The sequence below is a fragment of the Nicotiana attenuata genome, unplaced genomic scaffold (genome assembly GCF_001879085.1).
Source record: "Nicotiana attenuata strain UT unplaced genomic scaffold, NIATTr2, whole genome shotgun sequence".
Lineage (NCBI taxonomy): Eukaryota > Viridiplantae > Streptophyta > Magnoliopsida > Solanales > Solanaceae > Nicotiana > Nicotiana attenuata.
The window spans coordinates 144,952-216,469 of record NW_017671818.1 but is presented as its reverse complement, the minus strand read 5'-3'; the positions used below and the strand labels follow the sequence as shown (position 1 = coordinate 216,469).

The following is a 71,518-nucleotide window of genomic DNA, read 5'->3' as shown; positions in this document are numbered from 1 at the left end:
TATAACTGAACCTGCTACAGGCCTCTGATCTTGCATTTGCGAGATCAAGGATCGCAACTGCGAACCCTGCAGGTTCCGCATATGCGAGGCTCTCATCGCAAATGCGAAGGGCAGCTGGGCCAAACAATCTTCGCAATGGCGAAGAACTCTTCGCATTTGCGAAGTAAAGCTGGGAGGGGCATTTATCGCAAATGCGATCATTTAGTCGCATTTGCGGAGGTACCAGTTCGCAACTGCAAAGGCAGCAGAAATGGGAAGGACCTCACATTTGCGATGGTCCCTTCACATTTGCGAGGTCGCAAATGCGATATCTGTAGCTGTGTAAAAGGGACTTAGATGGGATTTTCTCCCATTCTTTCAAATTTCAAACCCAAGAACCCTAGAGGCGATTTCTTCAAGGTCATTTCTTCCCCAAATTATTGGTAAGTAATTCTTAACTCATTTCTTTCAATCTTTCACTTTATTTTACAAGATTTCAACCTAGAATCTAAGATTTTCATGGTGGAATTGGGGATTTTTGGGTAGAAGCTAGGAATTTCGAAATTTGGGGATTTAGATCTCAAATTGAGACTAGATTCCAAAACCAATTGTATATGCGGGCTCGGGGGTGAATGGATAATTGAGTTTTGGTCCGAATTACGGGTTTGGACTTGTAAAACAAGAATAAATATAACAGTAGCCTCAAAAAAGGCTATTTGAGAAAATTAGACTTAGGTGTTGAGTTGATGAACTAACCCAACTCCGGGTGTTGACTTTTGTTGACTTTTTCCAAAAGGCCTAAATTGATTCCTTGCTATCGTGGGTAGTTCTCAAGGCTTAAATTGAATTGTTTGATTGGTAAATTGCTAGATTCTATTGGTCCGGAGGCTTGTGTGAAGGGAAAAGTTGTGATTGGGCTTTGAGTTTGTCCGTTGGATTAAGGTAAGTGTTGTGTCTAACTTTGACTTGAGGGATTAGGGATCCCCGACTTAATTTCTATGTGAGAATCCATGTGTGTGCGTATAGGTGAGGTGACGAGTACCTATGCGCCGCCAAATTATCTGTTTTGCCTGTTTTCTTTCCCTGTTCTTGATATATTGTCTTCCTGTCTTAACTGCTACATGCTTATTGGTGTTTCTATGTTTATTGCTACTTGTTAGATGTTATTTTCTTTATTATAGGTATTAGCTATCCGGTAGTTTTATTGTACCACATTATTAGTTTAAGTTGGTTTATCAGTGCTTTATGGTACATTTTGGGTTGGTATCGCTGTGTAGTATTAATTGAGTGAAGTTTCATAATTGTGTGGCTTTCTGTTTGTTTTGGTTTGAGGCTTAAATATTTTGGAGAGTTTTGAGCTAAATTGTGAAATTTCTGATCTTATTGTGTGATTGGTACTGATATGGTGGGATCGGGTTGCGTGCCGCAACATGAGAAATATGTGTGATATATATTGAGGAGGAATAAGGGTGAAATGCTATTGTCTGGTGGGATCGGGTTGCACGCCACAACATGAGTAATAAGGGTGGTATGTTGAGGAGAAATAAGGGTGAATTACTATGTACGGTGGGATCGGGTTGCACGCTACAACAGGAGAAATAAGGGTGGATTGATATGGAGTAATAAGGGTGAATATTCATATTGATATTGACTATATGGTGGGATCGGGATGCGCGCCGCATAAGTTTGTGTCTTTATGTATCTTTCTTCTGCTGTGCAAATTATTCTGTGATTTGGCTTTAAACTTAGGGATTGGTTATAGCTGGTACTGATAGGATATTTGAGTTCCGTATTCACTTCTTATAAGTTACTGTTTCATTTCGTTCCGTACTTTTTTCTGCTTTATTACATACTGTATACAGGTTATATTGTGATTGTCCCGCCGTAGTCTCGTTACTGCCTCGTTGAGGTTAGGCTCGACACTTACCAGTACATGGGGTCGGTTGTACTGATACTGCATTCTGCACTTTCTGTGCAGATTTTGGAGCAGGCAGTGGCTGATTGAGAGATTGGCTAGAGGTTCACAGTTTGGAGACCCAAAGTAGTCCGCAGACCCTGGCGCCCCCTTCTATACCTTTACATTTCTGTTTTACTTCCTTACGAAACAGTTGTAATATCCTTCAGACCAATATTTGTAGAAAATTCTAGAACGTTCGTGAGTTGTGACACCGGATTCTAGGTAATGTTAGCGATAATATTGGTAATAGTTTATATACAATGAGGCTCTTAACTTACTTCTGTATTTACTTCTACTTGATTTAGTTGTTGATATTAATCTATGAAATGTAAAGGAAAAAGGTTAATAAAACTCTAAAGTTGGCTTGCCTAGCAAGTGTGATGTTAGGCGCCATCACGATCCTGGGGGTGGAATTCCAGGTCGTGACACAAGTACACAATTATACACGTATAACACTTATTATGTTTAGAAAAACCATTCAAATTTGTGAAGTCCTACAAAGTAAAAAGGCAGAATACATATAGAGCTACCTAAAGTTGGCACATACTTTCACTTAGCTACCTTAATTAAACAGTGTGCCGATTAGCTACTCAACCTGTACTCAATGTGTGTCTATTAAACACAAAAAGTTGACATGGCAGAAAAGTGTGTTCCACTGCAACTTAGGCGCATGAGAAGTTCAAAAATTCATTTTCTCTTTTCTTTTTTAATTTAAAAATCATTTTGTTCAGTAACCACCATAAAAACCACCCTACCACCGCTTCCCTACCACTATTCCGCCACTTCTCCGCCATTGTGGCCATCACAAGAGTCTGGCCCCACCAAATTACGATCAATTTCACAGAATTGCCACCACAAATCTTCCTCTCTCCACTTTCATCCAATTTTCTTTTAATTTACTTCTTCCATTATAGTAAATTCTCAAAAAACAAAACTCTGTCTTTCTCTGATCTTCTCCACCGTCCACCTCCATTAATGGCTACTCTCTTCCTTCTCATCCACTGATTCCACCACAAATTCACTACGCAATAACAAGTTGTTGTTAAATCATAATTCCAACATAAACAAAAATTAGGCACAATTCACACTATCCCACGCAGAAAATTTCCCTTCTTCATCACAATCACGAGGTCTTTACAAAAAATTGCATTCTCAACATAGTACACACTTTAGTTTCACCCACACACTATAAATACACTCACAAGAACATCCATTGATTTTTGGAAGAGACCCCGTACATAATTTTGGGCTCTTTTTGTCCTCACTATCGCCTTTATTACACCGTCAAAATCCATTTTGACAACAACACTTTGTCATACTATTTTATTTAGCCAAAGAACAGATCAAGTAAATTTTGGAAGACAAATTGAGAAGAATGAAAGAATAAAGAAGATGAAAAATAAAAAGGAGAAAAGGCAAAATTAGAAAGAAGAGATTTCGATGGATCGGGGAGGGGGCTGGGGAGATCCCTTTTTTAAAATAGATTTTCTTTATCATTAGAATATTCTTTTTATTCATTAAAGTCAATAGCCACATGGCTTTTTATGATTTGTTAATTCTGCCACATATCGCGTGTGAGATTCACGCATGATGTTTTTTGTACTGATTTGTTATAAGGGGTTAAATAGACACACATTGAGTACAAGTTGAGTAGCTAATCGGTACACCGCTTAGTTAAGGTAGCTAAGTGAAAGTGTATATCAACTTTAGGTAGACTGTAGAAGGAAATGTGAGGAAGTAAGTCGGTGCCTTGAGGAAATGTTCAAGCCACTGTTCTATTGAACTCTCTGTATCGTTATATACAAGGAGCTAAGAAAGGAGAAGACTAGTAAAATTGTAAAAGACTAATCTACCCTTTAACTTATATTAACAACTATAACTACCATTAGCTATCTAACTAATCAGCTTAACAGCTCAACTAACAAACTAACAAGTCACGTGTAAATCATGTGACATTACAATATGCCCCCTCAAGCTGGAGGGTGCAAAATGTTGAACACTCCCAGCTTGCCAAGTAGATGAACATGTTGAGTTGTTCCCAAAGCTTTAGTAAGTAAGTCTGCATGTTGCTCCTTGGTGTTACATGTACTGCCTTAACTGTTCCTTCCTTGATCTTGTGTCGAATAAAATGGCAATCAATCTCTATGTGTTTGGTTCTTTCATGAAGCATAGGGTTTGCTGCAAGTTGGATTGATGACTTACTATCACTGAGAATTGTGACCGGTTGAGTTATGTTTACACCCAACTCCTTGAATAGACCAAGTAACCATGTTACTTCAGCAATGCTGGCTGCCATACTCCTGTATTCTGCCTCAGCTGAACTCCTTGAGACAGTCTGTTGTTTTTTTGACTTCCAAGAGATCATTGAATCTCCAAATTTGATGACATATCCAGTAACTGACCTTCTAGTATTCAGACATGCAGCCCAGTCAGAGTCACACCAATAGGTAAGAGTCTCTGCATCGTCAGACTTTATCAGAATACCTTGTCCAGGAGCCATTTTCAAGTATCTTACAACTCTTAAAACAGCATCCCAGTGAGACCTTTTTGGTGCTTGCATAAACTGACTCAATGCCTGCACTGCATAACTGATGTCTGGCCTGGTAATGGTAAAATATAAAAGCCTTCCTACTAACCTCTAATAAGAACCAGCATTCTGCAAAGGTGGATCCCTTGTGATTCCATTTGCTTGATCATATTCTATTATTGTCAACTTGGAATTCACTTCCAATGGTGCGCTAGCAGGTTTGGCACCACTCAGCCCTATTTCTGAGATTAACTCCAATATGTATTTCCTTTGATTCAGCAACACTCCACCTTTAGATCTTAGAACCTCAATACCTAGAAAGTATTTGAGTTCTCCTAGATCCTTTACCTTAAAATTCTGATGCAGTATATCCTTGGCTTTCTTCACTAGTGTTGAGCTACTTCCTTTATGAGGAGATCATCCATATACACTAAAATGATCTCTATTCCTTCTTGACTTCTCAATGTAAAGAGTGAGTAGTCATGATTACTTTGTGTGAACTCTGCTCTAAGTAATGCTTCAGTCAGCTTGATATTCCACTGTCGAGAAGCTTGCTTAAGTCCATACAAGGATTTGAGCAATTTGCACACCTTCTACCCCCTATGTCTTCTAAACCCCTCAGGCAGTTCCATGTACACTTCTTCATTTAGATCTCCCTGTAAGAATGCATTATAGACATCCATTTGAAACAGGTTCCAACCTCTTGATGCAGCTAGTGAAATGATAGATCTCACTGTGACCATCTTTGCCACTGGTGAGAATGTGTCATGATAATCCAAACCTTCCCTTTGGTTGTATCCTTTTGCTACTAATCTTGCCTTAAATCTTTCAACTTCTCTATTTGCCTTGAACTTGATCTTGTACACCCATTTGGATCCAACAGTGTTCTTACCTTCTAGTAAGTTCACTATTTCCCATGTTTTGTTGTCCTCTAATGCCTTTACTTCTTGCTTCATAGCTTCTATCCACCTGCCGTCTTTCACTGCTTCCTTAAATGTCTGTGGTTCTGTTAGTTGAGAGAACCTAGCCAAGTAACATTTGTAGCTTGTACTAGTATGATCATAAGTCAGGTAGTTGGAAATAGGATAATTGCAGCTGGTTGTTTTCTTTGTTGTGACATAGTCTTTCATCCATATTGGCTCCTTAACTTGCCTTGTAGACCTTCTGTCTGGTCTGGAAATCCCCTCATCAGCATCTTCCTGCCTGTTGGCTGAAGTCTCTGCACCTCCTTGATGTTCATCACTTTGTGTACCTGTATGAAAAACATCCATATTGTGCATATTTTGAGAAGCTTCCTGCATATCATCACTGTTTGTCTCCTGCAATGTTTGTAGATTCCCTTACAGACCACTTTCCCCATTGTCTTGTAGACTCATGTCTCCTGTTGTTGGGATTGATGCACTTCTATCAAATGTGTTATCACATGGCTGTGTGTAAAGGTGAGAATTGCAGTATTCCTTGCTCCATGTGCTCCTGTGAATCATGTGATCTGCTTTCATCATTCTTAGAAAAAGGAAACTCTGATTCCTTGAATATGACATCCCTACTTGTAAAGAACTGCTTTGTGGCCAAGTTAAGCAGAATGTAACCTTTCTGTGTCTTAGAGTACCCCATGAGAATGGCTGTCTTGGCTCTCTCTGCAAATTTATCTGTTTTGACTAGATTTGTTGCATAACACAAGCAACCTATAGTTCTTAAATGTGCAATAGTAGCATTCTTGTGGTACAACAACTCATAAGGAGTTTTTTCCCCAGAACACTTGATGGCAACCTGTTAATCAAGTATACTGTTGTCTTAACACACATCCCCCAGTATCTGTTTGGAATTGAACCCTGAAACTTCAAAGCCCTTGCAGTGTCATGTATATACCTGTGCCTTCTCTCCACTATGCCATTCTGCTGTGGAGTGTAAGGACAGTAGCTTTGATGAATTATACCAAGGCATGTTAACAGCTCAGAAAATTATGCATTAAGGAATTCAAATCCATTATCTGATCTTATCACCTTAATCACAATACCAAACTGATTTTGAACCATGGCAATGAATTGCTTTATTGCTGCTTTTGCTTCAGATTTTAGCTGCAAAAAGAACACCCATGTATATCTAGAGTAATCATCCACAATTGTTAGGAAATACTGTTTCTTATCAAATGTAGCAATCTTATAGGGTCCCCATAGGTCCATGTGTACAAGATGAAATGCTACTTCTGTTCTAGACTTGCTTAATGGAAACTTCAATCTAGTCTGCTTTGCTAGTGGATATATCAAACAATTTTCATGTGACATTTCACTGTTCTTATTGTTTAAGCCTGCTACATGTCTCATTACTGATGTAGATGGGTGACCTAGCCTGTTATGCCAAACTTTACTTGAATCTCTGCTTGTCCTGCTTACAGCATTGAGTGCATTTATTCTGTTAGCTAATCCTTTGAGCACATACAAGCCTCCTCTTTCTTTACCAATCCCCTTCACCTTTCCATTCCAAAGATCCTGGAATACACAGAAATCAGGAAAGAAATTGGCGTTACATTTCAGTTCCTTTGTTAACTTTGCTACTGAGAGCAAGTTAAACTTGAAATTAGGAACATAAAGCACATCTTTGATCTCTCTCTTGTCTAATAGAATTGCACTACCAATGTGAGTAATATCAGTTTGCTCTCCAGTTGGAAGATGTACTCTATCCTTATCAATTTTCTTTGTGCATTTAACATCTGATAATAACTCTAATCAGAGGTGATGTGATGAGTAGCACCTGAATCTACAACCCGTTCCTTCTCTTGTGATTTTTGTGTTAAATTGCTCATCCGACATTTAACCTCACTTGTTCCTGCACTTGTTCCTGGACCTGCCATGTTTGCCATGCTTGACTCAGGATGTGACTCCTTGTTCAACAGATTTAGAATCTGATTATATTAGTCATTTGTGAAGTACTGATATCCCTTGTGCTCAGCAGCTCCAGAGAGGTCATCACCCATATCCTGCATAAAAGATGTACTCACATCTGCATTGTTTCAAAGCCATAGGTTCTCTTCTCCAGCCACCTGGTTTACGAGCATTACCACCATTGCCACCTTGGTTACCAACATTAGGATTGTTCCATCCAGATTTACCATTATTTGTCCCATTCCAAACATTTTGATTTCCAGTGCCTGAGTTCTGTTGCCATTTACCTTGAGTCCTTGTTCCTTCACCATATCTCCTTCTAGGAGCATAATCAGCAGGATAACCAACAATTTTATAATAATTTTCCTTAGTATGTCGCTTAAGATGACAAAAATCATATTGTAGGTATTGTCTCCTACCTCTTCCTCGTCCTGCTTGCATAGCTAAAGGCTCTATCTTATCAGAAGTTATAGCATTCACTCTTATTTTCTGTTGACTCTCATATTGAATAATCATAGCATAGGTTTAATTTAGACTAGGTGCATTTGTTTTCATAAGAATTTGTCTCCTAGCTTGGTCATATGACTCATTCAAACCAGATAGAAACTGCATAACTCTTTATTGATGTAAATTTTCTGCATGTTCTTTCGATTTTTCACAACATTTAGGAAATGGAACCAAAACATCATGTTCATGCCACAATTCCTTTAATTTTGAAAAATATACTGAAACAGAATTTGCTCCTTAAGATAATGTAGCAATTTCACGGTGCACTTGAAAAATCCTAACACGATTTACCTTGTTGAACCTTTCTCGCATATCTTCCCATACTAGATATGCATCAGACGCATATACAACTCCACCTAGAAGCTCCGGTGCCACATTGTTCATAATCCATGAGAGAACAATGGCGTTGCATGTCTCCCACTGTTCAAGCAATTCTCCTTCATACGCACTTCTGCTGCATCTACCAGTGATGAAACCTAATTTCTTCTTCCCTAAAAGTGTTATTCTCATAGATCTGCTCCAAAGCCCATAATTCTCGGAGCCTGTAAGCTTCACAGGTATCACGAGTGAGCTAGGATTATCATAAGGTCCAATATACAGTGGATGATTGTGATCAACCGTTACAATCTCCAACACAGACGAATCAGACTCCGGCATGACTGAAAATTGACGAGCTTCTACAAATCTCGATCAAACGATGATGAAAGCAAAAGAAGAATTCAGAGATCTAGCGTGACTTAATCCAGATACGCTACTCGATACCATGCTCAAATACAGTGATCATCAAGGGCTCTAATATATATATATATATATATATATATATATATATATATATATATATATATATATATATATTAACACTAACCTGATCAGTAATATAATTTTTTTTTATATTGCGAATATATATAACTTAAACTCGAAAGATAAACATGTCAACAGAGTCAATTAGTACAAGGGTAAAGGATACACCCAGTCTTTTTACGGAATTTTTTTTTTTGTGTCTCATACAACTGACACTAGTTGTATGAGGCATCTTTTTGGTCTCACAGTTTTGTGGACCAAAATTTTTGTGGACCCAAAAATATAAGATTGGAATCCACAAATTTGTGACACAACCAGGTGTGTCACACATTTGTGACACAAAAAGGGGTAAGACTTCTCGTCTTTTTACGACGTACCGACCAATGACCATAGCGTAGTCGCTGTTTTCTATTTTCTGTCGACCGTCCAAAGAAAAAACACTTATTATGTTTTGAATTACACCAGTAGACTCGAAAGTGCATTTATGTCTTAATTTGCTTGTGCTTTCCATTTATCTCTTGTTTTTCTTCCCAGTTTACAACTTTACGAATTTCAGCGGTTTTTGGTTTCTTCTGATTTCTTTTTCTTATGCTTTTTGATGACAGTACACCACTTGACCAAAAAAAACACACACACACACACATGTTTGAAGCAAGGACGTCGTGTCCAAAATGAATATTAGGGAATCGGATATATTTCGTCTGTTTACCTTTATTTTGTTTTTTGCTTTTTTGGGGGCCAATTAATGCTGGGATGACCCCGTCTACACTTATTTGACAGGAGTATTTCTTTTTGCTTCTGCTTCTCTTACTTCGTTTTTGGTGGGAGATCAGGGAGAAACCTGTTTTAAACTGAGATGAATAATATAAAAATGATCTTTTCACCTTTTGTTGCATTAACTCAGACAAGCGTATTATTTATTTCATGTCAATTTGTTGAGACTGTGGGATAAAGTTAGGCAAGACAATAAAGGAAAAAGTCAAAAAACCTAATTTCTAGTTCAATATCAAGTGTAATTATAAAGACTAGCTTTATTACATCTCACAATTCCCTTTTTTGTTGATTCATCCTGATACTGAAAAAATATATATCGGGAAAGACAAAGAGGGCCTCCTTCCTAAAACACTAAGTACTTAACACCAAACACAATCATAACCAAAAGACAACACATAACTTACTTTTCTTTCTTTGCTTCAAAAGATACTTCTACTAGCATAGTAATTGATTACAATAATTACCAAAAAAAAAATGGTTACAACATATTTACATAGGGATATTTGTAGTGAGCTTTGTTCCCTTTTAAGTCTAGTAAAAAAATATTAATTTAAGTACAAAAACAAGCTTCTCTTTGCCATACGATCGAGTATCTTGATTTCCCTCACTCTAACATGATGACTTAATAACTCCTCTAGTAGATATACCTGCATATATCGTAATAAGATATGAATATCTATCATTACCATCGATAAGCAGTGTTATTAATTAATTCAATTGAGGTCAGTGTTTATTTAAAGTGGATATAGTTTTTTTTTTTTTTTATCCTGCGCTATTTCCAGTCCTTTGTAGTTTGTACAACACTCACATGTATGAAACACAATACTTCCATGGTTAAGTAACAAAGTCAAATAAAAAATGACCAAGTATTATAATATTTAAATAATTTTCTCTTTCTATTGTTCGGTACCATTTTAGAAGAAGATCCGGCTATAACCGTGTTCAAGTCAAAATAGATCTACTTTTTTCGAATAAAGGAAGTATATTTTCGAAAAATATTGTATTTGGCTCTGAATTTTACATACACATGTACTGTAGTGCTTGACAATTTAGCACTTGTGCGAAAGGAGATAATTCTTTTCATTCATTGACAAAACTTTAAAAACTAGACTGGCTCAGAAGTCTTTCGTGTTCAGATTTCTTTCATACAACAATCATGTAAAATTGACTATAAATTGTGGTCCAAGGCAAATTCCCTGTTTATTGCCGGATAATACTGTTATAAAATGGCATATTGCTCATTTAAGCGATTGAGTATCAATTTCATGCTTTTACAGTGTTGACAAAACACAAATGGATGCAAATTAACATAATACGCACTAGCAAGGGAAACAATAATCAAACACAAACACATACACACACACACACCATATTTTGATCCTTAATCTATTGCTCACAAAAAAAATCATTAGCAAGTTCAAAGGCATTAATCATCGATCGCCTCATTGACAAAACCGAAAATTCACTTTTTGAAAATCATTAATCAATGAGATGGTACTCAAAGCAAACATTTCTTTTATGACAAACTAAAAACATGTAGGACAAATATGTATGTGCCGTGCATTATTTTACCAGATGGGCAGGCCTATAGGTTTCAAATTTGTTATTGTCCCCCCACGTCTCTTCAGAAAACATTTTGGCCACTCATGTGTGAATCCAACAACATGTGAAAACCTTAATTTGGAATGGATATTTCCCCAGATGTTTTATATAATCATTCATATACACATATTTGTGCTTAACACATGTTCTAGGATTCTAGAGAAAAGCGTTTTCTTGGTTGTTTGTGAGCACAAGCCAAGAGATCTTCTTTCCCGCAAATTTTCTTGATTTGAACATTTTTTTTCCTCAAGTGATATAAGCCCACCAACTTTTCCATGTAAGCCCTCCGTCAACCATACGTATGCATGTCACACCCCTTTTTCTACCCCGAAAAGAATATAGATATATGTAATGGTGGATTTGTGGGTTTAAAGAGTTTCTTCAATTAAAGTGACAAATTTGAGTAGGGATTAATTTATTTATAGAGTCGCCACTTGGAATTGATTTTTCGGTGTTCCAAGTCACCTTTTATTTGAATCCCTAGTCAAAGGAAGGTTTGACTCTATTTTTATCGGTCCGCGAAAATAAAGTTCGGGTAAGGAATTCTGTTGACCGGGGAGAAGGTGCAATGCATTCCCCGAGTCCCGTGGTTCTAGCACGGTCGCTTTATTGACTTAAAACTTGGCTTGAATTAATTTGGACAAAACTGTAATTTTATTTGGTTTTCATGTTTTACCTATATCCGCTTTTATTATTATAATTATTATAGAAAGATTTGAATAAAATTGTCCTAACCGCACCACGCAAGCGAATGTGCGACCGAGATGAATTTTATTTGAGTTTTGTCATAACCGCGCTACGCACGCGAATCCGCAGTCATGACGAGGATTATTAGTACATCACTACTTTTGGGGAAAATTACTACATTCAAAGAAATTAGTTTTAAAAATTATTAAAAAGTCAACTATCGCGCTACGCGAGCTAATCCGCGATTTTAACAAAAGATTAACTAGTTTAAGAATTAACTAAAACTAATGGGCATGGTATGAGATTATTGAATTAATTTATTGAATGTTGAACATCACGCTACGCGAGCGATTCCGTGAATAACAAAGATTAAAGCGTGCCTACTAATTGCCTAGCGTCTTATATTATTAAGAAAAAGAATTATGAGTGATTAACTTAATCTTAAAACAAATGACATTGTATTTTAACAACTCCCAAAATCGATGAGCTTGATTATATATGCCATTGTACAACTTTGAATTGGGTTAATCAACTAAGAAACGTGAATTCCTTGAACAACGCAATAAGAAATGATGTAAGTACACCTATGGAATGAATGTTCGTGGCCTTGATAGCATAACATGATAAATTTTCCCACAAATAAATTAAGTTGCCAACTATATAGGGAACCAATATAAGCACATTTAACTGGAAAATTAAACACGTATTACCAAGATTGTTGTCACGACCCAAACCCCGCACTGGTCGTGATGGCGCCTCTCGTGAAGACGAGTCCGGCCAACTAACCCAACTCGTCTTTTCATAAATAGTTAAACATTAATAAGCAATTTAAATGCGATTCAATGATATAACTAACGGAAGCACAAGCCCGACACAGCCTTAATCGGGGTGTCACAAGTCACGAGCATCTATCAGAATGTAAATCCACTACAGGGTCTAAAATGTACAAAACCGGAATAATGAACAAAAGAGAGAGACATGGTGCTGCTAACGGTGACAGTCACCTCCTTAACTCATATAACTCTGCCTCTGATCGGCCCAAAACCCGCTACCGGATGAATAGATACCTGCATCTGCACACGAGGTGCAGGGAGTAAAGTGAGTACTCCAACTCAGTGAGTAATAAAGGTAAATAACAACTAAGCAGTAAGGAATCACGTAAAGCAACCAACATGCTGTATAGATGAGCACATAAAAGTTCGCCCCCGGGCAATATCTCAAAACAGTGCCAGCCCCTCGGGCTCACTCTCAGAAACACTCTCAGCCCCTCGGGCTCTCTCTCTCAGATCACTCTCAGAACAGTATCATATAGTAACCGCTGCGGCGTGCAGCCCGATCCATATATCGTCGACGGCGCTCACTGGGGGTGTGCAGACTCCGGGAGGGGCCCCTTACGGCCCAAGCGCAATATCAAGCCACCTCGTGGCACATAACATAAGGCCTGAAAGCCTTCTCACATCACTCACAAGGCCTGAAAGCCTCCTCACATCACATTCGAGGCCTGAAAGCCTCCTCACATCACACCCAAGTCCTGCAAGCCTTCTCACCTCAAACATAAGGCCTGAAAGCCTCCTCACATCACACTCGAGGCCTGAAAGCCTCCTCACATCACACTCGAGGCCTGAAAGCCTCCTCACATCACACTCGAGGCCTGAAAGCCTCCTCGCATCACACTCAAGGCCTGAAAGCCTCCTCACATATGGCCCTCGGCCTCACTCAGTCCAGAAAATATCATAAGCCCCCCAGGCATCAATAAAATAGTAGTGCTCAGCCCAAACAACAGTGGAAATATCATTTAAGTCTCGAAGTTCAACTAAAGCGGCTGAGTTTGTAAAACAGTATAATCAACAGGACTGAGTTCAAGTAGTATATCAAAATAGTGAGGAAACAGTGATAAAAATCCCCGAAGGGTTCAGATAATTGGCACGAAGCCCAAATATGGCAATAAGCCCAAATCATGATAATAACAAATAAGTTTCAGTCAAATACGCGGTAAAATCATCAATCAGGACGGACCAAGTCACAATCCCCAACGGTGCTCTACCTCACGCTCGCTATCCGACGTGCAAGTCACCTCAATATAGCACTACGGTGTGCAAATCCGGGGTTTCAAACCCTCAGGATATCATTTACAATCATTACTCACCTCGAACCGGCGAAATCTCTAGCTCGCGACGCCTTTGCCTCTCAAATCGGCCTCCACGCGCGTCGAATCTATCCAAAATCAGAGCGAATACATCACAATAGGCTAAGGGAACAATACCCAATCGAAAACAATCGAAAAATATCAAAAATGTCGAAATTAGCAAAACCCGAGCCCCGGGCCCACTTCTCGAAACTCGGAAATTTTCACATTATTAAATTTCTTATCTTCCCACGAGTTCATACATACCAAAATTTCTCAAATCCAACCTCAAATGGTCCTTCATGTCCCCAAATCAAATTTCAAAAATCTCAAGCCCTAGTTCTTCAATTTTTAGGCTTAGCTTCCATGAATTTCTAGGTGGATTTCACAACACAAACGAGTTTTAAGACCAAAATTCTTACCTCAAGTCGTTTCCCCTCGAATCCCTCTTTAATCTCCACCAAGAAGCTCTCAAAATGATCAACCATGGAGGAAAAATGACCCAAAATCGCGGATGAAATGAAATTATAACATTCTGCCCAGCAATGTTCCTCCTTCATCGCGATCGCGACCCAAGTCTCGCGATTGCGAAGCACAAATCATCAAGCCTTCCAAATTACTCAACGCGAATGCGGTGAAGCCCACGCGAACGCGATGCTCAGACCTGCAAAACTATGCGAACGCGGATAAATCCACGCGAATGCGATGAACAAAGATCCTCAGACCCCAAATTCCTCTACGCGATCGCGATTGCACTCACGCGAACGCGATACATTGCATCCCAGCCGTTACAATTAGCTATAAAAAGTAAACAATAAATCTGGCCAGATATTTAAATATTCCATATGATTTCGGTTTCTTGATTTTATCCATGATATGACTTCTATTATAATAATTTAAAAACTCTACTAAAATTCAAAAATATCTTATCCTTTTATTTTTAAAACTACATTAGATTTTAAAAAATAATCCCATTTTGAAATGATTTGTTTATATTTTAAATAAAATATTTCATGTCATACCAGTTTTTTTTTTTAAATATATTTTTGTTACACTTGAAAATTGCTGTAGAAACTATCAATTAGAAACCAATGTCCCTCTTGTTGAATTCGAGAAAAATAACTTTTCACATAATCTAGTGATTCAAAACTNAATGGAATGACTCAAACTAGGAAGTGTGTGTCTCCTACGAGTGAGGTTTAAGGGCTTCGACTAGGAAACGCGTCTCTTAGGATTGGTGGTTCAGATTAGAAAGTGCGTCTCCTTTGCAAGACTTGTACTAGGAAGTGTGTCTCCTAAGATTTGGTGGTTTAGAATAGGAAGTGCATCTCCTAATGGAATGACTCAAACTAGGAAGTGTGTCTCCTACGAGTGAGGTTTAAGGGCTTCGACTAGGTAATACGTCTCCTAGGATTGGTGGTTCAAATTAGGAAGTGTGTCTCCTATGAATGAGGCAATGACTCAAACTAGGAAGTGCGTCTCCTAGGATTGGTTGAAAGGTTTGGACTAGGAAGTGCGTCTCCTAGGATTAATGATTCATATTAGGAAGTGCGTCTCCTATTGGAATTGCTCAAACTAGGAAGTGCATCTCCTATTGAAAGGTTTGGACTAGGAAGTGCGTCTCCTAGGATTGATGGTTCAGATTAGGAAGTGCGTCTCCTATTAGAATGACTCAAACTAGGAAGTGCGTCTCCTAGGATTGGTAGTTCAGATTAGGAAGTGCGTCTCCTATTGGAATAACTCAAACTAGGAAGTGCATCTCCTAGGATTGGTTGAAAGGTTTGGACTAGGAAGTGCGTCTCCTAGGATTAATGATTCATATTAGGAAGTGCGTCTCCTATTGGAATTGCTCAAACTGGGAAGTGCTTCTCCTATTGAAAGGTTTGGACTAGGAAGTGCGTCTCCTAGGATTGATGGTTCAGATTAAGAAGTGCGTCTCCTATTAGAATTACTCAAATTAGGAAGTGCGTCTCCTAGGATTGGTAGTTCAGATTAGAAAGTGCGTCTCCTATTGGAATAACTCAAACTAGGAAGTGCATCTCCTAGGATTGGTTGAAAGGTTTGGACTAGGAAGTGCGTCTCCTAGGATTAATGATTCATATTAGGAAGTGCGTCTCCTATTGGAATTGCCTAAACTAGAAGGGCATCTCCTGTTGAAACGTTTGGACTAGGAAGTGCGTCTCCTAGGATTGATGGTTCAGATTAGGAAGTGCATCTCCTATTAGAATGACTCAAACTAGGAAGTGCGTCTCCTACGAGTGAGGTTGAAAGACTTAGACTAGGAAGTGTGTCTCCTATTGGGATGACTCAAACTAGGAAGTGAATCTCCTACGAATGAGGTTAAAGGACTTGGAGGGAATCTAACCAGGGGTTGGCGCCCTGTATCAATGAGAAAGAATGTAACCAGGGGTTTGCACCCTGTGTCACTAAGAGGGAATATAATCAAGGGTTGGTGCCCAGTATCAGTGAGAAGGAATATAACCAGGGGTTGGAACCCTATATTACTAAGAGAGAATATGGCCAGGGATTGGCACCCTGTATCGCTGAGAGAATGTGACCAAGGGATGGCGCCTTGTATGAAAATGGAACCTCACTAAAGATTGTTGTACCTTATGGTTTCAGGTATGGATTGGTGTACCCTATACTAAACATGCGACTAGGGAGTGGTGTGCTCTATGTCAAAATGGAACCTCAACTAAGGACCGATGTACCTTATGCTGGAAAATGCAGTGGTTGATTATGTGATTATAGGCATATCTAGAAAGAAAAAGTAGAGAGTTTGAAGAACTTACCTTTGGTGACAATTCGTCCTTTGAGAACTTCAATTCTACACTGCTTTGTTTCCTGCGTCAAACAAAGAAAGATTTGTGAGTTTAACAATGGTGGTCGGTTTGTGGCCTTGAATGCCCTGAGCAGTTTTAATCTGGGCCACCTCGTTGTTAGAGAACTGATTTGCAAGTAATGGTACCAAACGGCTAGAAGGCTCTGTACCGTGTTCTAGAAACTTTGGCTTTCTATTGTCGCCTCCGGCTGTTTCATAACCGGATGTCTAAGGTGTTGCTGAACCTCTTCTATAAAGCAAGTCTTCACTTTGGCAGTTTTTTCCTTTAAAAATCAAACTTGATTATTTTGCACCCGATATTAGTTTGTGTCTGGCGTGCTATCAACTTTACCCATGAATCAAGTCTTGCTTAGCGACCTTTTCGATGTCTTCAAAACACTTTGTTCGGCTTATCAGAGGAAATCATAGTTGGATTCGTGCCTTTGTCAGTGCCGCGTATGCCCCACATCCTTTATTTTGCACTTCTAGGAAACAGTGACCAATTTTGTGGCCCTTTCTTTATTGGCTTCTAAACAAATAGACCGGCAAACTTTTGGAATTTCCGTTGGCATGAACCCTCAGATCTCGTTTAGCTTCAACAATCTTATTGTACATGTTGCTTCCTGGTATGTCCTCTTCGATGTGCCAGGATAGAACTCGCTTTGTACAATTGGAAAGCTGGTAACAGATGTTGAAATCATTTCTCGGTTGTTTTAACAAAGACTGACTCAAAATAAAAATGCAAATGGACAAAATGACGCGATGTAAAAGTGAGAAGGAATAGTATTTAACTGAAAATGCCACTTTACGGGGAGAGAAAGAAAAAAGGGGCTCCTTTGAATATGGTAGCCAACTTTAATGATCATGACATGCATTTTGGACTGAGCGGCCGAAAGTATCCAACCAATCTACCCTTTCTTCTTGTTGTTCCTTTTCGTCTTTGAAGTTGGCCTCTTTGTGCCAATCATTTGCATCAAATCACAGCTCACCTTCGACCAGTGGTGCCCTCAAAGATTTTCACCAACCTGCCTCTCTCATTTATTTATCTCTACTTACCATCGCCTTATAGTGGCCTTGAGGGTTTTCACCGATAAGACTCTCTCATTTCCATTCATTATCTCTTCTTTGTTTTCGCCTTTTTGTGCGAGCAACTTGACATTGTTCTACGTTGTGTGACAACTGTTGCTTACTGCGTGTTTTCCTTGGCATTCTTAAGACTATTTGGAAGGTCTTTATTTGGAAGGCTTTTGAAGAGAGTTAGAAAGAAAGGGTCACATTAAGGCTCAAAATAGACTCAAGATGATAGGGTTGTATATTTACAACTCTTGGAATCGACTCTCCACAAAAACATAAAAAAAAAAAAAATTCTGCCCCAGTTTCAGATACTGGGGAATTTTTATTTTTGATTTGGTTAGACTGAACCCTAGTGTAGAGCTGCCTACGTATCCTTTAAAGGAATCAAGTCAAATGTAGTTCAAACTAACATGAAAGATTCCTTTGTTTTTCTTTTCATTTTTCCTTCTTTCTTTTCTCTTTTCTTTTTCTTCTCTTTTTTTTTTAAAAAAATTGCCCCAACTCCTATTTTCTAATGGCATGGATCTTCGATTTTTTTTTACTCTATACTTGATTCCAAAAGAGGGGGGTCAAAAAAAAATAAAACAGGCTCAAAAGGGGTTACGAAGGGTATAAAGTATTTGGGTAGCAGAAAAGGAGGCCTCCCAGCCTCAAGAATGCCAAACATTCTATCTCTTCTCAGGTTCGGCATTGATGGACATGACTCTCTTCTTGGCTTTGTCAGTTGTATAGTTTCATAGTCAATATCTTGTTCGCAACAAATGACTTTTGACGGAGTCACCTTTTCTTGGTCCTTATCCTGATGTAGAAGGGTGCACTTCAGTACCAGCTAATCATTTTAAATTCCCAGGAATGCACCTTCTTTGGGGATTTGGGTCATCTTCCCTGATATGATCAGATTATGCATGCCATGGCAAAAACCTTTTCGCTGATTAGTCCAACCAAACTTCAAGACTTTCAATTATCCTTAAACCAGTATTCATGACTGTTTTGGTTCCATGTGATCTTGACACATGCTTATCATCAAAGTTTTTCAACCTCTTATTTGTCCTCCACGTGTTTTTTCCTCGATTCAATTCAAGATTGGACAAGCTTTCTAAAATCTAGCCGAAAACTCCGCATGCATGTCATGTCACTAAATTGGCATGAAAAGAATTATATATGCAAGAAGAACTAAACACAATGGATTAAAATGACACAAAGAAAAAGTTGTATTTCATTGATTAAAGAATAGAGAGGCTTGATGACAGGACAAACAAACAACATCTGGATCACAACCTCGAAATAATCCAGATGATAGAAATTATGACAAAATAAGTTACCAAGACTCCTTCCCGGCAAGGAAGGGAGTGACTTTCCAATTATCAAGCTCAACATCTTAGCTACGAATTTGCACATCAGCATCAAACAAGATCGTCAACAAGTTTGATTGCCTTGCATTCAGTGGACAGGTTCTTGACATTTTCCACCAAACCGCCCCCATATTCTTTATCATTGTAAATCATCCGAACAATGCGTGTTTGGTCATGACGTTTAGGGTGCCATTATCTTGGACCACGATCATTCCTTCTTGAATTATCTTTTCTACTTCCTTTTTCAAATCCCGACAACCCTCAATGCTATGTCCCTGGACATTAGAATGGTACATGCACCGTACAGCAGGGTCAAAACCTTTTGCATATGGATCAGGAACATACCCTTGAAGCGGCTCAATCATGCCATAACGTTTCAACCTTTCAAACAAACTTGTGTAGGATTCTACGATTGGCGTGAAATTGTCCCTCCGCTTATGTTCCCTTTCATACTCTTGTTTTGGACGAGCGTTGTAGAGTGATTGAGAGTTCTGATGTCGCGGATGAAGGTATGTTAGAGTTGGAGCCTGCATATGTTAGCAATTGGACGGTTTGGCAAAAGACTGAGTTGCATACTGTGGAGCAACTAAGTATCGTGGATCCGGGGGTTGAGATGCTTCTTTTTGGCCTCTTTTTGCCCGTGATGCCATCATGGCCTCCTCATATTTCTTCTTTTGGTTAACACAACTATTCGGCCTATTCTGGATTTCTTTGGTGGCTGCTTTGAGAACCGCTTGACTTATAATTCGGCCAGTATTGAGGCCGTTCTCGACCATTTCTCCTATTTTGATTGCATCAGCGAAAGGTCTGCCCATTGCAACCATCATATTTGGAAAATAATCAGGATCCTGAGCCTGAAGGAAGACAGTGATTAACTCATGGTCATCCATGGGTGGTTTAACTCTGATGCTTTCTCTCTCCACCTAACGGCATACTCCCTGAAGCTTTTAGTCGCCTTTTTCTTCATATTGGACAGGGAATTGTGATCTGGCGCAATATCAATGTTGTACTGAAATTGTTTGACGAAAGTCTGGGCCAAGTTGTCCCAAACATGTCAGTGAGAGATATCTTGCTCAATGAACCATTCAGAGGCTACCCCTAACAGACTCTCCCCAAAATAAGCCATCAGCAACTCTTCTTTTCCTCCTGCACCCCTCAGCTAGTTGCAGTACCTTTTCAAGTGGGCGATAGGGTCGTCGTGTCCATCATATTTCTGAAATTTTGGTGTCTTGAACCCTGGGGGTAAATGGATGTGAGGAAACATGCACAGATCACTGAATGAGACACATTTGTGACCACCTAGTCCTTGTATGTTCTTTATGTTCTGCTCAAGACTTTTCATTTTCCTGACCATCTCGTCTGGCCCTCCCGTCTTTACAGCCTTTTCATTTTCTGCAGGTAACACATACTATGGGGTCTGATTGTGTGGAGCCGAACCCTTAAAAGCCATATATGGAGAGTAGTATTGGCCATCATAAGCATGAGATATCGGCTCGATGTTTGGCCTCGTCACAAGATTTGGTGGGGAAATTGTATACACAGGCGGACCAGAAACGATGAGAGGTGTGTTCCTAACCGGTGCGGCAGAAGGCTGCTCATTAGAGATACCATGGCCGGTATGGAAGTTGTAGTTTGGCACATACCTTGGTGGTAGAATGTGATCGCTCGTTGCAGGGAGCGGTGGATGAGTAGCCTGGGCTATGGTGGAAGTTCCCTCAGAGGGACCTTGAGGCGGAGGCTGACCAGAGACCCAAGCCTGATACACATCAGTCAGTTGATGTTTCAATCTACTTCCTCCGAATCTTGCTCAACTGATTGACCCAGAGGGTCGTCACTGACCAACTCAATTCATCATTGTTAGACATCGCTACCTTCCCCTTAGATCTGGTCAAATAATGATGTGTTGCCAGTTTCACCACAAACCAACCACCATAAGCTTACTATATAAGAGGCAACAAACGTGTTAGGGTTAAGCATTTTATATATACGAATCACACGTAACTATGCTATGCTCCTAACATTATCATGTCGCTAACATGCTTTTGGAAGGCTTCATGTTTCATTCCGGCTTATAAGGTTGCTGCTTATTGACACTCTTATTTATTCCTCTCTTCTTCTTTTTTTCCTTTTTTTGGTTTTTTACACCTTGCCTTATTTTAGAGCCGTTGAAAAAAAATTTCGATCGAACCTTTTGGGGGTTGCCTACGTACCATGTCGCCGCATGAATCAGATCATTACGTAGTTCAAGGGTATCAAGAACAAATAAATAAACTAAACTTTTTTTTTGTTTGTTTTTACTTATATACAAAGTAGAACACAAAAGCTCCTAACAAGGAAAATATTTTTAGATTTTTCTTTGTGGGAATTGTTGAATGAAAGACTTATAAAGAGTAAGATTTTTTTTTGTTCAAAAGAAAGACTTCCAAAGAAGAAGAAAATATTTTGGTTTTTTAATTTATGCCTTTGAATTTCCGTTATTTTGGATTCTGAGTTTTCTTTTTAATTTTCGAAAGAAAATCTTCTGAAGAAGAACGAAAATATTTTGGAATTCAAATTCTTTTTTTTTTTTTTTTTCAAATTTCGGGATTTGATGTATCAAAGATTAAAGGAAAATATTTTTGGATTTTTGAAAAATTAGGGGCTGGACCCAATATAGGTTGCCTACGTATCTCACATCCGGTGAGAATCAAACCCTGCATAGTTCGGTGAAACCGACTATTTGTTTTCTGATTTTTATAAAAATTAATCTTTACACCTCACTTCAGATTACTTCAAAATTTTAGTAAAAAAGCATTATTTATACTAAACTAGGAGAATGTTTTTTTTTTTGTTTTAATTTCGCTCAACTAATTTTCTAAAGCCATTCAACAATGCAAGCAAGCCTTCCAAATGATGTAGCAAATAGTACATAAGTGAGCATGATGGTCTCAAAGAGGATACCTGTCCTATAGGGCCCAGCCCCCGTGCCAACCTTCGCTAAGTCAAATATACGTGATGCAAATAAAGCGAACCTACTAGGGATATCCGGCATGAGGTTTGTTTTTCTAGGTTTAAATCCTAGTGGAGAATATATCTAGACTGGCTTACTCGAGCAGACAACTCGAGTCGAGGAGGTTCAGCGTACTAGTAGCATTGCTTTCCGGCTTAGCTGGTGGTGCTCCCCGCCTAAAATATGTGTGCCTAAAATCCTTCACCGGGTGACAAACACCTCGGCTATCTCAAAGAAAGCGGGCTATGTCAAGCAAATGCCCAATTTTTAATTTCAAGAAGACTCAGAGGGGGTGCGTGAGAAGACAGTTTATATGTACAGTTCAAAAATATCAAAGCGGTAAAAAGCAAACAAGTAGCACATTATGCCCAAATAAATCACAGTATATGCAAAATTAATAAAGCCAAATAAAAGTCAACATGTACAAGCTCGAATTCTGATTGTCCCCAGCGGAGTCGCCAGAGCTTTCACACCCCTTTTTCTACCCCCCAAAAGAATATAGATATGTGTTATGGTGGATTTGTGGGTTTAAAGAGTTTTTTCAATTAAAGTGACAAATTTGAGTAGGGATTATTTTATTTATAGAGTCGCCACTTGGAATTGATTTTTCGGTGTTCCAAGTCACCTTTTATTTGAATCCCTAGTCAAAGGAAGGTTTGACTCTATTTTTATCGGTCCGCGAAAATAAAGTTCGGGTAAGGAATTCTGTTGACCGGGAAGAAGGTGCAAGGCATTCTCCGACTCCCGTGGTTCTAGCATGGCCGCTTTATTGACTTAAAACTTGGCTTGAATTAATTTGGACAAAACTGTAATTATATTTGGTTTTCATGTTTTACCTATATCCACTTTTATTATTATAATTATTATAGAAAAATTTGAATAAAATTGTCCTAACCACACCACGCAAGTGAATGTGCGACCGAGATGAATTTTATTTGAGTTTTGTCATAACCGCGCTACGCACGCGAATCCGCAGTCATGACGAGGATTATTCCTTACATCATTACTTTTGGGGAAAATTACTACATTCAAAGAAATTAGTTTTAAAAATTATTAAAAAGTCAACTATCGCGCTACGCGAGCGAATCCGCGATTTTAACAAAAGATTAACTAGTTTAAGAATTAACTAAAACCGATGGGCATTGTATGAGATTATTGAATTAATTTATTGAATGTTGAACATCACGTTACGCGAGCGATTCCGTGAATATAAAAGATTAAAGCGTGCCTACTAATTGCCTAGCGTCTTATATTATTAAGAAAAAGAATTATGAGTGATTAACTTAATCTTAAAACAAATGTCATTGTATTTTAACAACTCCCAAAATCGATGAGCTTGATTATATATGCCACTGTACAACTTTGAATTGGGTTAATGAACTAAGAAACGTGAATTCCTTGAACAATGCAATAGGAAATAATGTAAGTACGCCTATAGAATGAATGTTCGTGGCCTTGATAGCATAACATGATAAATTTTCCCACAAATAAATTAAGTTGTCAACTATATAGGGAACCAATATAAGCACATTTAACTGGAAAATTAAACACGTATTACCAAGATTGTCATGGAAAAAATCAAGAACAAACTGATTTGATTATTTTAGAGAAAATAATTTTTAATTAATGAAATAATTTCCTAATAAATATGAACTTAATTAATAAAATATTATTTTTATTCTAGACTAAAGATCAAAATCAAAATCAAAGTTAGCCTTAAAAGAGACTAGAACGTATTCATGAATTCTAAAATTCGTACACCACATGTAAAGACAAAGATTCAACTCGAGGCAGAAAAAAAAAACTGAAATCAAAAGAAAAGCAAGTAACACCGTTTTTCATCTAGATTTCGGAAGCTCGAACAATTTTAGATATTCAAACATCTAGAGATTGACTCTTAACAAACTAAAAACCTAACACATTTTTCAACAAGTTCCTCTTAGTAATAAATTACATTAAAATAAATGTGCATGTGTAGGAACGAAAAGCTAAATTATTACTACAACTTCAGAGCCTTAAGATTACAAGATAGGCTAAACTAGTATGCTTAAATAAAAAAGAAGACTGATTCAACATGGTAAATTACAGAGATGCTGAAAATAATAAACAAACTCATAACTTGCTTTAGCATTTAAGAACAGTAGACAAAAACCCATTAAGTTGACGAAACAACATAGCATTCATGAGCAGAATATATTCAAGGCCTGGAATAAGCTAAAGAAAACTCCAAGCATCCCATATTTCATTTGTCCTTGGATCGAAAATTACAATATAAGTTGAGGAAGTTACCTGGTTCTCAGAAATATAGGAAAAAGCAACCGAGCAACAAACTAGCAAACAAACTATGTTGCAGAGAAATCAAAACACAGCAGTGAGAAAATCCAACCAGTAGCAACTCAAACAACAGCAGAAAGCAGCTCAAGAATCTCCGAAAATGAACCCAGAAATAGCAGTCTTTTTAAACCCGAAGTGACCCAGAAACTCAAAAAAAAAGCTCACCGACTTAGGAAAGGAAGAAAGAACTCACAAACTTTCAGTTTTTCAGCTCACTTTTCGATGTTTAGCTGCTGATTTTTTTTCAAAGTTTTGTGTTTTCTTAGAGTTTAAAAGATGTTCAGATCCTGTGTGATCCCCCATAAAGTGAGAAAGGGGCAGCCCTTAAGTAGGCAAAGAAAGCCAACTTTTTGGACAGATTTTGGTTCACCAAAAATCTGTCCAAAAAGGGACTAACTTTGTGTGCTAAACACTGTTCAAAGGCTGTCCAAAAGGTGAAAAGACACCCTGAAATCTGCTATAGCAGAAGCAAAGAGTCATTTCAGTCACCCTACTAGTAAAAAGTAAGCTACTAGTACTCTATTATATGATATAAATTATCTAAACTTCAGATTTTAACAACATCAATATCACCCTATTGATTCAAACTAAACCGAGTATTAAGACATGTAACTAAACTTCAACACATGAACTATGAACCAACATGAGCAAAAAAAATCAGCTATTAAAGCCAAGCAGAACACACGCTATCGCTGAAGCGATTTAACAAACCAACTAGACAAGCATAATCAGAAATGGATTAAATAAAGAAACAAGACAGAACTTAATTCTAACTAAAATCCAAGAAAACAGAAAATTAATAACGGGGCAGAGGATTACAGTTTTACCATATACTCAAGTATCCGGGCAGTGGCGATAGGCAATGGTACGACTCGAGCGAGTGGCTAATGTCGATTATTATCGAAACCATGACTCCGGAGAATTGGAGGCTATTTTCGATGAAAATCGACAACAGAAACTTGCTTGAGGCCAATGTGAAGAGAGAAAAGGGAGGCAGTGGTGGTTGAGGGGAGGCAGTGGTGGTTGAGGGGTGGCAGTGACGGCAGCGGATCGGCAGTGGGGGTCGCCGGAATTCCGGTCGCCGGAATTTCGGGTTAAGACCAATGCCAAATGGTAGCCCTTGCTGAGCTCTATCTACGTATGTAAAAATTAAATGGAGAAAAGGGCTCAATATTCTCGAATTTATGAAAAAAAAAGTTGCGGCTAGGGTTTCGGATTTTCTTAGATTTATGGAGATTGGTGGAGTTTTGGAGGATATGAGGCTTGGATTCATGTAGAGAAAGAAGAGGAGAAGAGGATGATTTTGGATGGAGGGCGTTTGGACGCCGGAGGACGGCGGCACCTCAATGGTGAAGGGCTGCGGCGACAGAGAGTGGGCAGAGAAGAAAGGGGGCTAGGGTTTTGGGTTGGGTGTGTAAATGAGGGCCAAAAATCTGATTTTAGGCTTTTATATTTTAGTTAAGGATAAATTTGGACCATTAGATTAAGATGAAATGAATGGCCATGATGGATTTTGATTCCCTTTACTAAAACGACGTAGTTTTGTCTTGAAACTGCGTCGTTTTAAATTTTCCCATGACAGCCCCCTTGTCTTGCACTCTTGGCCACATTTCTCTTTCAAATTTGGCCCAATTTCTTCCTTAATCCTACTTATTAAACTAAATTTATACAACAAATAAATTAATTAAATAACTTATTCAAATGATCAATTAACTAGATTAATTCACCAACTGAATAGTTAGTTAATTCCTAAAATGCACAAATGAAAAAAGAACTATTTTTGGGTATTTTTATGCTAGGAAATATGCAAATAAAAACACAAAAATTGAGAAAAACACTTAAAATAACAAAACACTAATGGCTTTAGGAGGTGTTAAAATAGTGCAAAAATTAGGTGTTCACAGCTGCCCCTCTTTGCTCGAGAACATGAAGAGTTTTCGTGCAAAGAAAAGTGAATGCCATAGCTAATTTTTGCTCACATATCACTCCAATGGAAGCAATTTTTGAAAAAAGGTGACCGAACCTTGCTTCTGAGGTTGCCAACATATCCTTGGCTATAAAGGAATCAAGTCAGTGTAATTCTGGAAAATTTGGTAGCTGGGACTACCAGGCACTGGAGTTAAGACTGTTGCTGCTGTTGTTATTGATGTTACTGTTACTTACTGCTTACATCAAAAGGAAGAGAGAGAGAGAGAGAGAGAGAGAGAGAGAGAGAGAGAGAGAGAACTATATATGTCTGCAAACTAAGAGTTACAAAATTCCTATCTATGTGTCTTCTGGATTCAAATCTTGATTCTTGACTTTCTTGTTTGTGTTGACCTTAGTTTGAATCTTGATGCTCTTTGAAAAAAAGATTATAACTCAATCTAGTGCCTGCTTTCCTGATCCGAAATTGAGATGATGAATCTTCAGAAGCTGGGTTACTGACAGATTGTCAAAGTTAACTCCAACTAAACTTTGATCGAAAGACTTCTTTCTTCTGATAATAACTGAACAGGCAAGCTTCGATCGTTACAAACATCTCTACGGCGGGGCCTGCAAAGCCATCAAAGACGAACAAAACGAACAAAATTTTCTGCCCCTGTTTGGCACTGAGAAAATTTTGTGAGTTATTGGGTAAAGCTGCAGATCAGCTTATTTTATTTGAAAGATGCAAAAATGGTACAGAAGGATCCGAATCAAATGTGCTTTTCTTAGAAGTAGAACGGATAAAACATAGACTAGGAGGTGCATCTCCCATGGGTAGCACTTGAATGACTACGAAATTGAAGGACTCGAACTACGAATTGTGTCTCCTAGATTAATGATTCATATTAGGGAGAGCATCTCTTATTAGAATGAGCTGGGTTGACTCGAACTAAGAAGTGCGTCTCCTACGAGTGAGGTTGAAAGAATCGGACTAGGAAGTGTGTCTCCTACGAGTGAGGTTGAAGGACTTGGATTAGGAAGTGCGTCTCCTAGGAATAAAGGTATAGATTAGGAAGGGCATCTCCTACTAGAATGACTCAAGCTAGGAAGTGCGTCTCCTACGAGTGGGGTTGAAGGACTTGGAATAGGAAGTGTGTCTCCTATGAGTGAGGTTGAGGGACTTGTACTAGGAAGTGCGTCTCCTAGGGTTGATGGTTCAGACTAGAAAGTGTGTCTCCTATTGGAATGGCTCAAACTAGGGAGTGCGTCTCCTACGAATGAGGTTGAAAGGTTTGGACTAGGAAGTGCGTCTCCTAGGATTAATGGTTCATATTAGGAAGTGCATCTCCTATTGGAATGGCTCAAACTAGGAATTGCGTCTCCTACGAATGAGGTCAAAAGACTTGGACTAGGAAGTGCATCTCCTAGGACTGGTTGTTCAGATTAGGAAGTGCGTCTCCTAATGGAATGATTCAAACTAGGAAGTGTGTCTCCTACGAGTGAGGTTGAAGGGCTTGGACTAGGAAGTGCGTCTTCTAGGATTAATGGTTCATATTAGGAAGTGTGTCTCCTATTGGAATGGCTCAAACTAGGAATTGCGTCTCCTACGAATGAGGTCAAAAGACTTGGACTAGGAAGTGCGTCTCCTAGGACTGGTAGTTCAGATTAGGAAGTGCGTCTCCTATTGGAATAACTCAAAATAGGAAGTGCATCTCCTAGGATTGGTTGAAAGGTTTGGACTAGGAAGTGCGTCTCCTAGGATTGGTGGTTCAGATTAGGAAGTGCGTCTCCTATTGGAATTGCTCAAACTAGGAAGTGCGTCTCCTTTGCAAGACTTGTACTAGGAAGTGCATCTCCTAAGATTTGGTGGTTTAGATTAGGAAGTGCGTCTCCTATTGGAATAACTCAAACTAGGAAGTGCATCTCCTAGGATTGGTTGAAAGGTTTGGACTAGGAAGTGCGTCTCCTTAATGATTCATATTAGGAAGTGCGTCTCCTATTGGAATTGCTTAAACTAGAAGTGCATCTCCTGTTGAAACGTTTGGACTCAACAAGTATATATCCGAGTTCGGATTTGGCGAATGATTGTATTAACACATAGTTTTATATCTATGAGAATAAATGAGTTAATTTTATCCAACTTTGGTCGGTCAATTAAATCCAAAAAAATAAAATTTGCTGAAAAAAAAAGTTGAGTATTTTATAACGCTACTAATATATCTTGAAAATTAAAGTCAAGAAAAAATTAAATATACAAATATATTATAAAAATAATAAATAAAATAATATTAAGTTATTTTATTTATAAACAAAATACATCGTTAAAAATATATTATATTGTATATAATATAGAAGTTATTACATAAATATGAAGGTTTATATGGGCATAATAGACTTTTCAATTAAAAATATGACTTTTGTGATAACTAGAGCAAAGTAAAATTATTTTTGTGTAACAAAAGAAAGAAAAGTGACTTTTGTGTAATGAACACAAAGTTGAATAATTTTTACGTAACAAAAAAAGAAAAATGACTTTGGATAATAAACACAAAAATTCCATGACCATGGATAAATTATCTCACAATCAAATTTTATTATAGAAAGAAAACTTCGGGAGGCAGCAACTTCAGCTTACTTCTATGTAACCTCTAAGATACAATTCAAGAACGTTAATGTCAAAAAGATTTGAAAGCGCAATTTAAGTCTTACAAAAAGAAGATAAGTATTGACCCTCTAGCGTATAATGCTTCCAGTTGTAAATTCAATGATTTATTATATAACTAATGAAGAGTAAGACGTGTCGAAATATTAATTAGTGTACGAGTATAAAGGTTAAAATCATTTGGTTTGACCATGGACCGACCATACCGAGAGAGTCAAAACTCTCATTGTTTTCTTTTTTCTTTCGACCGTCCAAAGAAAAGGCCTTTGAATTACGTAGTAAAATGACTCCGAAAGTGTGTTTCTGTCTTTGCTTGCGTCTCCCCTTGTTACTTTTTCTTCTCATTGTATTTCACATATTTCTTGGGTTTTTTTCACGTTCGTATGATTCTTTTTATATACATGGCTTTTTTAGATGACAGTACATCACTTGAGGAAAAACATGTTCAAATCAAGAAAATTGCGGCCAAAATGAACAGGAATATGACACCTATAAAAATCATGAAAATGATTGTGTTTTTTACTCACCTTTTTGCCGTACACAGACAAAGCATCAATTTTTAATATCTTGGTGTAATTAAGTTAGCTAGTCAAAATGAAAAGCAAAACCTTTCGCGGATAATTTTCAAGCGTACGTAGTCGATTGAATCTCACAGTTCTCTTTTCACAATGACATAGTCTTAGCTAGCGTTTGGTCATAGATCCCAAATTTATTTTAAGAAATTTGCTTTGGGTGAAGTTTGGTTTGAAGATGAAAATGTGTTTGGACATACGTTTTCAAAACATATTTTCCAACTTTATTTTGGAAAAACATGTATATAATTCCCAAGTTTTGGGATTTTGGCCCAAAATCAGCTCAATAGCTGATTTTAGAATTTGAAATTTGAGATTTGGGATTTGGCCAAAATATGGGCAAAATTTATGGCCAAACATGAGTTTTGAAAATAAATCCCAAATTTATTTTGGCAAAACTCATGGCCAAACGGGGCCTAAGCCCTTCTCTTTTTCTCTAAATTGGTTTGCGTACCATATTTTATTAATAGATAATTAAATTAAATGAACAAGAGTGAGGCATGTATCAGCCTAATTAACCTGACTAATCGTGATAAGAAAGAACAAGATTAATCATCTGTACATGAATGTAAGAAATGCATGTAAAATGGCTCTAAACAAGAGAGATCATTTAGCTAGTTTGTTTTTCCTCTTGCCAGAGGCAGATCAGGGATTTAAATGTTATAAGTTCAACTTTTAAAGTTTTTAGCATTTGAACCCGTTATATTTTTAAAGTTATGGGTTAATATCTGCTATTTTTGTAATTTTAAGGAATTTTTTGTCAAGAGTTCTGTTAATTTTATTTTAGTCTATGCTATATTTTAGTGAGTAGTTTACATTATGTCAATTAGGTCCCCTAGTTTAGCTTATCTATTCCCATTAAGTCCATATGTCTGTTATCAGAATTGGGACAGGTGTCAGTCGTAGAATTAGTACAAGGAATCCAATGTCAGACTATTATTATATACACAGAGTCTGTACCGTGGAGTTCCACCATATATGAAATTATCATTTCCTCTTGTTCTCTCTCTCTCTCTTCTCTCTTCCTCTTTCCCTTCTCTCTATTCTCAATTTAGTAACAGAGCTCAGCTGTTACAATGGTATCAGAGCCTCCTGAGCTCACTGCTACGACTGGTATGTCTCAAACATCGGAATTTCAAGGATTACATAATAAAATGCAAGCGATGCGTTTACAGCTTTCATCAATTGTGGAGGATACCGGAAAGCGATTTGAATCCTTGGAATCCACTCAAAATCAGTTCCAATCATAGCTAGATGAGGTCAAAGAGGTGCGTAAGAAGTTGGATTTCATCATGGCAAACATGGGTCTACCGATGCAAGCTCCGTCGAGGCTGTCTACACCATCTCCGGTGACTGTCAGTACCCCATCGCAGTTGACACCACCAACAGCTGACTCTTCACAACAAACCCCTCAACCCTCTGTTCATGCGGTACCGGCCATCTATGAACATGATGAGTGTCAGGTACTAAAACCCTAACTACTTCACATGCTATGGTCACCCCTTCAACTTTTCCGTTTGGGAGGGGATTTATTTTTCCACCAGCCCCTTTGTTCACCAGTTCCCCTTTGTTTCAGAACCCGATTTACCCTTCTTCTTCTCCCCTGTTACCTACCCCTGTTAATCCTGCTCCTGCTGCTAGCCTTGATTCTCCCCAGAAAACCTTGAAACCCAAAATGAATTTCCCAGAATTTGATGGTTGTAACCCTCGTGGTTGGCTCAAAAAGTGTGAAATTTTTTTTGAACTGTATAAAATTCCTGAACATGAGAAACTAAGCTATGCTTCCATGCATGTGAAAGATAAGGTGGATGTGTGGCTGGATAGTTATTTAGTGAACCACAGGGGAAGAATATCTTGGAAGAAGTTCTGTTCTGAAGTTTGTAGGAGGTTTGGAAACATTCGACCACAAGACATTGTGGACGAATTCAACAAAATCAGACAGTTGGGTAGTGTAGATCAATACCAGGAAAAGTTCGAGGAACTCACTAGTTACATGACCATCATTAACCCCTTACTAAATGAAACCCACTTTGTAGCCAGTTTCATTAGTGGTCTGAGGCCAGAATTGAAACCTTTAGTGAAGTTGGCTAATCCTACTACCATTATGGATGCATATGAGGTAGCAAGGCTGTATGAGGAATCCTTTGCTGCTTTTGCTACTCTTATTCCTTACAGACCTACCCAAAATTTCCTTCACCCTAGACCATTGGCCCTTACTTACCCAAAAAACCCACAAAGCACCAGACCAGCCCAACTTCCAGCTCCTACCCAACCTTTAAGAATTACCTACCCTCACCAGAAAACCCCAACCATAAGCAGAGGTCCCCTCAAACCAAACACCATGGAGAGCCCAGAGAACAAGGACTATGTTATAAGTGTAAGGAAAAATACTTCTCTGGTCATCAAGCAAGCCAAAAACTCTCCATGCTATGGAGGGTGTGGAAGTAGAAGGAGAACCTGAAGTAGAGGAGTTTGTGGATGTACCTTAAACATTAGAGGAAATAACAGAGGAGCAAGCAGAAGTTTCCATTAATGTTGTTATGGGGTTGAGCACTACTGGAGGAGCAACTTCCACCATTAAGTTGCTAGGGTATGCCAAAAAGATTCCAGTAACTGTATTGATAGACAGTGGTTCAACTCACTCTTTCATTGATCTACACATTATTAAGTTGCTGAAGCTTCCTGTACAACCAATGAAAACCCTTTTAAGGGTGGTAGTAGCCAATGGACAGACAATGTTTTGTGACAAAGAAAGTCCCTTATTCAACTGGAAAATGCAGGTTGAGCAATTCATTTTCAAAATCAGCTTGCTCAAGGTGGGAGGTTGTGATATGGTTCTAGGGATGGATTGGATTGATCATGTAGCTCCAGTTATACTTAATACCAGGCCCCATAGTATAAGCTTCATGAAACATGGAAGAATGGGTGGGAGTTAATGATCAACCTTGTGTGTCAACTGTGGATACCAAAACCCTAGAAAGAATGCTGCACTATGGCACCTGTGAGGTAATGGTTGAAGTAAGAATGTTGAGCTCTGGTCCAACAATCAAAGGAACAGAAAGAGTGGAGCCTGCCGTGGAGAACTTGCTAGCAACCATTTCTGAGGTGTTCAAGGAGCCAACAGAACTCCCACCTAAGAGGAATTGTGATCATGCTATCTCCCAGGAGCTCAACCATTCAACTTAAGACCTTACAGGTATTCTCATGACCAAAAGAATGCCATAGAGTCTATTATCAATGACATGTTGAAGGCCAAGACCGTGGTCCCTAGTCAGTCTTCATTTGCTTCCCCTACCTTGTTAGTTAAAAAGAAATATTCAACTTGGAGGCTTTGTGTAGATTATGGGAGATTGAACACTTTGACAGTCAAGAATAAGTATCCAATTCCTATGATAGATGACATGTTGGATGAATTGCATGGGGCTACTGTGTTTTCAAAATAGATTTAAGGGCAAGATATCATCAAGTGAGGATGAAGGTTAGTGATGAGCATAAAACTGCTTTCAGAACCCATCATGGTTTGTGGAAATTCAGAGTTATGCCATTTGGACTAACAAATGCTCCAGCTACCTTCCAATCCCTGATGAATGCAGTCTTTAAGGAGCAGCTCAGAAAGTATGTACTAGTTTTCTTTGATGATATTCTAGTATACAGCCAAAATATTGAAAGATCACTTGAGCCACTTGGAAATGGATCTATAGTTGTTAAAAAGAAATCAGTTGTTTGCTAGAAAGAGCAAGTGTGAATTTCCTCAACCGCAAGTGGAGTATTTAGGACACATCATTTTAGGAAATGGGGTAAGCACTGATCAGAAGAAAGTATCTGCCATGTTAGATTGGCCCCAACCTTCTATTGTGAAAGAGTTGAGAGGTTTTTTGGGATTAACTGGATATTATAGGAAGTTTGTGAAGAACTATGCTCTACTTAGCAAGACCTTGACCAACCTGTTGAAGAAAGGAGGTTTTTAGTTGAACCCTGAAGCTACTGCAGCTTTTAACAGTCTCAAACAGGCAATGACAAATGCTCCTATTTTGGCCCTCCCTGAGTTCAGCAAACCATTTATATTGGAAGTGGATGCCTGCAACTCTGGAGTGGGTGTTGTCCTCATGCAAGACAAAAGACCTTTGGCTTTTATGAGCCAAGTATTGAGTGCAAGACATGAAGGATTATCTACTTATGAAAAAGAGTTGATAGCTCTTTTATTAGCAGTAGACAGATGGAGGCACTACTTACATCCACACCATTTCATAATCAAAACTGACCATTTTAGCTTGAAGTTTTTGCAGGAACAAAAAATCACCACTTCCCTACAGCATAAAGGTTTAACTAAGCTAATGGGATTAAGTTATGAAATCCAGTATAAGAAGGGAGTGGAAAACTTGGTGGCTGATGCTCTGTCCAGGAGAAATGAATTACAGTCTTCACAATGCCTTATATTGACAGAATTACAGCCTAAGTGGTTTGATGAAGTGATAGCCAGTTATAAGGATGATCAGGAAATAGTTCAGGCTATAACTACTATTAGTACCAACCCAAATGACTATGTGGATGTCACTTTACAACAGGGGCTATTGAGATATAAAGGAAGGGTGTGGATTGGTAAACATGGTCAGCTCAGGCATTAACTAATCAACACCATACACAGTTCTGGATTAGGTGGTCATTCAGGAGTAATGGAAACCTATCAAAGAGTGAATTCAATTTTTTATTGGCCAGCCATGATTGAAGATGTGAAGATGTTAATTCAAGAATGTTAGACATGCCAGAGATGTAAGGATGAACAAGTTGCTTATCCCGGATTACTTCAACCTTTACCTATTCCTGAAAAGGCATGGGAACACATACCTATGAACTTCATTGAAGGACTATCAACATCTGAAGGACACAACACTATTCTGGTGATAGTGGATAGATACAGCAAGTATGCACATTTCCTTGCCTTGTCTCACCCTTTTACAGCTTCTCAAGTGGCCCGAATGTTCTTGGATACTATCTATAAGTTACATGGATTACCCAAGAGCATTGTCTCTGATAGAGACAAGATCTTTGTAAGTAACTTCTGGAAGGAATTGTTCAGAATCCCACTGGTGCAGCTTTTGTACAGCTTTGTCTATCACCCTCAAACTGATGGACCGACAGAGAGAGTAAATAGATGTCTTGAAAACTATTTGATGTGCATGACAAATCATAGACCCAAGGAGTGGAGTAAATGGCTTGCCTTAGCCGAGTTTTGGTACAACGGTAACTATCATTCCTCCTTAAAAATGACTCCCTTTAAGGTGATGTATGGGTATGATCCACCACAACTGTCTTTTGAACTTATTGCTCAAACTAAGGTGGCTGCCATTGATCAAATCCTAAAAGAAAGACAAGTGATGGCCAAAGTGTTGAAGGAAAACTTAGAAAAGGCTCAGAACAGGATGAAGCTCTATGCTGACAAATGAAGAACTGAAAGAGAATTTGCAGAAGGTGATTGGGTATATCTAAAGTTACAGCCATACAGGCAATCATCAGTAGCTGTGAGGAAGAGTCTGAAGCTAGCTTCTAAATTCTATGGACCTTATCAGATCATTAAGAAGATTGGTCTTGTGGCTTACAAGCTAGAATTGCCTCCTACAGCAAAAATACACCCTGTTTTTCACATATCTCAACATAAGAAGAAGGTTCGGAAGCAAGTTGTTCTCTCTGTTGATCCTCCAATTTGCTCCCCTGAAGGACAGCCTCTTGTTGACTCTGTTGCTGTTTTGGACAAAAGAATGGTGAGGAAAGGAAATCGAGCTGCTACTCAGATACTAGTGCAATGGGCTAATTTGTTACCAGAAGAAGCTACTTGGGAAGATTACAATTTCATCAAGTCTCAGTTTCCTAACTTTAAAGATGAACCTTGAGGGCAAGGTTCTGAAGGAGGATGGATTGTCAAGAGTTCTGTTAATTTTATTTTTAGTCTATGCTATATTTTAGTGAGTAGTTTTCATTATGTCAATTAGGTCCCCTAGTTTAGCTTATCTATTCCCATTAAGTCCATATGTCTGTTATCAATATTGGGACAGGTGTCAGACTATTGTTATATACACAGAGTCTGTACCGTGGAGTTCCACATATATGAAATTATCAATTCCTCTTGTTCTCTCTCTCTTCTCTCTTCTCTCTTCCTCTTTCCCTTCTCTCTATTCTCAATTTAGTAACAGAGCTCAGATTCTGTTACATTTTTACACATAAATTTTTACTCCTCATCAAAAGTTATGAGTTCAATTGAACCTAGTGGTACTACATTACATCCGCCACTGCTTCTTGGGTCCTCGATCTAAGAGTTTAAAATAATGAAAGAAATGAGAAGTTTATGGCCTAGTTAATGGGCATATTAGTCAATGCCTTTATATGAAATTACGGATCATCTTTTTTCTTAGTGCACAACAAATTCAAAAGAAAAGACAAACAAATTATTGTTAGTCCTAATAATTGTGACAGTTTATGTTTAATTGTGGTGTAACGTTAAACTACTTTACAACTCGTGAATTGATAAGACAACACCATTTCGCTGCTTTCCCGCCAAATAAATATCTTGGACTTTTAAGTATTTTACATTGAACCGCACTCCTCAATTAGACTTGAGTTAGTATAATATTTTGCACCTTATTGACAAAAATGACTTCCATTATTTATAGATGGAATTTATTTTCATTTTTATAATATTCCGACTTTTACTCCATATTACTTTCTTCCATGAACGACAGACGGACATTTTTATCGACTTTTAGCAATAAAAAAATTATCAAACAAACATTTTGATATCCTTATATCACTCCTTGTAAGTATCAAACATAAATGATTCAGAAAATAATTTTCAAAAGTAAAATATTTTCGACAAAAAACATACTACTACTCATCGGTCATCAACTTAGTCTCGTAACTCGTCTTCTGCTAGCTTGAATATTTTCCTCCATATGGGAATTTTTCATTGTTATCTATAAATCAGACTCAGTATGCTTGAAGACGAGACAACAATTAAAATAATCAAAATGACTAAATTTAATATTTTAACGTTTATCTTCTCTGGTCTCCTAAAATGGAACAGATTGTGGAGGCAACCAGATATAATTTAAAATGAGAAAAGATGAAATGTACTTTATTTTCTGGATACACTTCGATTTTGTTTATGTCACGGCCAAAACGTAAGATGACTCTAAGACTACGACAGATAATATTCCTAGTATTTAGAAGCGAGAGTTAAGGGCCTCTTCGTCGTCCTGCTTGCTGTTCAAAAGGGTAATTTCGGAATTCCGTTTGAATTGTACATCTTGGAGTGTTGTGCATAAATGTACGCGTGTCAGAATTTACTTTTTGGGGTGACATTTTGCCCTTGGTTTAGCCTTTTATCACTTTAGTTTACCTTTCAGAATTTGTAATATCAACCTCTTTTAGGGCCTTCTTGGTAAATCAATGTTTACCCTCCCCAACACCTGTCACCATCTTCATCTTCTCTCTGTCTATCCTTGTTCTCTGTATCATCTTTCCTTTGCTCCAATAGAAGAATCGTCTTCAATTTCATCGGTTAATGGTTGGTTTGCCATTAGATTGTTCTACAATTTTAGTAAATAGACAAAAATTTTGTTGACACATGAAACTGCAAAATCAAACCGTTTGAGTTTCTTCTAATATCTTTTTAAGTGTGGCAAAATAGCTCAACAGGTTAGCCCTATTTTACTGCTCATGTGACATCTTTTTCAGCTTATCAAGTCTGAGATATTAAAATAGCTTTGAAGGGGATCCTCCAAATTAGGGTACTTCTCTAGAGCCCCCAAGAATCGCAGTAGATAAATCAGTGGAATTTTCATATGAAGAACTTGCTAACAAAACCAACAACTTCAGTCTGTTTACTATGCAGAGTTAAGAGGCGAGGTTCGTTGTTATTCTTTTTGATTGAAATGATTAACAATTACTTATTTGGATGCACAGATTGATCATCAGCTTTGTTGGGGCTGCTTTGTTATGTCATTTTCTCGTCATTCTCATAATCGTCTGATTCAACAGAATGTCAAATCTACCTACAAGTGCAGGAGACTGATAATATTTTCCTCAGCTTTTTGTTGCTTGAAATGCAGAATGGCAAACAAACGATCCAACAAGAAGCATTAGGGGCATTGGCTTCTTTAGCCCAATCTGCTAAGGTATTAAATGGTGCATTTATTCCTGACCCAGTGCTATTTCTACTTAATATAATGAATCATTAAGGCTAAATATTATGCATCAGTAGGAGCACTGCGGAACCTACGGTAGATTCTTTGTGAAAATTTTTGAGGAGCTGACATTATTTAGTGTAAAGACTGACAAAAAGCTACATTTCCTAGAAACAACGTTAAGCTCTTGCCTTTCCTGCTGCAATTTTATACCTGCATGATGGTGCCCAAGCTTTGCAGGTGAATGTCATGTATTTGTTATCTCTTTCGTCTACCTCTTCTTTTTTATTAGAGAATAATGAATTATTTAACCTTCTTGTTTCATTCTATATCATGTAGTTCTTTTGGGATATTTATCATATTCACGTGAATGTGTTTGCTATAATCAGCCCAATGAATTTGGTAATCAGTTTTTGAGCTCTTTAACTTTGTGGCAGAGGTTTTCATCTTGGTTACTTGTCAATGGCATGACGTGGTAGGCATAAAAGAGGCAGCCAATTATACCAAGTGTGGTAGTAAGAAGCTCTCAAATGACTGAATCGGTATTCTAGAAATATGGCATTTCTGTGTCCTCTTCCATTCGAAAAAAATAAATTGACGATTTAACATATGGCATCATAGGAAACTGATGATTTCTGTCTAAATTTGTTAATTATTTCATTTGGCCCTGCACTATGAAGAATATCTTGGATGAACTCTTAACTCCAACATGAAAAACTGATATACTGTTTCAATATTTTTTTGGGAGAATTTCTTGTTAGGCAACATCAAAATGATAGGACTACTTCTCATGTCTAAATTTAGTGCATTCTGTAAAAATATCCATGTCAGGCCCATATCTCTGAACATTCTGTGGGTTGAATCATGTATATTGGTTGGTCCTTTGCTACTTCTACAAATCATACCATCCACAGATGATAACAATTTGGCATGATATCTTCCTTGTACAAAGTGCTTTGAGCTCATCAGTCTAAAAGATTCACCCTTGTATGCATTTAAATCGTCAATGTGTTTAATATACGACTCAGTAGTAAAAAAACTATAAGGGTATCTCAAGCACTGTCAGTGTAAATATATCTATCAGCTTAAATCTGATGCGACAAACTCGCAGGCTTGTAATTCTTCTGTGGATCCCGCAGCATTCCTAGCTGCTATCGAATCAGGAACTGTAAGGGTACAACTTCTCCACATAATTATTTCTATTTTAGTTCATAGACAACATAATACAAAATAGTTCAGCACTATGAATACAAACTACATAACCTCAAATACTGCTTCATTAAGAGTTAACAAGTTCCTTTTTGTAATTCATCATCAAGAAAAAGTTTTCTTCTACAGGTTGAAATTGGAAACTATGACTCATTCTATGACGTGAGATTGGTCTTCCATCTTGAGCAGCTATCAAGAATTATATTTTACAATGAATACAACTATAATGTGTTGTTGACAAAAATAGTTGACCATCCAACCCTCCCCAGACCCCACATCCCACCAGGTTGTTGTTGTTGTTGTTGACAAAAAACACTTAAGATTTAACTATAGTTTCAACTGTGAAAAAGCTTTGATATTTTGATCAAATTAATTTCAACTAATTCTGCAAATGTGTGTTCTGTTCTTAATATTTGATGTCAATTTTTTTTTTGAGTATAAACTTTGACAAAAGGTGGCAAGGTCAAAGCCAATGAGGCATTCATCGGTGTACCCTTCTTATGAGAGAAATTTTTTTCCACCCGGAAAGTAGAAGATGCACGATAAGATCCAGAAGAATAGTTGTGAATCTTATCCCCTTTTTTAAGAATATTTGATTTAAATTTCTTTGCTTAACTCTATATATTCCATTTGATTCGTATGTAAGTTTATCACTTTAAGTAATATGTTCTATCCGACAGCTACAGAATACCAATTAAAGTTAAGGAGCTATAATTTCTATTTGATCATATCAGTCTCCTTATTTTAGTTGTTACAAATACAATATTCCCATTATTTATATAGGTTTCATTTCAGAGAAAAATGATTCTGCGAGATAACATGCGAAGTTGCCAAGGTGAATATGCGTACTCGAAAAACGATGAGGATGAAAAGGATGACGGCAATAATTGAATCATTTATTGTGTGCAAGATATAATTCATGATTCACTTTCATTTGCAATTTACAGTCTCTCTGTTATGAATATTTGTCGTAGCTAATTTATCTACATGGCACACTACAACCAGTTGGAGGCCACCTTAGTTGATGCAACAGTAGCAATATGTTTGATAATTTTGGTTCAATGTGATGGGGTCTTGAAAAGCTGATTGCAACAGCGAAAGACAATATACGCTTCCTTGGAAATGTGCCGCAACAGAAAAAGCACAAAATTTGCAAGAATCTTAATGTTAAGTTACGTGACCAACTCATTTGAGGCTATGATTGGATCTGTAGATTGAGACATGTAGCTCTTCCGATAGAGGAATCAAATCAAGCACAAGTAGTATCACTAGAAATTTCCGATAAATATTGAGTGGTTTGACTAAGCATATTCAGTACTACAGGAAGACACCTTCAAGAGTACTCTTTCTTTTTTGGAAAACAATGGCATTTCTAAACTGCTTCTTTATGCCTTTTTGTTGGTATTTACTGCAGTAAATATTCAATTTTGGGGTTTTTAGGAGATGGGTGAGAATGTGTAATCAGTCAATGTGCTGCTTCTGCCGTCTAATTTTATATACAAGAAAAAATTATTTTTATCTGAATTTCCTCTTCAAAATGATAAAAGAATTATATTTGATGAAGTACTTACAAGTGATTAGAGAAGTCTATGACAACTAATGCAATTTTAATTATTCATTATTGATACACTGTCTATAAATTCGCATCCTAGATTTTTTTTTTCTTTCAGTTGTTTTGCTATAGGAAATGGCGTAATAGCTGCTTTGGTTTGTTGAGTAAAGCACGAGTAATGAAGCCGCTTAGCCAACCCACATCTACCGCAGCGCGCGCACGGAAACAAACATAGAGAGAATTTTAGAAAGTTGATTTTTCTTCCTCAATAGGCAAGCNTTACATGGCCAAAACCACCTGCGGCAAACAACCTTGTATACCGTCGGACTTGACTCCCATACTTGCATCTCATGACACTCTTTTACGTTGTGCATTTTACAAGCCCTGCTTAGGCGCGCTTTATCAGGAAAAAGCATCCCCTTTGCAAGTACCGTGGTCTAGACTCATCCCACATTGCTGTCCGGATTTCATCAAAATCCCTTGTGAGAGCTTCCACATCCGGCACGGCTGGCAAGTTATCAATGTAAGGAATCTCTCTTGAATGAAACGACACTTCGGACTCATACACTCTTCGTCTAGGGGGGTCTCTCTTCAAATCAGGTCCTTCCTCCTCATCCTCTGCATCACCATCCTCACGAGCAAAGGGTGTCTCATCCCCGGATTCATCCGCATTGTTATCGTAATCACTGTTCTGTTCCTGACTCTGTGCATCTGCCAGGTCCCGATGTAATACATCATTTTCGGGCAATTGAGTGAGTTCAACTTGCTCGTTTTCACTGCACAACCAACAAAAATATAAGCTACTAAATTAATAAATAATTTTCATATTTTGTGTAAATCACTTCACTTACTAGTCGTAATGTGATAAAATTTCATGATGGACGTTATCAATTAGGTGATGACTACCGGATGGGCCACTTGTAAAATTCATATCCGGCCGGTAACCCCTATTAAATATGTGAGCGTTAAGACAAATTCAATACAACAAATATATACATAATTAACACAAATGAAAATTAAAATTTACCACTCGTCTTGTGAGTTATGGAAAGCAGGGTTTAAATTATTTTCTCGCTGCTCATTCACCGGCGGTGATAAGTTTAAATCAAAGATAACTCTTTCATCCGGAACTTGTCCGGCAAAAACTGTTCCAGAATAACCCCCCGATGACTGGGGGTTATCTCTATTACGCACAACCTCATTTTTTGGAACGTCTTCGACCTTCACGTATATCTCCAACATTGTGATTACAAGAAAATCCCGACATTCGTCCGGAGTCCTCAAAAAATCACTTAAAGTTTCATCATCGTCGATGTTAAACTCCGAGTAAAAGCAACCCCTTGCGGAATGACGGAATAAGGATATCTTCCGGTTACTTTAAATATCACCGAACGTTTCCTCACACTCATTTTTTTGCATAACAACGATATCAATGTATCGTACTCCATTGTCAGTAGCAATTTAACATGACACTTAGCAGGTAAACTGTAGCCCACGGAGTTATTCTCCATCACAACCTCACCACCCCAATATAATGAAACTCTTATCCTACGCTCTTCAGACATTATAAAAAAATGCTGGAGAATTTAACAACAACAGACGTCAAGAGTTAAAAAAAATTTTGAATGCATTTCTATGCGATTCTAACCTCTTTATATAGAAAATGGGGAGCCGGGAAGTTTTTCTTTTTTACATATATAGCGCCAAATAAGTTGGCGCTATATTATTTTGAATTATTGTACTCTAAATAATACTTGGTTCAGGAAAAAAAACGATATAACGCCAGGTTTTCTNAATCATTTGGCAGTAGATTTTGAAGGAAAAAATGTATACAATGGAGAAATAGTTGGAGGAATTGAGGAAAAAGGTTCGTTATATGAAAGGTGAAAATGGGTCGGAAAGTGAAGCAGGTTTTGAGAGAACTATAGGAGATTTAGGTGGCCATCAAGAAGAAGATTAATTATTGTGAACTGTTTCCTTGTGGCTTCTGTATAGGTTTGTTTTATATTTAGGTGGTAGAATGTAGATCTTATTAGATATTACTACGTCTTGTTGTTGTATTGTTAGCTTTTGATGTGTGGTAGTATCAGTGGCGGGCCTAGGATTTTGTGCAAGCGGGTTCAATCTTAGAAATGCATAACTTTAGTCGTACAATAATAGTTGTCAAGTGGGTTCAAATAAAATATTTATACAAAATTTACGCAGCTTTAATCGTAATTTATACATATATACAATATTATTTTTTGATGAAGCGAGTTTAGTTGAACCTGTTTGCCACCACGTGCGTCCGCCACGGAATAGTGTCAATACTAATCATCTGATCCGACTAATAAAATTTGTTGATTTTGATTAATTTTGAGTTACATGTTTTGTTTCACCTTTTCTAAGAAAATATTTTTGGCACTCGATTTGATTGGGATCTCTTCAAAATTCATTTTCAGTAATGAAAAGAGGAGCATAAAATCTTTATCCAATTTTGTCATTTTTACATGTCCTAAAATAATCCGTATTCAATAATAAATGTCGAAAAAAGCCTACATGTCCAACTTCTAAAGATCTTTTCAATGAACTACTAATAAATATTGACTTGTAATATTGCTGCTAGGGATTGTATCTCAAATAGTAGGTTGTTAGCTTGAAACTCATGCATCTCAACTCCACCAATTAATCTTAGTAGACTATAATAACAAAGAGGATACAAATTCCTAACTTATTATGTTCGGGCCCGGGCTCAGCACGGGCCATACCCTACTAGTTAGAGATAAACAGAGTCCGAAACCAAAATGTTGCTATTTTGGACTCAAAACACATAAATAGATGTAAAGAAAAAAAGGTAACAAAAATATATATAGCGCCAGGAATAGTGACGCTATATATTAACGGTAACAGCACCGTTAATATATAGCGCCATTATTTCTGGCGTTATACACTGTCAGAGTGATATAGCGCCACTATTTCTGGCGTTATACACTGACAGTGATATAGCGCCAGAAATAGTAGCGTTATATCCCTCCCCAAAAAACCCTCCATCTTCTTCTTCCCCCGTCTTCTTCCTCCATTATTCTAATCCCCCTTCCTAAAATTGGTCCCCCCCCTCTGTCCGCCACTAAAAAAAAAAAAAATAATTTGGGTCCCCCCAGCACATAAAACTTGAAGAACGTAGGTCCCACACTCGAGTAGAGCTTCTTGTTATTGTTGATTCACGCTTTCGGAGTCAAATTTTTCGATCTATTTGCTTTCCGAAAATTCTAAATCGAGGTATTTCGATTTATTTTAAGTTGAAACTTTTATAATAATGCATATTATTTGATCCCGGCAAGGGAATCATCTATAATCAAACTTGTTCCAACATTTGACTTCACAAAAGAGNCCTTGCGGAATGACGGAATAAGGATATCTTCCGGTTACTTTAAATATCACCGAACGTTTCCTCACACTCATTTTTTTGCATAACAACGATATCAATGTATCGTACTCCATTGTCAGTGGCAATTTAACATGACACTTAGCAGGTAAACTGTAGCCCACGGAGTTATTCTCCATCACAACCTCACCACCCCAATATAATGAAACTCTTATCCTACGCTCTTCAGACATTATAAAAAAATGCTGGAGAATTTAACAACAACAGACGTCAAGAGTTAAAAAAAATTTTGAATGCATTTCTATGCGATTCTAACCTCTTTATATAGAAAATGGGGAGCCGGGAAGTTTTTCTTTTTTACATATATAGCGCCAAATAAGTTGGCGCTTTATTTTGAATTATTGTACTGGTCAGAAAAAAAAGGATATAACGCCAGAAATAGTGGCGCTATATATTAACGGTGCTGTTACCGTTAATATATAGCGCCACTATTTATGGCGCTATATATATTATTGTTACCTTTTTTTTTTACACCTATTTATGTGTTTTAAGTCCAAAATAGCAACATTTTGGTTTCGGACTCAGATAAACATGACAGTAAGAATTAGTTTTAAAATTTAATTATGTTAATTTACCCATACATAGCTGTCAATATAATCGGCCGTATCATCACCAAAATCTTCTCTTGGTTGAAAAACATCTTAGGTTCAGTGTATAACCAAATCTGACGTTATTATTTTGAAAACGACAAACTATTAATTAGTACTCCTAGAACTTAATTAAGCAGAATAGATAGCTAGATCGTTTTGTTCAAAGACGACACCTAAGAGAGGAAAGAATCTAGAACAATTTTGAAAAACAAATTAAAATGCATTATAGGCCCTTCTTCATACTTTCTAAGGTTCGACAGTGGAGTATTTGAGATTTTTACAGTAAATTACCAAAATATGTGTTTGAACTAAGAATTTAAGCACAATTTACCAACATTCAAATGACATAATCGATCATTAACTTCTATTTTCCATCACCAAACAGCAATCTCAAATTTTAAAAATTAAAGAACTATGTTGTACAAGTAAAATAGGAAAATATTTAGATAAAACCGTCAAAAAGGAAAACATTTTGCCAAGAACGGTCTCTTTAGGGGACACGCCGTGCCAATTTTGGGCTTTTATCGGGTCGAGCCCATGTTATAACTTTGGGCAACTTCTGAAAACCAATTTAAATGGGCTCTTTAATGCAGGAGCCCTACAAATTGCACGGGGCGCCCTATCTGGTCGCCCCCATTTAACCTATACCTATTTTTTTTTAAAGTTTTAATTTGTACCCACTTTTTAAATAACTTCAGTCCCCTTTCTCCTCATCCTTCTCCTCCTTCGTTTTCTTCTTCTTCTTCTTCTTCTTCTTCTTCTTCTTCTTCTTCTTCTTTCTTCTGCTGCTGTAGGTGCTGCTATGAAACTTCAGTTCATGGGATGATTGCCATAAGTATGTTTATCAGATTATTTAAAAATAAATTATAAATAATTACTTAGGTTAGTAGACAATAATTTATGAATATTTCCACGTACGTGAAGTTTAAGGTCACACTTACTGATTATTTTCATGATAATTCTGTTCTTTTCACGTTTATTGTTTCAAAAATTTATGATTTAGATACTGTTGGCAATCTGATTATTTTATAGTAGTAATACACTATGAAAGAATAAGGTGATTATTTATCTAGTATGTTAGAAAGCTTTTTCAAAAACATCAGCTTATATAGTGCTGAAGTTTTTACAAATGAACTAAATAATTTGAAAAAGCTTTATGACAAAACTAATGAATCCAAGACAAAAAAACTTCAGCTTATTTAGTGCTGAAGTTTTTACAAATGAACTAAATAACTTCAGCATCTTCTGCTGAAGTTTTTGAAAAAGCTTTATGAAAAAACTAATGAATCCAGGATAAAAAAAACTTCAGCTTATTTAGTGCTGAAGCTTTTACAAATGAACTAAATAACTTCAGCATCTTCTGCTGAAGTTTTTGAAAAATTTTTATGACAATACTAATGAATCCAGGACAAAAAAACTTCAGCTTATTTAGTGCTGAAATTTTTACAAATGAACTAAATAACTTCAGCATCTTCTGCTGAAGTTCGTATTGCCTTTGCTACTTCAGGCCCGTCTACTAGAATGCTGAAGGTTTGCGTGATTGCCTTTGCTATTTCAGCCCCGTATGCTGAAGTTATGCGAAAAAGTGGGTATGCTTGTAATTTTTTTTGCAAAATAGACACAAATTAAAACGTGATCCAAAAAGCGGGTATAGATGCAAATGGCCCCTTAGGTTCTACGGTGTTAAAGTGGATCCTAAATTCGGGCTACTTAGTATGTGGGCTATCTTGTACATGTGAAAAGTGAAAATTATATATATTCACTCAAAGTATATGTAGGCTATCTTCTACGAGTAAAAAGTTAAACTTACGAGTTATACTATTGAGCCTATTGGCCATAAAATTTTTAGTTTTCATTTGAAGATGATTTTTGGAATTTTTCGAAGATTTGAAAATTTTTAAAAAGCTGTTTCAAAATTTTCACTCAGATTACTCACACTAATTAAAAAATAACTCAAAATTAATTCATGTCCAAACACAACTTTAATTTTCAAATACCATTTTCACTTAAATTTCTTTTTAAATTTTTCTCGAATTTTACCATTCTTATGTCCAAACGCCCACAAAGTTTCATTAACCAGAAGTTCAGTAGAAACTTCTTTTACGTAATTTTGACTTATTTCTAGGAGCTTTAACCAAAATTATCCCTTATATTTAGGGATAAATCTAAACTAGTATTGCATCTAGAGCTGTTAATATGGGCTTGGCATGTTGGACCAGCTCAGCCCAGCCCGTAATTTAGCAGGGCTGGACTAGAATTTTGGAAGCCCATTAAAAATGAGGCTTTTAAGTCCGGTCCGAGTAAGTCCGTGGCCCGTGAGGCTTGATTGAGGTTGGGCTGGGTCGGCTTGGGCCTAATAAAAATACGTATTTAAAATATATGTATATATATATATATATATATATATATATATATATATATATATATAAAACATAAAAAATATATGACACAAAAATAACAAGAAGAGTATCCCAAGCTTAAAGTTTATTAAACTCATCGTATTAAAAGATCAAAGTCTTAAAACGTTAATCAATTTTAAAAATTTAATTATTCTTAATATATAACTAATTAATATTGTATACGAATTGCAGATGTAGATGAAAGTGAAGATGTTAGGACAACCTTCTCACAAGCGGATTCAAATGTGTTTGATGAAGATGATGCGTTGGATATCCCATAAGCGTCATGGACGTTCTCTTGAATAGTTTGTTTTGAGTTTTGACTTTTAGTGAATGAAATATAGTCTTGTCTATTACTTTTTTAGTGTTTATTGAGATATATTGGAACAGTATAAAAATTTATTAAGTTTTGTAAAAAATTTCCAATTAGATTTTTCTAACTTTTAAATATTTATTTTTTTTAGGTTAGAACTTAAAGAAAAAATATAAAATTATATTTTAAAAAATGATGGACCGGCCCGTGGAGGCCCGCAGCCCACATAGAATTGGGATGGACTAACCATTATAAGGGGCATTTGCATCTATACTCGCTTTTTGTGCCACATTTTAACCTGTGCCCGCTTTGCAAAAAAAATTGCAAGCGTACCCGCTTTTTCACATAACTTCAGCACACGGGGCTGAAGTAGCAAAGGCAATTACACAAAACTTCAGCATTTTAGTAGTCGGGCCTGAAGTTCAGCTCTAGAGCTGAAGTTTTTTTTTTAACTCGCGAACTTGCCAGTTATAAAATAAAAACTTCAGCTCTAAAGCTGAAGTTTTTCAGTTATAAAATAAAAACTTCAGCTAGAGCTGAAGTTTCCTAGTTATAAAATAAAAACTTCAGCTCTAGAGCTGAAGTTTTTGTTTAGTAACCCGGAAACTTCAGCTCTAGTTATAAAATAAAAACTTCAGCTCTAGAGCTGAAGTTTTTGTTTAGTAACCCGGAAACTTTTCAAGTTATAAAACAAAAACTTCAGCTTCAGCTCTAGAGCTGAAGTTTTTGTTTAGTAACCCGAAAACTTCAGCTCTAGAGCTGAAGTTTTCAAGTTATAAAATAAAAACTTCAGCTCTATAGCTGAAGTTTGCCAGTTATAAAATAAAAACTTCAGCTTAGTAACCCGAAAATTTCAGCTCTAGAGCTGAAGTTTGCTAGTTATAAAATAAAAACTTCAGCTCTAGAGCAGAAGTTTTTGTTTAGTAACCCGGAAAGCTGAAGTTTCCCAGTTATAAAGGAAGCTGAAGTTTTTTAAAAAGTGGGTACGGATGCAAACAAAAAGACAAAGCGGCTACAGGTTAAAAAGGGACGCCCAAATAGGGCGACCCGTGCAATTTTTACACATTATAAAGCCTATTAAAATGATGGACTAGCCCAGCCCAGTCCGTCAATTGCTAAAGTTCACGTGGGCGGACTTGACCGGGCCCGCCCATATTGACAGCTCTACTTGCATCTATCATCCAAGTTTGCTCAAGTTGAGCAAATAGTACATTTAACGGAAGACTCAAACGGCAGTTACAAATTTCACAGCTCCTTCACAATTAGCCTTTGCTGTGTTTTTGTTTTTGTTTTTCTTCTAATATCATCACTTAATGCTCCTTTGTTGCTGGATATATGTCCCAACAAAACATTTCGGCGGCCCTCAAGATATACTTCTTGTACTGTCGCATTCTCAGATTTGTTAATTGTTAACCACAAGTACTTCTAAACATAACACGTGTCCCCTCAGCAACGTCAGTGTTAACATGACAATGACCATTTCTATACGTGTCCGCTTTACTATATATTCGACATCTCCTAATTATACTCTAACCATTTCACCAACTTCAGTCACTTCACAAAAATTGACTAGTTTTTCCTAGTAGTATACCAATCAGTCAATTAATTGTGAGAATGGCAAACATGGTAAATCCTCCGAGGTCAGTGGATCCTTTAGTTGTCGGAAAAGTGATCGGAGATGTTGTCGACATGTTTGTTCCGGTGGTTGAGTTTAGCGTGGAGTATGGTTCCAAACAAATATCTAATGGAGTTGAAATAAAACCGGCTGCAGCTGCACAAAAGCCTAGAGTTCATATCCAGGGTTCTCGTGGCTCTAATAATCTTTACACCCTTGTAAGTCTGCCTACTGCTAGTACTTCCTTCAGTCCCACATATTACATTATTCTAGACAGACATGTCGTTGAATAATAAATAAGTGCAATTTAGTTAAACAACTCTGATTATTAATGCTTAACAGCTTGTTTGGATGGTTATTAAACATCGTTTCATAATGTATCGTATTGTATTATACTGTATCATTTGGAATACTATGTTTGAATAGATTATATCGTTTGTTGTTTCATGATATCACGCATCAGGAATATGTAGAATAAGCTTGCAATATTATTTTAAAAAAAATATGATACAGGTTAAAAAGGTAGAATAAATTATAAAATAAAATTATTTAATAACTGCGCAACCACACCAAATTGTTCCTTACATAAAGTGGCACATTTCGTCATTATGTAACAACCAATCGGGAGATGTTTCGGTTTATATTCCTACTAATGTAATTTCCATTACTGATGGACAAATCTTCTTTTCCGCTGACCTACTCAATTCTGGAATCAGACCTGCTATTAATGTGGGTATCTCCGTTTTCAGAGCGGGGTCCGCAGCTCAAATAAAAGCCATGAAACAAGTAGCTGGTAAATTAAAAGTAGCTGGCAAATTGTGCCTTTGCACAATTTGCTTCTGATCTCGATAAAGCTACTCAGAATCTCGATAAAGCTACTCAGAATCAATTGGCAAGAGGTCAACGGTTACGTGAATTGCTTAAACAATCCCAATCAGCTCCTCTCACGGTAGAAGAGCAGATAATGACTACTTTGATCTCTTTGAGCGGTATTCCTTAGATTAGTATTGCTTATTAAGTAATATGATATTTATAATCCATCGACAGGATGGGTTTCATTTGGTTCTCTTTGGGATGATAAATGACCTACTTAACTCAGTGGTTAGAGTACTGCTTCATACGGCGGGAGTCATTGGTTCAAATATAGTAGGTAAAACTTATTAGATACCAGAGTCAAAAACGATAAGATACAATAAAATTTAAGTAACAACCAAAACAAACATCGTATTTAAAGTAATAATACAATGAATAGGTAACAATACAATGCAATCTTAAAAAGTGATTAAGTAATAAATAAGAATTATTTTAATCAAAAAACTCTTGTCAAAGCGACAAGTAAATAGTACTAGACGGAGCACTCCTCTCATTAAATAAAAAAAACAGAATTCTTCGTACTAAGGTGAATATTTTTATCAATATCTTTAATGAAGTTGAACATCCATTAAAAATTCCTAAAAATTATGAAAGATTTTAATAATAGTAATGGTGTCATTTTTTTTATCTGTCGACTGGGTTTAATTTGGATAGAATTTTGTCGTTTATGAATGTAGGTAAACATATATGAGCAGTGATTATTACTTTATTAGAGAGAAAATTGGAAGAGGACTTATTGTTGTATCCGCAACTGGATTTTTCACAGGTAATGGCTGATCCAGATGCTCCTAGTCCCAGTGAACCGACTTTTAGAGAATGGCTCCATTGGTACTTTGATTTATTTTATTTTTTCCTTCAATTGCGCATACAAATTTTCCACTTGTTTGAGTTATTTCAACTGACCATCCTTTTTATCTCCGTCTATGCACTAATAGGGTAAAGATATTTTACACAGGGAGTTTAGTTTTAATTAACTTGTAATAATAGTTTACTTATTACTTATGGTTACCAATTAATACTTATCAAAAAATTTACGTAAAATTACCTTACCCCGTTACACGTGACACTTGAACTTATCTTTGTTTTCGTACTACATCTAGCTACTTCTAAATACGAAAGCAGAAAGAACCTGCATGGTTTTGATATTGAAGTAGAGATGATAATAAGTTGTTTTATATGATGTGCTACTATTTCTTACAGGATTGTCACGGATATTGCAGAGGGAGGTGATGCCTCTGAAGGTAGCTCATACCTACATTAATTATAATACAGCTTTAGTATGACTGTTCTTTTATTTTGTCTCCTAATCAAACACTTATATGGTGTCGTTGACATTATACATATACCGAAAGTGTAATGATTTTTTTAATTACTAGTGTCATTTGATATTTACAGCGTGAGATTTTTTACATCATTGGTGTAGTTTAATCTATAATGCTCTTTCTATGAAGTTGCTAATGAATATTGCTTGTTATAGAAGTTCACCTATATTACCTTACAAGCTGTCTGATAATGTAAATATTATCAGTACTTAAAACGTTAAAACTCTCGCATTATTTCTTCATGTGATGGGGTTGCAGGAAGGGAGCTTATGGAATATATGGGACCTCAGCCACCAACGGGGATACATCGATACGTGTTTACTTTGTTTAGGCAGACGGAGGCGGAGCAAGTGCCCCATAAACCACCAGAAAGGCGTGCTAATTTCAAGACTCGCCAGTTTGCAAGTGAGAATGGACTTGGTCTTCCTGTGGCTGCCCTCTACTTTAATTCACAGAAGGGACATGCTGCTGCAAACAAGAAACATTAGCTAGCTACCCTCTCTACACTATGTATTTATCATGTTGCTATAGGTTACATATGTGTGTGTGTGTGAAGATATAGCAATGTAATTTATAGCTTGTGCTTGTTAGCGAAGTACTCTTCTACACCGATCGAGTCATGTATAGCTGTGTTTATGTACGTACAATTATATCTGTAAGAATACATGTAATGCTTTATTATATGACTTGTTCCTCTCTTGATTCATGATTGTAACGTAACTGTTTTTTATACAATGCAAAGAAACTAGTTTTTGAATTTGTATAAAAAGAACTTGGGTGTGGAGTCGCACGAAGTAGCTATTGAAGTTATAAATTGATCAATGAATGTTGTTGTGGACAACACCAATATTATTAGAAGAGTAAGAATTGTATAAATAAAATTATGGACATCTACAGAAGCATCAAAAGGACCCTAACGAAGCATGTACAATGAATATTGAATATACGTTTTCGTGGCATTTTATGTGTTCAATCTGCCACTCGCGAGATCTTTGATTTTCATCTTCAAATATATACACAACCAATTGCTCGCGAGTGACAAGGATCTTAACCTAATCAATGTCCATTCATCCTTTCTTTGTCGAAAAATGTAATAGATCCCATTCCCTGGCAGTATGTAGCATGAACCTGCAACATCTATCAGATTGCATCAATCAGTTCTGAAAAGTATGAAGTTGCATATATACTTTTCACCTTATTAAAACAAATAGTCTTTGTACAGTCTTCTACCAAGTCCTAAACTTACTATTGCATAAGTAGACAGACTGCATGTCTATCATCTCTCAAGAGGACTGCTTAGCATGCACGAGGTCGCGAATCTCTGCAATTGCATTGCTGATCCCAGAAACAGCCATTTTCTTCACCTGCTAGATGCATTATAAGATGTATATTAATGAAATCATCATGGATTGTGAGAAAACATACACAAAAATAACATAAGGTATCCACACAATGAGATCTACTTTGGACTAATAAGCTGGCATATGAAAAAGAACAACCGGATGTAGGAGCATTTTCCTTTTGAATTGTAAGGCTAGATCTAGGACCAGAAGTACAAACATTTACACACATTTTTCTCAAACATGCTTTCTGCTACTAAACATGAAAGCCAACAGAAGCCTTAGAAAAGCATAACTTTGTAGATTCGTCAAACAATGCCATGTTCGGGTGTCTACATTATAGTAGTTTGAACCAGAGTTTTTAGCAACTAAAACAAAGAGTGTTGTGAAACTTGCCTCCAGCACTTTTCCCCTGGCTTTGTGGTGCTCAGGAAGTAGACGAATTTCATCAATTATGTGGATACATTCAGCAACATTTTCAGGCGAGATGAAGTCCAGAACAACATTGATGCATGACTGTACACAGTGAATAGAATCTTATGTCAGTTATTATGCGCTAAAAGAAACAAAGCATCCAGATAACTGACAAATATATATGAGACTAGATTCAGTTGAGCTGGTAATATGCGCACATGCAATCAATGTTAGGCTGGTCTAAGGCTCTTTTAGACGTAGAAGAGGTAATGGTACAAGGGAACAGCTCACAGCATGATTTAATCAGAATACGGAAAAGTAAAATTGTCGCAAAGCTGGATATGGTGAGAATTGATTCAGCTAAAATTGTCGCCTAACATACTTTCTGATATTTTTTTCTCTCTAGATAAGTAATTCACAATGAGATGTTCAAAAATGGTAATATACAATTTTTAATCATGATCTTGCGTGCCAATAACCTTTAACTAACAGTTACCATCAATCCCTGCTGTCAATGAAAGAAGCTTAGAGAAGTGCCAAGGCTCGTATGCACTTTAAGTGTAAATGCACAACAAAGCATGGGCTTGAGTGAAGAAAGTCGCAAAGGAAGAAAAATGCTTGTAATGCAAGACAATATAACTATAAAAATAATATATGGATAACAGAAATGAAAATTTATGGTTAAGTGAAATACATAGTAAAATTAACGTAAATCAAGTACAAAACCATAATTTATGATTCAGATGCACATATGCATTTTAAATTTTATGTTAGGTACGCTGACTTATTTTCTTCGATTGGATCTAATTTCCTATTCCTTATCGCTCTATCAAAAGTTTCCTATTATCGTGAAAATTGATATATCAATTTGCCAACTATATATATTGTTTAGTGTCGTCCTATTCAAGACAGAGCCCGTGGGTGAAGAGGCGCACACCGTAGCGCCTTGGTGTCTGCACTGAAGTGCCACCTAAGCAAGGCAAAGCACCCAGCCTGCTTTGCACCTAGTTTCAGGGCATAAGCGTTCCTCATCCGATCCTTTAAAAACACTGCCACCAATAAGCTTCTGTTAATAATTTTGCACATTAGAGAGAAATCTACTTCCTTAAAAAGAAGTTACAGAGTGGAAAAGTCACCTTAAACGAACCGTCATTTGAATATGGTGGGATCTATTCAATTGATCCATAGTCTTTACTTACAATTATCTTCAAGTCTGTCATTTCATATGTATTTATTTATCCATGACTGACCAGAAAAATTCTAAAGAAAAAATAGTAACATACTGTCCTTGGTCAATGGATTCTTCTTTCTGTTTTCAAACTAATTCATGGGGTTTAAAACAAGAATTTGCAGTTCTTAATTCTATGTTCAAAATATCCAATATAGTAAACTCTACATGAGCAGTGAGGAAATCGTGTTTGTGGAAGATGTATGAAGGTCATCACTGTAAAGGATACCTTAAGTTGTTTGACTTGATATGGACATCCAGCAGGGATGAGAATCGCTTCTCCAAGATGTTGTTCAAAAGTCCAAGGTTGAACGTCTAAAAAGTAATAACATTAAGAATTAGTACTAATTTCGTCCAAGCAATAAAGATAAAAGAAGACAAAGCAAATATACCAAATTCCTCCTTAAGCCTCAATTTGTGGAATGCATCAAAGAAGAAACTTCGATCAAGAATTGGGTGAACAACCTGCAGCAGGGTACATGCCAAAAGATATGAAGATTAAGTTAATTTCTATTTTCATACTCTACCTTTACCACGAAACTCTTGGTACAAAGGGCTTTACTTGTTTGGAATAACCAGACGTGGAGGTGAACTCGCTAGAATGCCTTCTGAGGTACTCTAGAAGCTTTGGGACATCTTGTCTGCGGAAAACGTCCCATTGAGCACCTGAAGATTTTGCTTCTTTCTTTGCACTATCGACATCTTCAAAAAGATAATCACTGTCTGAATCTTCAGATCTTTCAACAGATCCAGAGCAGAACAGTGAGACATCAGACTCAAATTCTGAGTCATTTTCATTGTCACTCGAGATATTGCCATCCTGGTCTCCATACCTTTGACCATTTAGTGAGTCAGCAGAGTAGAAAGGTCGTTTAGCAATACCGTCAGGCAAGTGCCCGCCAGTTGCATCCTGCAGACAGGATTCTTCTGTATCTCCACTATGCAAAGATGATTTTCCTTTCTGATCACTTGAGTAGCTGGTAGATTCCTTGTGATCTTGAGGCTTCTTATTTTTCATTAAACATTTTATTTTTCTTACTTGTTCCTTGGAAATGGGAACATCGGTAGCACATGCAAGAATATTAACCTGAGCAAAACCCAAGTAATATGAATCAAAATTTCAGTTGTCATCTCACATGCTAGATCAATCTTTATTTCAGACTGTAAGAGGAAATCACATTTAGAACCCTATTGAACGCCATAAGACATGGATAGTTCCAGTCTACTAAAATTTCCCTTTTCATGCTACCTATGTTGCTGGGACTATCCGAAACAGCTGTCGCACCCGTGTCTGATCCTCCAAAAATGCACTATTTTTGGAGGATCCGACACGCACCCATCGATATTTTTGGAGAGTCTTGGGAAGGGGGGGGGGGGGTGAATCACGAAAAGTTTCAATGAACTTTCCATGCTATGTTAGTGCATCTTGTACGATTTACTAGCTAGTAGCTTCATAGAAGCAGAAATGTGTTTCATCTTTCGAAAATTAGCAGTCACCAGAGAAGATATAATAAATAGGATGGTCTCAGTGTTCAATTGCATGCAGCCAAGATAAGAAAATAAACCAAAAAAATAGATAATAGCAGAAAATTAAGCCTACCACATCATAAGATTCACAACATAGTTTAGTGACAAATTCTGCTTGTGATACTTCTTCAGGTCCACCATAGGAAATATAGACTGAAGGTCCCAAATCAGTTTCTGGCATTTCCGGTGGCAGTTTAACTGCTAGATTTAGAAGACCAGATTTTGGATTCATATACTCTTGAAGTGGTAAAGCCCTCAAGATCTCCGCATAGTGAGCAGGAAACTGTTCTTTGAAAAGATGGGAAGAAAGCCATGCTCTAAACTTTACCATATCGCGCTGCATTGTTGCATGTGTTTGCCATTCAAGTGACCCCATAAATATCTGCTTTCTAGCTATTTCAACCTACAAACTGCAGATTATCAGGCCATGAAATTCTTTTTACATAAATATGTACACTTTCAGAGGCTACTTCATTTAAAAAAGAAAAATGTAGAAAACCAATGAGGATAAGAAAAAACATCATCAATATAAATGATTCCTTATAAAGCACTAGTACAATACAAAATAATTCCAATTAAAAAGATGGTGAAAAGGATGCTGTAGCTTAATTTTTAATCTATATATCTTTGACTTTTTATTTGTTAGTTATGTAGCATGAGAATTAAGTTTAACCTCCAAGAACATTTGGGCGCCCTCTTTAGAATGTTCTCTTTCTTTTCTGTTTTAAAAAATGGTGAGAATGCAGGGTGGAAGACTTTAACAAATTAGATATATAGATGATAGATAATACTAATTTGTTGTTCTGATAGAGAATTGCCTTTCTACCCCAACTGATTTCAACCTTATAAACATAACTTTGTCAATTGCATCCTAAAATATTGTAATTTAGAGGTTAAGTTCTAGTCAAGGGTGATGATAAAAGAAAATTCTTGTCAAGGGCCCAGAGGACATAGAGCATTTTATTAGATCTAGAGAAGAGAGCATAAAGAACCTACCTCACACCAGTCCGAGTGATTTTGTGCCTTAGCTGCTTCTTTATCTCGGGAACAGTTTGACCTTTTCTCAAGGTAAGTGCAGAACATAACAACAGGATCCCAAGACAAATCAGGAGAATTTCGAAGCACATTTCGTACTATAATAGGATGAGCTTCACCCCAGTGTTTCTGAAAGTGTTCAAGGTTTTCTTCACGGAGATTCTTTATAGACGGACAATACAGAAACTTGTCCCGCGAATCTTGTCTCTCAGCCACTTTCATGAATGAATCAGCAACAGCATCTTTGTGATCACTTCCCCTGCATAATGAGCAAGATGAAAAAATGTGTTCCGCGTCCTGAAAGTTGTAGCTGCATAATAATGCTTCAGCACTGATTTCCAGATCCTTGATCCAAGCGTAGGGAAATACACATCTTAAATCCAGGATGCTATTACTACAACCGCCATATTCTGCAGGGGGACAAGATATACTTCCATCAGCACAAGCTTGCAAGTAATGTATCCCCGAGAAACTTTGCCTTGAGGTGCTGGTATGCTTCATCCTTGATGTTCGCTCAAAGTTAGAAGAACAAGCTTGTTCTTCATTAGAACCATCGGATTTGCAATCTTCAGCTAAGCTTCCAAGACGGGACTCCCGACAACAATGTAAGCAAAGGCTATATGAACACTTAGAGCAGATTCTGTGGTAATCCAGAATGGAGGTTTTGCAGTTACTACTGCTCAGAATTAAAATAGCATGGATAAGACAGGCAGCAGGTCTAATATCCTTAACAACCAAACTTCTCAGGAGCAATCAACTTACCAGCTATATAATTTTCCTTCTCCTGCTGAAGCCTGCTGAACCTGAATGTCAGGTTGCTGCTTTCCTATAAATTGTAAAATATGAGTAGATGTCTTAAACTCGGAAAAATAAACAAATCCCAGAGTGTCAAGTAAACAACAGTACCCGATATCTTTGCTTCTATCTCCACTTCAATTCTCTGCTCTTCATTTATTTTTTCCAGTACAGGAAGAAGCAGATGCACCAGATGATAAAGTAGCTGGACTTTTTGAACCTTCCTTTTATGCCTACAGAATTCCTGGTACAATTTTGTCCATAAACAAGCGAATCAGAATTAGATAAGTACATACGATGGCTCAAATTCAGTTTCACTTTTGTCAGACCTTATGACTGGAGGGCTTCAATTCATTCCTTTTGCAGATCCGACAGCTACAGGCTCCACGGCAAACAGGACATGCCCCTCTAACTTCTTGCTTTTCCAAATACCTAAAACAGATCAAATATCAGAACTTTCACGTAACAAGTTATTCTTGTTACATATCCACGTTTCATCTGATCCTAACAACATTTTAGCAAGCAACTGCCCTGCTTCTAGTTCAGTTTGCAGCTGGATTGGCATCACATGCAGGCTGCAGCTCCCGCCACCATAGGGGCACAGCTTTAGACATTTCTAGAATGCAACTTCAAGGTACCATTTCCCTCGAGATCAGTAACAACACTTTCCACGGGGATTTGCCAGAAGACTTGGTTCATTTGCAGAGATTGAAAGTAATTGATGTCAAAAGCAATAACTTCACTGGTGCCATTCCATCAATTTTAAGTCCGCTAATAAACCTTCGCTTTGTGTGCCTTTCGATGAACCAATATTCTGGAAATATCCCATCTTCCCTTTCCAATCTAACAAAGTTGAAAATTTACTTGAAGGAGAGATCCCTCAAGAACTGGGTAATCTTCAGCTAAGCTTGAAAATGTAGGTAACTATTAACTTATTCTTACATATCCATCCCACCCCACCCCACCCCTACCCCCAGTCAATTACTATCTTTTACCAATTCTCATTTGGTTATAAGGAGAGAAACATCAGCAAACATTTACATCCCACGACTTTCCACTCCCCCCCCCTTCCCCCCCCCTTCCTTTTATACAGTTCATTTTTTCCTATGCTTTTTCTTCTCTAACAGAAAAGACTTTCAAACTCCAGCTGTTCAAATCACCTGAAGTCGCAGGACACAGCAGCATAGCAGAAGCAATAAGAAAAATACAGCTCAACCTTCTTGTCAAATGTCAAGGACATCCTAAATAGTCCTTTGCATTTCTTACCAACTCATAGTCTAAGATCCATGCCACCAGGTTAAAGTCATTAACATCCTAACTGAATGTCGTCCTAATTCGAGAGTATCAGATGCAGCCAATAACAATTATTTTACCCACTTATAGCTAGTTGTAAGCTCCTTGAGAAAAGGTTAAAGTCATTGAACAATCTAGCTGAAGATAGTTCAACTGGTAAGTACCAGAATCAAAGGCAGATGGCATAACTTGCCACGAATGCATTTAACACTAACAAAATGGTTTCAATACAAATGCTTTTGCATGCAGGAGAATTGTGAGAAAACAGGTAAGCATACATAAATATAAGTAAATTAGTTCAAAAACTAAAGAAAGCAAAAGATCAAACCTTTCTTTTATACAATCCAGACAGAAGAATTGTTTCTTACACCTCGAACACTTGATCAGAACCCGGTAGCTACTTCTTCTACACCAATGACACTTCCTTCTGTTTACTCTACTTAAATTCTTCCCATTCTTAGCAAATGGCACGGCCTAATCACCAAAAAGGCACCCCACATTCATTACAACAGTTATTATGCATACACAACAATAACAATTCAAAAGAACATCAGTTTTTTGAACTAAAACAAAAGCTCACACGAAAAAAGAAATAACCTGCATTGTACTAATTGGAAGGGGTTCAATATTTTTTGATCGGAAATGCCTTAACGAAAAGGGGCTAGAGCTCGAATCCAGGCCTAATTTTATGTCCAAAATAGAACCTGCATTGTTGAAATTCTCCGCGGGTGTAGAAGGAATGGCCATTACAGCATTGGGGAACTCTCTCATTAATTCAGCACAATCATTCTTCGATTCTTTATCTTTTTTCTTCTCTAATTGTCGTTTCAAGAAAACCCGAATCAATTCTAACGGCAAATCCCCTCTTTTAAGTTCCATTCTCCTCAAAGCTTCATCTAATGCCTCTGAAACACAGGGTTTAGGCTTGAGGGGTTTCTTCTTCTTCTTTAATATTCTCAACCCAATTTCAAGAGACCCTTTTGAATTCTGAATCTTGGGCTTCTTCTTGTTTTTCGTATTTCTAATGATTTTCAGCGACTCCGGTACCTTCTGCTTCTTATTCCTGTGACGACCTTGAATATAGTGAATTTCACAAAGCTTTTTCCCTTCCACTACCCGCCGTTTGCACCGCCATTGCCGGCCGTCCGTTCTGTTACACCGGAGATCGTCCGGCAGAGCACCGTTTTCCGCCATTTGGGTGTTTCTATTTTCCAAGAAAATCCAAAACTTTCTCAGAAAAATCGAATCTTGAAAGTAGTGTATTCAAGGAGTTTTCTGGGACTAGGGTTTAGTGCGTGACCTTTTTCTGTATGTGTGTGTGTTTAATGAGATATTGATAAACAGATAGTGTGTACTTTGTGTGTGGAGTGATGAAAAAAGAGAGTCCTAATTTGTCTTGGAAGTTTCAATTGAATCACAAGTGGAATCTATTTGACACTGCATCATCCAATAATGACCCCCTTAAATTCTGTAGTTTTATATATATATATATATATATATATATATACTGTATAGATGTGTGCATCTGATCAGTCCCACACAATCAGGAACTCCCTAATTCAGACTGTGTAGCTTAGCAGTGAATGAATCAGAAAAATTTTGAATTGCATTTTGATGAGATATGGCAAAATTCAGATAGACTCTGTCTGTGCGTGAATGATTTTTTTCTTTTATTGGTCAATGAGAAAATCTGTTTCGATTGCATTTTCCTGGTTCATTTATATTTTTTAGCTGTTTGAGATTGAGACGTAGTTGGTTGAACGATAGAAATGATTTTTGTATTTGACTAAGATTGTTGCATAGATCAGATTGTTCAATTTTTCTCTTTTTCACTTTTTGGCAGAGAATACATTAATAGGGTTGGTTGGGATATCAGGATTCTTGGAAAAGTTACTAACAAGGAGTTTAAAACATGATGTCGTAGTTTGGATATCAGATAGCAGTTGGTACGTTCAAATAATGTATTTGATCATGGGTTGGATATTTTTTCTGCATATTCAAATTGGTTGCATTTTGCCACTTCAAATTATTTTTTCTTATTGTGGTTGATGTTGGTAGTATAAGCTGTTCAAGTAAATATTAGACAGATATCAAAGAAGCAGCGCAAGTTTATTGTGAAATGAGCATGGATCAATTAATTGTCCTTCAAAAAGAGCTGTAACTTGGCATTTTCAAGACTGAAATTTAAATCTCATAAGGTTGATAATGAATATATTCGAAATCGAAATTGGTTGCACAATTTGGAACCAACTTTCTTCGAAACAGCTGCTTTCTATAGTTGATGCGAAAAAGAAAATGACAATATTTTTTAGTGTTTGATTAGAAAATAGAAAATATTTTTTTATGCTATTCTCCTCACCCCCTCACCCCTCTCCCTTCCCCCATGTGTTTAAATTCGTACAGACTCAAAGGAACTAATATGCTGCTTTATATTTTTACGCAAAAATAATATTGAAATTTGTGTTCCATAACTAAAAAGAAATACTCTTTTTTGGTTGAAAAAGAAAGTACTCTTTCTAAAATTAAACATGAAAGTAAAGTACCCATTTTATTGAAAGAAAATACTTTTTTTACATCATGAAAAGAAAATACTCACTTTGTTGAAATGAAAAAAAATATTTTTTGCATCATGAAAAGAAAATATATTTTTTTTTTGTTGAAATGAAAAAAACACTTTTCTACATGAAAAGAAAGTATTTTTTTGATAAAATGAGAAAAGATACTTTTTATATCATGAAAAAATTATTCGTTTGTTTAAATTAAAAAAAAAATCTATCTATACCATGAAAAGAAAATATTATTAATAATATTATATTTAGAGCGGGAGTGGGGTGGAGGGGGTGGGTGGGTAGGTGGGGGTGAGGTGGGGTTGAGTAGGGTGTGGGGGTGGAGGGGTTAGTGGGATGGGGAAGAGGGCACCGAAGATTGAGAATGAGTTTTGAAAAATATTTTCTCTTTTTTTAATAGGGAAAGCATGATTCTTTACTAAGAGGAGATTATAGATTTTAAGAGACAGTGAGAAATAAAGTGTAGAAAATTACCTAGCTAGAGGGCAACGTAAGACGACAAAGCACGAAAGTGATCAAACGTAACTATATAAACTAAGGATTTATACATGAAGTATTTCAGCAGCATTGTGAAACTCCAATATATTCCAGATGTGATCAATATCAATATTTTGTGTTACATGGGGGGGGGGGGAAGGAAACTGTACAGTGACTTTTTCCAACTAACTACCAAGGAAATAATGACAAGGACTTTAAAAGCTCTCAGATTTAAGGAATAATTATGAAGTGCATGAGAAGGCATTGATGTTAAGATTTTTGAATTATAAAAAATGAGAAGAGCTCATGAATATTATCCTCAAAATGAAGATCATGTCTACAGATTTTTGCATGAAAGAGTTGGAATAGAATTTAAGGAAGGTAACTTCTGCATTTTACTTCATGAAGGCTAGGCAACAAATTGATACCAAAAAAATTATGGAAAAATATATTTGAGTCTTTTTTTCTTTTTCTAAAAGAGTTTTAATTTGCATGAATATTCTATAGGGTCTTGCATATGTGAGGAGGCTAGCTAGCCGGATAGGTAAGTCATGAGGGGACTTTTTAATGACTATTTATCTTTAAAATTAAAGCCCGGTGATTCCATTTGATGCAGAATAAATAAGCAGCAAGACTTTTGGTTCAAATCTAGGAGGAGCAAAAAATGAATGAAAAGTTGAAAACCCTTAAAAATAGGAGATATTACACACTAGTAATTTTTTTGGTATTTCAAAGCTAATGGGCACTATAGTTCAATATTTATACATATAGAGAAACTAAAGTTTAGATAAGATGTTAGATATATCCTAGGTATAGCCATGTTCATATGTTGACAGCAGGGGCGGATTTAGGGGGGCGCAAGGGGTTCACCCGAACCCCCTTCGCCGAAAAATTATACTGTATATATAAGGCAAAATCTAGTTTTTATCTCTGTATATTAAGTTTTGAACCCCCTTAACACAACCCAAAAGTGTAGTTTAGTGGTCAAGGGGGTTCAAAAACCTTCATAAGGTCACAGGATCAATTCCCACTAGCTACAAAAAAAAAATTTTGAACCCCCTTCGTGGAGATTCTGCCTCCGCCACTGGTTGACAGGCTGCGATAAAAAAGAAATTTAGTTTGATGAAAGCATATATACTACGTAGTTAAGGAAAATATTTTCCACTTATTTTCCCTTGTTTGGTTGGTGAGTGAAAAACTTTTTCCGGAAAATATTTTTTAGTGTTTGGTTAGAGAGTATAAAATATTTTTTGGAAAATAATTTTTTATGCTACTCTTCTCAACCCATCTTTCCAAAATCTCCATGTTTCTTGTACTCCTCCACCCCCACCCCCCACCCCCAAACCCGCTCCTCCGGACTTTATTTTCTTCAAGAATTTAATCATTCTTTTCAAAATTCACACAAACCCAAAGGAATTAATGTACTACTTTATTTTTTCACGCAAGAACAACGTTAAAATTTGAGTTCGATAACTGAAAAGAAAATATTTTATTTTATTTAAAAAAAAGTATCTTTTCTACAATAGGACAAGAAATTATTCTTTTTGTTGAATAAAAGAAAATAATTTTTCTACATCATGAAAAGAAAATACTCAGTTTGTTGAACTGAGAAATTATTTTTTCTAGCTACATCATGAAAAGAAAGTATTTATTTTGTTAAAAAGAAAAAAATATTTTTCTACATCAGGAAAGAAAATATTTAGTTTGTTGAAATGAAAGAAAATACTTTTTCTACATCATGCAAAGAAAGTACTTTTTTTGTTGAAATGAAAGAAAATACTTTTTCTACATCATGCAAAAAAAGTACTCGCTTTGTTGGGAAAAAAATACTTTTTCTGTTCCAGGAAAAAAAATACTTAGTTTGTTGAAATGAAAGAAAATATTTTTTCTATATCCTGGAAAGAAAGTACTCATTTTTTTGAAATGAAAGAAAATACTTTAACTATATCATAAAAGGAATATCCTCATTTTGTTGAAATAAAAAAAAATATTCTATCTACAACATGAAAAGAAAATACTCTTACTAATAGTTCTATTTAAGGTAGGTGATGGGCGGGGCTGGGGTGGGTGGGGTGGGGTTAGGGGGAGGGGGTAAGGGTGATTTGGGGGTGGGTTGATTGGTGGGGGTTGGTGGGCATGAAAATATGGTGGAGAAGGTTGAATAAAGGACCGTTTGGCCATGAGTTTCGCCAAAATAAATTTGGGATTTATTTTCAAAATTCATGTTTGGCCATAAATTTTGGCCACATTTTGGCAAAATCCCAAAATCACCCCAATTGCTGATTTTGGGCAAATATTCCAAAACTTGGGAATTATATACATGTTTTTCCAAAATAAAGTTAGGAAATATGTTTTGAAAACGTATGTCCAAACACATTTTCATCTTCAAACCAAACATCATCCAAATCAGAGTTTTCAAAATAAATTTGGGATCTATGGCCAAACGCCAGCTAAGAGTTTTGGAAAATATTCTCCCTTCTTTTAATAGGGAAATGAGTTGATAATGAAAATATTTTCCAAAATATCTTCATACCAAACACACCCGTCGTCTTTGAATAATAAAGCCCCTAATGATGTTGGATGACCTTTTCTGGACCAATATTTATATTATGACCACGTTAAAAAAAATTAAGAAATAGCTTCGCGTCAGAATTTTAAAGCACGCTTGCCAGAACTTTGAAGCAACATAAATTATGACAATCGCCATAATTTTAAAGTACCAGAAATTCTCACGATTGTCGAAATTTTCAGACAGAATGCTGAAAATTATGGTGAACGGGATTTGTGACGAAAACTTGCATAATTGCTGATATTTTGCCCAACGTGAAATTTTAGCGATCGAGAAAATTCTATCCAACATGTTCTAAAATTGAGGAATTTTTAGAAATGACTATTGTTTAGTGGCTATTAACTTCTTATAGCTACCATATACATAATTACTTTCCGTAGATACCTTTCAGTTGTCGATAATGTATTCAATGTATTCGAGCTACTGTATTCATGAATACAGTAGCAAAACTCGGCTAAAAAAATAGGGCAGTCCAGCTGTCAGCTAATGTATTCATGAATACAACGTAATAATAGGTCTCTCAAGTTATTTAATAATGAAAAACTGCTAATTTAACGGAATACACTCCTAATATAACTCACTTAAATTAATTATAACACACAACATTACCAATCCAATTAATGAGAAGATTTATTAGACGCTAAACACCCAAAAACAGAGCATTCCTCAGAGTTTCAGTCCTTTTTTTTCTGATACAGTTCTGAGTTTTTTTTTCTGACATTGTTCGAGGTTCTGCACGGAATTGATAAAAGTATCTACAGAAATATTTTGAAATTCGATTTTCTGTATATGAATATATCATGTAATTAAGCCAGATACAACCTGTAATAGTAACCTACTGCCTGCATATTTCATAATAAACCTTGTGCATGTATTCTGTTGTATCTAACAGTTGTGTTCAATGTACTCAAGTTTATTTTTGTATTCACAATATTTTATTTATTCCTAATACATGATATTACTGTTTTATTGAGTATATTTCATTCATTGTATTCACTAATTTTCTATTTGTATTGAGAGTATTTTACTGTATTACACTGTATTATTGTTTTAAATATAGATGGACACAGTTAGGTTTAAAATACAGATGAACACAGTTAGATTGAATGCATAACTAATTGATGAATAACATCAAAATGATAGAACTAATAATGTATTTAAAAATATTATTGTAAGAACCCAAATACATATAAATACATCTAAATACAATAGTCAAAAATTACGGTACAAAATAAAAATCAGTATATGCCTTATCGAATACATATAAAAACATCTAAATACAAGAAAATAAAATCACTGTAGAAACTAAAATTCAATGTATGCGGACTCGAATACATATAAATACATCTAATAGGGTCACTGCGTATTTTTTTTTCTCTTTCGGCTTCAATGGTTGCTGATGAACCTACAAATACAGGTTCCTCTTGAGAATAAAAGCTTTACTGAGTATATTTATTCCTAATACAAGGTACTACCTTTACAATTTCAAATTTAAGAAAATGATTTTTTTAGATCTCTTATGTGTAAAAATAAATCTCTTACGTATAAAAGTAAATCTCCCATGTGTAAAGAAAGAGGTAGGGTCATAAAATTAAAAATAAATTTGTAAAGAATCACAAAACCAATTTGGTTAAAATGAGTTGGGTTTAAGATTTTTTATTTTTATTTGAAATTTCAAGTCTCACGTAATTAACAAGTGTTTGGATACATCACTTTCCGACTTGAGTGACCATTAAAGGGAAATAGCAAAAGATAAATAGCTTTTCTGATACAAAAAAGCGACTTTTTGACTCAAATAGCAAAATATAAGTAACTTTTTCTGATATAAAAGAAAGAAGAGGAATTTTTAGAAACCACTATTATTTAGTGGCTATTAATTTCCTATAGCTATCATATACATAATTACTTCATATAGCTACTATTCAACTGTTAAGGTAGTATATTCGCTGTATTCGCGCTACTGTATTCGGGAATACAACAACAAAAAGTGCCTAAAATCAGGGCAGTCTAGCTGTACGCGCATGTATTCACATGTATACGCGCCATGTATTCATGAATACAGTAACGACGATCACCTTAAAAATAGGTATGTCCAGCTGTTTAATAACGAAAATAATATATATCAATTAGCCTGTTACACTCCTAATATAACTCAACAAAATCAATTCTAACATGCCTCATTATCAACCCAATTAATTAGAATGACTTTTTAGTTGTATATAACTAATGTATTTAACTTTTGTATTTAGTGTATTTCAATATTTTTTTACTGTTGCATTTATAAGATTCAATGTTTGTATTTACTGTATTCGCTATTTTATATTCAGTGTATTGAAATGTATTTGTATTAACAGTATTTTTAGTTATTCCTAATACATGTTATTAATGCTGTATTTAGTATATTTCATCGATTGTATTCACTGTATTTCTATTTGTTTCAGTGTATTTTACTGTATTCCACTGTATTTTAAAATTAAATATATTCACTATTTATATTATATTCTATTTTAATGTTTGTATTCAGTGTATTTCAATGTTTATATCATGTATTCATACATACATGCATCTGGTATGCACAGTATGTATGAATACATGTGTATTCAGCTGTATCAAAAAAATATAAATCTTCAAAATACATAAATACATGCAAAGAACAATGTATTTATATAAAAATATAATGTGTTTGAGTGAATTTGTACAGAATACAATGTATTTGTATCATTATATGTGACTAAATAGCAAAGAAGTGAAGAAAGTTCGTGGGGGATGGCGTTTTCCGACTAAGAAGAGAAGAAAGTTCGTCGGATCCGTACAACAAATTTATGATAAGAGTTCATCACATTGCTCCTTTCCGTTCGAAAAATTCACTCTTTTCTGTTTTCTGGCTGCCTTCTACTCTATTCTAATGTTTCGTCGGCCATCAATACTAGGGCGTGTATCTTGAGTTGCTCGAAGAGAGAGATTCTTCTTTCTCGTCGGCCATCAATACTAGGGTTTGAGCTGCTCGAAGAGTGAGAGAAAGAAGAAAAAATTTGAGAGAGAATCGAAGAGAGAGAGAGATATTCTTCTTTCTCCTCATCCGTCAATACTAGGGCTTAAGTTGCTTGAAGAGAGAGAGAGAAAGAAGAAAAGTTCTGAGAGAGAATCTTATATTAATTGAAAGAAAAAGAGAGGAAAAACATAAATAGCGTATTTCATGCCCCAATGGTAGTATATACCATAAATACCTATTTTGTTATAAAATATAAAATGTAGCTATAGAAAATAATATTTTAAAATAATTTTGGTTTATAATAAATAGGGTGTATACCTTTGCTACAGGAGGTAAAATATCCTTTAAAATTCTAGCATTTGATTTTTATTTCAAAACTTCTATTACCGAGGTCAAAAAATCGTAAAAATAGCACGGGCTAGCCAGTTTTCGGACTGGTCATTCAAAAATAGCCAGCGTTTGCAAAGTCATTGAAAAATAGCCATTATTTTGCTGCAACACAGAAAGTTCCAGCATAATATACTGGAGATCGGTGCACCTGTGTATGAACTTCCAGCATATTATGCTAGACTCCAACACGCTCCAATCTCCATTCTATTATGTTGGACCGGTATATTATATTGGAACTCCAGTATATTATACTGGAGTTCCAGTGTATATTTTTCCGAATTTTGAACATTGTATTCGTTTTGATTTATTTTTACATGAAAATTGGCTAAATCTCGATTACTTTTGAAACTGTGGCTATTTTTGAATGACCACTTATAAATCTGACTATTTTTGAATTTCTCCCCAAAAAATAAATAGTAGCACAAAAATATTTTTGTCATTCTTTATGGGCCAAAGAACATACCATCAGCATCAGGCCCAATCAATCGGACCACAAAATGAAGTGAAATCGATAAAACCCCATTTTCTCTAAACAAGAAGAGAAGAGGGAATTATTTTATAAGTATAGAATCTTCAGCTTAGATTTCATAAATCTTTCGTCGTTCTATGCCAAATGTGTGACAAGTAACGATAAGAGTGAGGTCAACGAGGTGACCAACAGGACTATTAGGCTAGAAAAAATTGTGAGACCCAACTTTTACACCAATCGCATTAGTTGATCATAAGTTCATAACTAAGCGGTAGATTGAGTCATTGAGGTAATTATAGTACTAATTAACTAGCTTGGTGACAAAGCCTACATGAAAAATATACATATCAGTTCATTATAATTATTTGCTGATGTTAGGCCCTTAACATTATTCACTATTTATTGAGGAAGTGAAGTCAAAACTCAAAAGTAGCAGCAAATCAGAAGAAAGAGCTGAACTTAAACATCGAGGTGCTACTCATAGATAGGTAGAAAGTTTTAGAACAATTTAATAATATATGTATTAGGAGTATGTAGAATGAAATAGTATCAAGTCTTGCCCGCCTTGCATAACTTGTTGACATGGCAAGTTTTGCTCATCTCACAGAAACAAGTTCAAAAGTTATGCTCCGTCTGGCAATATTATGCCCCATAGCTATTTTTGCAAAACATACTTGGACGGGGACAAAACTTAAAAAGTGCCTCAAATGATCCTCTTTGTGGTCCAGAAGCATAAACTAGACACAAGATCAAACGCCGGATAACTTGACACCACCATAATACATATAACTTACTCCTACCTGAGATGAGGAACTACTGTAGAATCCACGAAAGTTTCATCAATAGAGAATAGTAACAAAGCTTTTGCTACAGAATTGCTAATTGGTGGTAACTAATAATTGAAACTTCAAAATTTCCGGTTTTTTCTTTTTTGAAACTTTAACCAGACCATCTTACGAGCTATAGAACATACATGGTAGAAAATGAACCAAGAAAGAAATTGCAAATTAGCATAAGTCAACATACTAGTGGTTTTAATGTGTAATCAAGATATAATCACTGACATTTCAGTTTTCTGGTTTTCAGGAGATGGAGGCTTTTATTTACAACAGCAGCAGGCTGATAAGTCAATCCACAATCCCCCTACCCCCTTCCAACAGAAATTGATATGATAATCTTGCATTTTTCAGCCAAAAGCAAAGATCACTGCCGCGACAAAACTCAAGTATTTATATATAGTCTAATGCAAATGCTGATCTGCTACCACTACTACTAATACTGATGAACTCGAACATCTCATACATCAAAAGACAGCACCAGCCCCTGGTTTGAGAATCATAATCTAGGCAGACAGCCATGCACCATATTCATAATTTTTAAAGAGACAACATCCATTGCTCCATGTACTTCTTGCCTCTGCAAGTGAAAAAAGAATTAGACAAGAAGGAAACTATAATCATATTTGCATATCCATTACACAGACTAGACAGGAAAGCTTAAAGATTATATACAGATCTATCTTGAAGAATCATATAAGTCTGCCAGTTTTTAGACGAGTCGTTAAAGACATCTGATGACACTTAACGGGGGGAGGAGGTAGGAAAATAAGCTAGATCACAGAAAGGGAGTCCATGTCGAGCTCAGCATACAGGTGTTTCCTTGGTCACAGTTACTCTTCAATAGGACATACTCATAATCTGTGAAGCATATTTTAAATTAATGAAAAAGAAGAATAACCAGACAACTAAAGAAGTAATGGGCAGGAGTTGACTACCAATCCGCATGAAGATCATTTCAAAAGTCAAGAAAGAGAACGGATGCCAAAAAGAAAGCAGCCGCGGAAACATATATATACCCTAGTCACGATGTTGCAAATAGAAAATGGTATCTAATATTGGCCATGTTCATGTTGACATGCTGTGAGAAAAAAGAAATTTAGTTTGATCAGAGTATTTATACTACTTAGTCACGATGTTGCAAATAGAAAATGGTATCTGATATTGCCATTGAATAGGAAATCTTATGCGCCAGAGAAGAAAATCTAACATACCATCAAGTGACGAGGAATCCTGTCCTGTAATTGAAAAATCAAAGGATGGTTAGACTTGTTAATGAACTGCATTTTAGTAAAGATCTATAATTTTACTAGATCATGCTTTAACATGCACCAATATAGACTTTGAATACATTTAGCAAAAGTGTGAAATTTTTTTTGTATATTATGTAAAAGATTCATAGAAAAAGAAAATACTCACCATAGTAATAGTTGAAATATGAAATGACCAGCACAACAGGAATGTAGATACCTCCGAGCGCCCAAGACAAATTGATCAGCTTATAATAATGTTTCTCAAAGTCAGAAAAATCTATAGCATCAGAAATATTCTTAGCTCTGTAAATAAAAAAATCCATGCTCCTGACAAGACCTTCACTGTTATCAACAACATTAGCTGCTAGCCTTCTTTTCCTGTTCTGTTCCAATTCCATTAGAATTGTTGCGTCTTCTCTCACCTTTCTATATCTTTCTGTAAAACCCTCGATGAACGTGTTCATTAGTGTAATCCTTGATTTTGCCATGCCGACGAGAATGAACGTTCCAGCCAAAAATAAACACATCAATAGAATAGAGATGGCAAAGGCAGTAGCAGTTGGTATTTTGGTGGTTAGGTAGATGCTAATTCCTCCCATGAATGCCATAAGAAAGAGGATTTTATTGGACAGTTCAGATATGTCCTTGTCAGCTCGTCTTTCTAAATCATTTCTCTCCCTTAGTATTGCGCTGCTCCTCTGTTCCACCTCTAACAACATCACTACATTTGTACACAATGCGCATAAAGGGACTATCAAATAAAAAAAAGGAGAGGAAAAAACAAAAGAAGCAATCAACTTGAGAGAATTAAATCTCAGCATATCATAAACTAGAAATGCAATATTTATTATCTGCACAAGTAAATCAATACCTTTGCGGCTTTCAATATCATCACTAGTTATATCGTCTGTTCCAGCCATGAGGATACCAACACCTTGAAGTCTTCAGATATCATCAATTTCTCTATCTCTTGTTCCAGCCAAAAAAAATATGCAAATTTGGTTACACAACATACTCAAATACTGAAATCAACTCCCCAAACCCGAGTAGCAACCTAAACACAAACTATGATAAGCCAAATAGAGGAAGTTCCACCACAAGGCAAGAAACATATGTTTCTATAATGTAACTTTTCCAGCTTTACAGATGAATGATAAATGTACATTCTTTTTCATGTATAACGAAAACAAAATGATGTTCTTACTGAATAAACATAAAAGTGCATAAAATTTAAGCAGTGTATGTTATGGGATTCATTCCAGAAGATAAATAAATGAGGTTGTCTAAAACCTCTTAAGGCACCCAT

General features: G+C 36.5%; 5 protein-coding genes across 25 annotated transcripts in view; 3 read left to right on the top strand and 2 right to left on the bottom strand.

The window, feature by feature from the left end:
• Nucleotides 1-32,562: 32,562 nt before the first annotated feature.
• Nucleotides 32,563-33,283, top strand: LOC109210388 (RNA-directed DNA polymerase homolog). Its single transcript, XM_019373787.1, has 2 exons — nt 32,563-32,698; nt 32,997-33,283. The coding sequence occupies exons 1-2, from the start codon at nt 32,563-32,565 to the stop codon at nt 33,281-33,283; spliced, it is 423 nt and encodes a 140-aa protein (XP_019229332.1).
• A 3,598-nt stretch (nt 33,284-36,881) lies between these two features.
• On the top strand, nt 36,882-39,331 carry LOC109210394. Of its 15 annotated transcripts, XR_002065550.1 has the most exons (5): nt 36,882-37,452; nt 37,656-37,721; nt 37,902-37,970; nt 38,168-38,245; nt 38,842-39,062. XR_002065550.1 is itself a non-coding variant. In XM_019373801.1 (3 exons), the coding sequence occupies exons 1-3, from the start codon at nt 37,650-37,652 to the stop codon at nt 39,243-39,245; spliced, it is 306 nt and encodes a 101-aa protein (XP_019229346.1). In that variant the 5' UTR covers nt 37,459-37,649; the 3' UTR covers nt 39,246-39,331. The 15 variants fall into 15 exon arrangements, 2 of the variants coding, with proteins under 2 accessions (XP_019229346.1, XP_019229345.1); XR_002065554.1 differs by lacking the exon at nt 37,902-37,970; XR_002065552.1 differs by lacking the exon at nt 38,168-38,245.
• Nucleotides 39,332-48,738: 9,407 nt separating this feature from the next.
• LOC109210396 (protein MOTHER of FT and TFL1-like) lies at nt 48,739-51,733 on the top strand. The gene is made up of 4 exons (XM_019373804.1): nt 48,739-49,050; nt 50,472-50,533; nt 50,906-50,946; nt 51,286-51,733. The coding sequence occupies exons 1-4, from the start codon at nt 48,832-48,834 to the stop codon at nt 51,513-51,515; spliced, it is 552 nt and encodes a 183-aa protein (XP_019229349.1). The 5' UTR covers nt 48,739-48,831; the 3' UTR covers nt 51,516-51,733.
• Nucleotides 51,734-51,841: 108 nt separating this feature from the next.
• On the bottom strand, nt 51,842-60,133 carry LOC109210393 (lysine-specific demethylase JMJ25). Of its 5 annotated transcripts, none has more exons than XM_019373796.1 (13): nt 59,257-60,132; nt 58,988-59,133; nt 57,696-57,798; nt 57,478-57,610; nt 57,334-57,397; nt 56,533-57,247; nt 55,610-55,939; nt 54,572-55,096; nt 54,402-54,474; nt 54,239-54,324; nt 52,764-52,883; nt 52,274-52,391; nt 51,842-52,164 (listed from the first exon to the last, which is right to left on the bottom strand). In XM_019373796.1, exons 1-12 carry the CDS (start codon nt 59,851-59,853, stop codon nt 52,311-52,313), a joined length of 2,973 nt encoding a protein of 990 aa, XP_019229341.1. In that variant the 5' UTR covers nt 59,854-60,132; the 3' UTR covers nt 51,842-52,164; nt 52,274-52,310. The 5 variants fall into 5 exon arrangements, 3 of the variants coding, with proteins under 3 accessions (XP_019229341.1, XP_019229342.1, XP_019229343.1); XM_019373797.1 differs by having other exon boundaries at nt 51,842-52,155; XR_002065543.1 differs by lacking the exons at nt 51,842-52,164; nt 52,274-52,391 and adding exons at nt 53,719-53,830; nt 53,918-53,994 and having other exon boundaries at nt 52,805-52,883; nt 59,257-60,133.
• An 8,974-nt stretch (nt 60,134-69,107) lies between these two features.
• LOC109210392 overlaps nt 69,108-71,518 on the bottom strand; it is a 3,813-nt gene continuing 1,402 nt past the window's right edge. The window contains exons 2-5 of one of the 3 annotated variants that reach the window (XM_019373795.1): nt 71,084-71,181; nt 70,379-70,933; nt 70,174-70,197; nt 69,108-69,539 (exon numbers count right to left, since the gene is read on the bottom strand). In XM_019373795.1, the coding sequence (XP_019229340.1) occupies nt 69,466-69,539; nt 70,174-70,197; nt 70,379-70,933; nt 71,084-71,132 (702 nt within the window). In that variant the 5' untranslated portion in view covers nt 71,133-71,181 and the 3' untranslated portion in view covers nt 69,108-69,465. Of the gene's footprint in view, nt 69,540-70,173; nt 70,198-70,378; nt 70,964-71,083; nt 71,182-71,518 lie in introns of all 3 variants that reach the window. The other 2 variants (XM_019373793.1, XM_019373794.1) reach the window with 2 other exon arrangements.

Bases quoted from the DNA above. Each gene is read 5' to 3' on its own strand.
- LOC109210393 (XM_019373796.1), bottom strand. From the start codon at position 59,853: ATGGCGGAAAACGGTGCTCTGCCGGACGATCTCCGGTGTAACAGAACG. The intron at 55,940-56,532 runs GTAGGTTCTTTA...TGCAGTTTGTAG, and splicing joins ATCACTCGGACTGGTGTGAG to GTTGAAATAGCTAGAAAGCA. The intron at 52,884-54,238 runs GTATCCTTTACA...CACTGTGTACAG, and splicing joins ATCAAGTCAAACAACTTAAG to TCATGCATCAATGTTGTTCT.
- LOC109210396 (XM_019373804.1), top strand. From the start codon at position 48,832: ATGGCAAACATGGTAAATCCTCCGAGGTCAGTGGATCCTTTAGTTGTC. The intron at 49,051-50,471 runs GTAAGTCTGCCT...GATTTTTCACAG, and splicing joins CTAATAATCTTTACACCCTT to GTAATGGCTGATCCAGATGC. The intron at 50,947-51,285 runs GTAGCTCATACC...ATGGGGTTGCAG, and splicing joins GGGAGGTGATGCCTCTGAAG to GAAGGGAGCTTATGGAATAT.
- LOC109210394 (XM_019373800.1), top strand. From the start codon at position 37,650: ATGCAGAATGGCAAACAAACGATCCAACAAGAAGCATTAGGGGCATTG. The intron at 37,722-38,841 runs GTATTAAATGGT...ACAAACTCGCAG, and splicing joins CTTTAGCCCAATCTGCTAAG to GCTTGTAATTCTTCTGTGGA. The intron at 38,905-39,068 runs GTACAACTTCTC...TTTCTTCTACAG, and splicing joins TCGAATCAGGAACTGTAAGG to GTTGAAATTGGAAACTATGA.
- LOC109210388 (XM_019373787.1), top strand. From the start codon at position 32,563: ATGGTTGAAGTAAGAATGTTGAGCTCTGGTCCAACAATCAAAGGAACA. The intron at 32,699-32,996 runs GTGATCATGCTA...TTTTCAAAATAG, and splicing joins ACTCCCACCTAAGAGGAATT to ATTTAAGGGCAAGATATCAT.